Source organism: Helianthus annuus, chromosome 4 (assembly GCF_002127325.2).
Source record: "Helianthus annuus cultivar XRQ/B chromosome 4, HanXRQr2.0-SUNRISE, whole genome shotgun sequence".
NCBI lineage: Eukaryota > Viridiplantae > Streptophyta > Magnoliopsida > Asterales > Asteraceae > Helianthus > Helianthus annuus.
Genome location: NC_035436.2, coordinates 204,948,246 through 205,020,334, shown reverse-complemented (window position 1 = coordinate 205,020,334; position 72,089 = coordinate 204,948,246). Strand labels below are relative to the sequence as shown.

Here is a 72,089-nt window from a genome sequence, read left to right as displayed (position 1 = left end):
TAACTATGTCGAAACATAGCTGATGTGTCGAAAGATAACCATGAATCGTAAGATGATAACTGTGTATCGAAAGACGTGTCGAAATATAATTGTGATAGTTGTGATAGTTGTGATAATTGTTAGACCGAAGGATGAGCAATGTATCGAAGGATGGGTAATGTGAATCGAATGATAGTTGATGATTAAATGTGAAATGATACGTGATGTGCCGATATGCAAACTGACTGTTATGTGAACATTAAATTGCATGCGTATCATTGTGAACATGAACTGATTTGTTATACGTGCATACAATAGGACTTGATTAATTACTTGTGAGTGCATAATCTAGCATACCGAGCAAACCAAGGTGAGTTCACACTCCTACTAAGGCATGGGATTCCCGGGTCGTGGGAATGGGTTAAAGGTTTCAATTGACTAATAACGTACAAAAGCTTTTCCTAGACTATCACCTATCATAGTCCTCGGATGTCAGGACGGTTCCGTAGGTTGGGATAACACCTACGTGGTTCCGTAGGTTGGATAACACCTACGTGGTCATATGCCATTACTATCCTCGATACAAAGGATACGCACGTAAAACCTACGTGTACGCATTACTTACTTCTTCCGTAGGTTGGGATAACACCTACGTGGTCATATTTTCAATTACGCTATACGCGCTTCTGTTCTCGGACGAAGAACAGGGATAATTCGAATAGTCTAGTGGTCACATAACATGGGAAGCCCCCACTTGAATAACTTACTATTGGCCTTGTAGAGCCACCCGTTACTTACTATTACGCATTTACTTACTGTGAACTCGCTCAACTAGTTTGTTGATCATTCTGTTACATGCCTTGCAGATCGTTAGGTACTTGGAGCTTGCACTGGAGAAGCGGGTCGTTGTGGACAGGGATCGTGTTTTCTACGTTGAACTATTATGACTTTTAAAACTATTATCCCTTGTTGGTTTATTTACTATGCTTCCGCTACACTTTGAAACTATGGTTATGTTTTTGAACACCTATCGTATTGAATGGATAGTTTACATTTATTTTACTTAATATTATTTACATGTTCAATATGATTGGTGGCTTGATCCTGGTCAGTCACGCTCCCAAGCGGTGATACTCCGCGTGTGGATTTTGGGGGTGTGACAGATTGGTATCAGAGCCATTGGTTATAGAGAACTTGGTTTTAATATGGAAAAACGTTTTTATTAAAACCAGACTATAACCAGAACAGTGCTCTCAACGATCCACAACGACGCTTCGCTCCACGTGCAAGGCTCAACTTCCTAGGTAATAAGGTTTATGTTTATTGCCTACATGCTAGAATTTGCATAGAACTTTGCTCGTAGTATGCTTACATTACCTTGCTCACAACTTGTCATTGCATGAGAATACTTATGTGCTTACACTCTTCTGTCATCGCACTATTCGTGAACCTTTCTCACTTATGTTGCCTTTGATGTGAAGATCAATGGCCGCACGAATTAACATGACTCAAGCCCAGCTAGAGGCTCTCATTGCTGCGGCAGTTGCAGCCGCCCAAGCAGGTCAACCCGCTCAGCAACAACCTGGGTGCACCTTCAAAAATTTCATGGATTGTCGTCCTAGCTCGTTCAGTGGCACGGAGGGAGCAGTTGGACTCCTCCACTGGTTTGAAAAGCTCGAGTCGGTTTTCGAAATGTGTGAATGCCCTGAGGCTCGCAGGGTGAAGTTCGCCACTGGCACACTTGAAGGGATTGCGCTCACTTGGTGGAACGCACAAGTGCAGATCTTAGGGTTGGCAGCTGCTAACGCCACACCCTGGAATGAATTCAAAGAACTGATCAAGAGGGAATACTGCACTAGAGAAGACATTCACAAGTTGGAGGACGAGTTGTATAACTTGAAAATGGTTGGTTCGGAAATCGAAGCTTACACCAAGAGATCAAATGAGTTGGCTGTGTTATGTCCAACTATGGTGGACCCTCCATACAAGCGTATTGAGTTGTATCTCAAAGGTTTGGCACCAGAAATACAGAGCCACGTTACCTCGGCTAACCTCAACAACATCCAGGAAATCCAGCGTCTCGCTCATCGCATCACCGATCAGGCAGTGGAACAGAATAAACTGCCTAAGCGTGTCAGTGCTACTGCTACCGCTACTGCTTCTACTACACTTGCTACTCCCAGTGAAAGTAAGAGAAAATGGGATGGGGATTCTAGCAAGGGGTCAGCTTCAGTACAGTCACAAGCTCAGCAACGAAAGACAGACAGTTACCAGAGTCCCAGTCAGCACTCCTCAAGCAGCCACAGACAGGGAGGGTATCGAGGAAACCTTCCAAAGTGTAACACCTGCAACAAACATCACAGTGGCCAGTGTAATAAGGTTCGTTGTCAAAGATGCCTCAAGATGGGTCACGAGGCCAAAGATTGTAGAAGCCCTCGTCCTGCGAATCAGGAGCAGCAGCAGCCACCGGCACAGCAGAATCGGCAACAGGGCAACAAGGGGTGCTATAATTGTGGTGCTGAAGGTCACATCAAGAGACACTGCCCTCAGCTAAACAGGAACCAGAACAACAACAATCATAACAACAATCAGGGTAATGGTAACAACAACAACGGGGGAAACAACAACAACAACGGCAATGAAGCTCGTGGTCGTGCTTTTGTGTTGGGTCGAGGAGATGCAGTGAATGATCCCAATGTGGTTATGGGTAAGTTTCTTCTCGACGATATTTATGTTACTGTCTTATTTGATTCGGGTGCTGATACAAGCTATATGTCATTGAAAATGAGTAAATTATTAAAACGTACACCAACACCCCTAGACACCAAACACGTCGTAGAACTAGCCAATGGTAAGAGTGTAGAGGCCGCGCATGTAGTCAAGGGTTGTAGTATTGTTCTAGCGGGTCAGACTTTCTCGATTGATCTCATACCCATAGTTTTGGGTAGTTTCGACGTCGTCATCGGTATGGATTGGTTATCCCAACATCACGCGGAGATCTTATGCAAAGAAAAAGTTATTCGTATTCCTCGCTCCAGTCAAGAACCTCTCGAAGTACAAGGTGACAAGAGTGGTGCTGTGGTTGGCATCATCTCTTTCTTAAAGGCGCAGAAATGTTTACGAAAGGGACATACTGCCATTCTGGCACTTGTCACTGACGCGTCAGCAAAGGAAAAGAAGCTGGAGGATATACCAGTTGTGCGTGATTTTCCTCAAGTGTTTCCTGAAGACTTACCTGGTTTACCTCCTCATCGTCAAGTCGAGTTTCAGATTGAGTTAACTCCTGGAGCAGCACCAATAGCCCGCGCACCGTATCGTTTGGCTCCAACCGAACTGGAAGAACTGTCGAAGCAGCTACAAGAGCTCTTGGAAAAGGGCTTTATTCGTCCAAGCTCTTCGCCTTGGGGAGCTCCAGTGTTATTTGTGAAGAAGAAAGACGGTACGTTCAGGATGTGCATCGACTACCGCGAACTTAATAAGGTGACGGTGAAGAACCGTTATCCTCTTCCGCGCATAGATGACCTATTCGACCAGTTGCAAGGGTCGTGTTACTATTCCAAGATTGATTTAAGGTCAGGGTATCATCAGCTGAGAGTCCGGGATGAGGACGTCTCCAAAACCGCTTTCAGAACTCGCTACGGTCATTACGAGTTTCTTGTTATGCCATTCGGGCTTACGAACGCGCCTGCAGTCTTCATGGATCTTATGAACAGGGTGTGCAAACCCTATCTCGACAAGTTCGTCATTGTTTTCATCGACGACATTCTGATCTACTCCAAGAGTCAGGAGGAGCATGAGCAGCATTTACGTCTTATCTTGGAACTTCTTCGAAAGGAGCAACTGTACGCAAAGTTTTCAAAATGCGACTTCTGGCTTCGTGAAGTCCACTTCTTAGGCCATGTGGTAAACAAGGATGGGATTCATGTCGATCCATCCAAGGTTGATTCGATCAGAAACTGGCCAGCACCACGTACACCGACAGAAATACGCCAATTCTTGGGTTTGGCGGGTTACTACAGGCGATTTATTAAAGACTTCTCAAAGATCGCGCAACCACTTACTATGTTAACACAGAAAGGTGTCGTTTACAGATGGGGTAATACGCAAGAGACCGCTTTTCAGTACTTAAAGGATAGGCTTTGCAGCGCACCTATTCTCTCATTGCCAGAGGGCACAGATGACTTCGTGGTATACTGTGACGCATCTATACAGGGTCTGGGTTGTGTATTGATGCAACGTGATAAAGTTATTGCCTACGCCTCTCGGCAACTCAAGGTTCATGAACGGAACTACACGACGCACGATTTAGAACTGGGAGCTGTTGTTTTCGCGCTTAAGATATGGCGACACTACCTGTATGGTACCAGGTGCACGATTTACACCGATCACAGGAGTCTCGAGCATATCCTTAAGCAGAAGGATTTGAATATGCGTCAACGGAGATGGGTTGAACTTCTAAACGACTATGAATGCGCCATCAAGTATCATCCAGGCAAGGCCAATGTTGTGGCTGATGCCCTCAGTCGGAAAGACACTCTACCTAAGCGCGTGCGAGCGCTACAGCTTACTATCCAGTCCAGTCTTCCTGCACAGATACGAGCTGCACAGTTAGAAGCACTGAAACCCGAAAACGTCAAAGCTGAAGCCTTACGCGGCTCAAGGCAACGCATGGAACAAAAGGAAGACGGCGCCTACTATGTAACGGGGCGTATTTGGGTCCCACTTTATGGCGGTTTACGCGAACTTGTAATGGATGAAGCTCACAAGTCTCGCTATTCGGTACATCCAGGGTCGGATAAAATGTACCACGACATCAGCACTACTTATTGGTGGCCTAGTATGAAGGCTCACATCGCTACGTACGTTGGAAAATGCTTAACCTGTGCGAGAGTCAAGGTTGAATATCAGAAACCAGCTGGTCTACTTCAGCAGCCTAAGATACCACAGTGGAAATGGGAAGAAATTTCCATGGATTTCGTTACGGGCTTACCTAGATCCCAGCGTGGGAATGACACTATTTGGGTGATCGTTGATCGACTCACAAAGTCTGCTCACTTCTTGGCTATCAAAGAAACGGATAAGTTTTCTACCTTAGCAGACATCTACTTGAAAGAAGTTGTTTCGAGGCACGGAGTGCCCACCTCTATTATTTCGGATCGCGATGCACGATTCACGTCAGAGCTATGGCAAGCGATGCACAAATCCTTCGGCTCACGATTAGACATGAGCACAGCATATCATCCTCAGACGGATGGGCAGTCTGAGCGAACTATCCAAACTCTAGAAGACATGCTTCGAGCGTGTGTCATCGATTTCGGCAACGGCTGGGAAAAGCACCTCCCTTTAGTAGAGTTTTCATACAATAACAGCTATCATACCAGCATTCAAGCCGCTCCATTTGAGGCATTGTACGGACGTAAATGCCGGTCACCTCTCTGTTGGGCAGAGGTGGGGGATAGTCAAATTACGGGTCCAGACATTGTAGTGGACGCCACAGAAAAGATTGCACAGATACGACAACGCATGGCGGCAGCACGCGACCGTCAGAAAGCCTACGCGGACAAGCGTAGAAAGCCATTGGAATTTGAGGTCGGGGACCGGGTTTTATTGAAAGTTTCACCCTGGAAGGGTGTGGTTCGATTTGGTAAACGAGGCAAACTGAATCCGCGGTACGTCGGACCATTCGAAATCTTAGAAAAGATTGGCAAAGTAGCCTACAGATTAAACCTACCTCCTGAACTCGGTGCAGTTCACAATGTATTTCACGTGTCGAATCTGAAGAAATGCCTATCAGATGAGACCCTCATAGTTCCTTTTAAGGAACTCACTATCGACGAGCGGTTGCAGTTCGTCGAGGAACCAGTTGAAATCACGGACCGGGATGTTAAGGTCCTCAAACACAAGAGAATCCCTCTTGTTCGAGTTCGTTGGAACTCCCAGCGTGGCCCAGAATATACCTGGGAACGCGAAGACCAGATGAAAGAAAAGTATCCCCAGTTATTCGAAACCAATGCATCCACTTCTGAGGCTGAAGCTACTACTACTGAATTTCGGGACGAAATTCCAAATCAACGGGGGGATGATGTGACACCCCAGGAAAACCAGTGAACGATGTAACTTACCTAGCTTCCTCAGTGAGTGCGTACCAAATTTCGGGACGAAATTTCTTTTAAGTTGGGGATAATGTGACAACTCGAGTTTCTGACTGTCACTTTCGCATTTAATACGCGTTGACTTTGACTGTTTAGTAGTTTGGTTTGTGGACTTGAAATTGTACGCGTTGTGTTTTAATGAAACGTATTGTCATTTTGCCTATATGTGATTACTTGCTGTGGTAGAAAAATAATATTAGAATTATTATTAAAACACTTAGTCTAGATCACGAAACATGACATACAGTTCGAAGGATTCGAAGGACCACGAAAGATAACCTTCGATTCGAAGGATCAACTTTCGGTTCGAAGGACCACGAAACATATCCTTCGACCAAGGATTCTATCCTTCGACATCTTTCGGCCCAGTCTTTCTAATGAGCTTGGCCCATTCCTGTGATACGTTTATATACGTGAATGCATGTAAGTCGACAGTTAGTTTCGAAAACCCTAGTTCCCTTGTGTGTGTGTGACGGCATATAGCAGACCTACTCTCTGTTCGAAGGATTTCATTCCGTAATCCAGATTTCCGGTTAGTGTGTGATGTTGTTTATGATGCTTTGATTTCATGATTAATAAATTGTCTTGCAATATATTGTTAGTATGTTAATCGGATCTGTTTTGATGATGTTCAATGATAATGTTTTGTGGATCGGCTATGATAACCGGATATGTATGTTAGTATTGCAATATGTTGTTTGTATGTTAACCGGATATGTATGTTAATCGGATATATGTTAATCGAATTGTTCATATTGTAATCGGTTGGTATGTATGTTTTGGAAAATATTTATGTTAATCGGATTGTTACGCCATGGGTTCGAGTATTGATCTTGATTAGTTATGAACTTGTCGTGTTTTAAAGTTAACCTGATTGAATGTAAATAGGTTGTGTTCATGTATGGTTCGATTAGGGTTCTTGTGAAACAATTGAAATCTGCCTGTTTGATCAATGACGTACTGAAACTGTTAGGAATTGATAGTTGACCGAAAGATATTGTGTTGACCGAAAGATATTGTGTTGACCGAAAGATAGTAGTGTTGACCGAAGGATAGCATTGACCGAAAGATAGTGTGTTGACCGAAACATAATCTGTGTGTCGAAGGATAACTATGTCGAAACATAGCTGATGTGTCGAAAGATAACCATGAATCGTAAGATGATAACTGTGTATCGAAAGACGTGTCGAAACATAATTGTGATAGTTGTGATAGTTGTGATAATTGTTAGACCGAAGGATGAGCAATGTATCGAAGGATGGGTAATGTGAATCGAATGATAGTTGATGATTAAATGTGAAATGATACGTGATGTGCCGATATGCAAACTGACTGTTATGTGAACATTAAATTGCATGCGTATCATTGTGAACATGAACTGATTTGTTATACGTGCATACAATAGGACTTGATTAATTACTTGTGAGTGCATAATCTAGCATACCGAGCAAACCAAGGTGAGTTCACACTCCTACTAAGGCATGGGATTCCCGGGTCGTGGGAATGGGTTAAAGGTTTCAATTGACTAATAACGTACAAAAGCTTTTCCTAGACTATCACCTATCATAGTCCTCGGATGTCAGGACGGTTCCGTAGGTTGGGATAACACCTACGTGGTTCCGTAGGTTGGATAACACCTACGTGGTCATATGCCATTACTATCCTCGATACAAAGGATACGCACGTAAAACCTACGTGTACGCATTACTTACTTCTTCCGTAGGTTGGGATAACACCTACGTGGTCATATTTTCAATTACGCTATACGCGCTTCTGTTCTCGGACGAAGAACAGGGATAATTCGAATAGTCTAGTGGTCACATAACATGGGAAGCCCCCACTTGAATAACTTACTATTGGCCTTGTAGAGCCACCCGTTACTTACTATTACGCATTTACTTACTGTGAACTCGCTCAACTAGTTTGTTGATCATTCTGTTACATGCCTTGCAGATCGTTAGGTACTTGGAGCTTGCACTAGAGAAGCGGGTCGTTGTGGACAGGGATCGTGTTTTCTACGTTGAACTATTATGACTTTTAAAACTATTATCCCTTGTTGGTTTATTTACTATGCTTCCGCTACACTTTGAAACTATGGTTATGTTTTTGAACACCTATCGTATTGAATGGATAGTTTACATTTATTTTACTTAATATTATTTACATGTTCAATATGATTGGTGGCTTGATCCTGGTCAGTCACGCTCCCAAGCGGTGATACTCCGCGTGTGGATTTTGGGGGTGTGACAATAAAACTTAAAAACTTAAAACATACGAAAATAAAATGCCATAAAACATAAAATTATCATTCAAAATTCATCATCTAATGGAATTACGTATGAGAAGTACCCATCATTCCCCTTGTCGCAACCCCCGATCCCTAATCCCTGGGAACGGGCGGCCGCAAGCCAGTTTCGGTGGTATCGCGTTATTGTCTAATTTGGCAGCGGAAATTTTCATCAGGACCGTAGTTAGGAAATATTTTATCAGAGTAAACCACCACATTTTTATAATATTAAACACATGGGTAAAACCCAAGTTTTCAGTACACACAATTTCATAGGGATACACCCTATTTTATTTAAGAAAAACATCTATGTCTTTTAGGTAACTTTATTGCCACTTTTCCAAGCCTTCAGTGCTGTTCAGCTGGCTTCTATTTGGCTTTCACATTTTGTTACCTGAAACGCGTTTTAAAAACATTTTGTCAGTGGGAAATACTGGTGAGTGAATCCCAGTTTAATCAAGTTGAAATACCAATCATTTTACAGTATTGAGGGCGCATCCGCAATTACATTTGTTTCCAAGATATAACAATTAACATCAATGGTACTGTCATACTCAACTTGTGGAATGTTACCACACCAGTAACAAATTTTGTATACAAAACCCCAACATACCCACTATAATTGTATTCTTACAAATACTCAATAACTGCTTAATATATATTTAATTAAGTGATGTTTTGTAAAAACATTTAACAAAAAGAGGATTACTCACATTGCTGTTTTAGGGTTTTCAGTAAGGATTTCCTGATGACAATCTATAAATTACACAAATGCACGTGTGTTAGTATAATAACCCATTTTAACATTAGCAATACCCACCCCGAGACGGCATTCCAACGACTACGTCGGGTAGAACCACGACAGCCGTTACGGAACCCTAGATCAATCGGGCAGAGTATCTAATACGTCTCCAGGGGTTATGGTTATGATACTTACATCGTAGCAGAACCTCGCTATTTAGGGGGTATAATACCCGAGTATAATCTCTACTATTCAGAATTTAAGATTTGAGAATGATTGTGAGCGATCAGAACTGAAAGCCGATGCCCTTATTATATAGTTGCGGAATCTGGTCTTCACGCGGCCCGCGTAAGAGTAGCTTTAGGGCTACGCGGCCCACGTCAACCCTCGGTCAAAGCGTAGCTCGTCCGGATCAGCGTATAGACTTACCACGATGATGACACGTGTCATCACCGGGCTGCGCCACTATCTTGATCTCACGCGGCCCGCGTAAACTTGACGGGAGTCTTACGCGGCCCGCCTGAACTTAAGAAATCGACGAAATCAGGTTCTAACCTTGATACCGCCCGCGTAAGGTTGGGGTGGGGTCCTACGCGGCCCGCCTCAACTTAATATTTCTTGTTTTTATTTATTTTTAAATGTTACCTTGTTATTTCGGGCTCGGTTTTCACATACAGGTTACATTTAAAGACATATTGGGACATTTTAAAATATATTAGGGTGTCGGGAAACAATCGAGGGTGTCGATTTAATTGAGGATTGTTACACCCCTTATCTTCTTCTTCTGATTCATCCAACGAAGCCACTTTAGGAATTATCACAACGTTCAAACATCTTAAATTGCATAATTGTTCTATAAACCCAAGAGTCTCTTTGGTCAGTATGTTTTCAACTGTGTGGTCATTTTCCTGCCCGTCGTTCTAAACAACTGTCACCAACTCATATTCATGATCATAACGTCATGATTTGATAATTGGCTTGATAAATTAATTTGCATTATTCTGTGGAAATTTTCTTCCTAATCTCCTTATCACAGTCTGTGTTTTCTCAAACAAGTTATCAGAGGAACCCGAAGTCGTAGTATCCCCCTCTGAACATCTTCTTCCATGTTCATTATGACGTTTACAGTTATCACCATCACACTTTTTCTGGTGTCGAATAGGATAACAAACCTATTGATTGACGCGTTGAACCTTCAAGAAACACGTTTGCCATTTTTTTCTATGTGTGTTTTTGAAGTTTGGCGTTTTGTAGAGAATGAGGTTTTTTTTAGTATGATCAATGAAAGGGATGGTTTGTTCCTATATATAATGATGTTTTGGCGCGTGCTTTTGGGCGAGAGTTTTTTTGTATAGTAAATGGAAAGCAATAAAGTCTCTATTGTTTCAGATGCTTTATCATTTATGTGATAGTGATTTGGCATTTTGACGTTCCCTCTTTTGCCAGTCAAAAGGCCTTTTTACCTTAATGAACCCCGCGTCTTTATAAGAGTTATTGATATTTACAAAAACGTCACCACCTCACTGTAGTTCGTAGATTGTGTTGATCCTACGGCTAGGAACCATTCTCAGTGAATTCACACTTTTACCCGTTTTCTCCAAATCCTGCCCCGTATTATTTAACGTATTGTGTTTTTACCATTCTTACCATCCAACCACATTAAATATCACTACTACAAAAAGAGGCATTTGCTATAAAGTTTTGCTATGGAAAAAATTGGTCGCAAATTTTTCTACGAATTAGCTATGGAATAGCTACGAACACATTCCGCTACCATTTTGCTACGGGTATTCCATAGCAAGTGAAATCCATAGCAAAATTCGTAGCAAATCCGTAGCAAAAATGAGAAAATAAATATTAAAAGAAATATCGTAGCAAAATCCGTAGCAAAACCATGAAAATTTAAATAAAAAACCAAATATGTAGCAAAGTAGAGAATATAAGTATTTAAATAATAACCAAATAAAATACCTAGCAAAATTCGTAGCATAATCTAGAAAAAGTATCTTAAGCTAAACATAGCAAAACTTGTAGCAACATCCGTAGCACAATTAAGGAAAATAATATTTTAAAAAATAATGTAGCAAAATCGGTAGCAAAAAACAAGAAAATGAATATTTAGCAATTAATTAAAACAAGTAAATCCGAAGTGAAAATTGTAGCAAAGTTGAGCATATAAGTAATTAAAAATAATAGCAAAATCTAGAAAAAAATATCTAAAATCAAATGTTGAAAAATTGGTAGCAAAATCCGTTACGAAAACAAGAAATATATTTAAAAACAAAATAATAACATCGGTAGCAAAATCCGTAATAAATTTGACAAAATAAATATTCATAAGATAATTCTATAAACTAGTAATGAAACCATAGAAAAAAAATCAAGAAAATAAGTATTGAAAAATAATTAATTAAATACATAACAAACTAGAGAAATGAACCGAACTGATACAGGCCGAATATTAGTCGCAACGCTCCGAAAATTTTACCAGTTAATAGACAAATATCAAATATAACATCCACTATTTCCAGTAAAAGTCATTTCGCATTTTGATACTTCCTTTTGACTCTTGAAGTTCCTTCTATAAAAGCTCATTTCAACACACAAGACACAACTGATCACTTGCCAAAAACACACATAGAATCTATTAATAGACCATTCTTTATAGCTTTGATTCACTATGGCTATAAACATTCAAGAATCAACTTTTCTCCCTCTACAAGAAAAAATAGTCTCTAACAACAAGATTGCCCGGGCCATAGAGCTCATTGTTCTTTCGTTGCTCGTCTCCATGCTTGTTTATCGGGTTGTTTCTTTAAAAGACCAACACCACTATCTCCCATGGTTGCTCGCTTTTCTGTGCGAATCCTGGTTCACTTTCATATGGATTCTTAGCATGTGTACCAAGTGGAACCAATGTTACACGATAACATACCCTGAACGACTCTTGGAAAGGTAAAACTACCATTTAACTTTGTAATCTTGAATTTTCTTAGATTTTAGTAAGCATATGTTTAATTCTTTATTATTTTATTGTTTGAGAAATATTAAACTTGTACCTTAGGGTAAACGAATCTGAGTATCCGGAGGTAGATATCTTTGTCACCACTGCAGACCCCATTCTAGAACCATGTATCATAACAATGAATACCGTATTATCCTTGTTAGCGGTGGATTACCCGACAAATAAGTTAGCTCTTTATCTTTCCGACGACGCCTGCTCACCACTTACGTTTTACTCACTTGTTGAGACAACAAAATTTGCAAAGCTTTGGGTACCCTTTTGCAAAAAGTATAACATCCAAGTTAGAGCCCCGTTTCGGTACTTCACTTCCAACTCCACCTCGTTGGACCATGATTCTTTAGAGTTCCGAAATGAACACAAAAAGATGAAGGTACTAATTTTTCTAGTCCTGTATATGATTATTTCAATAGTAACAGTAATAATATTTAATATGAATTCAAAACTAATTAACTATGTATAAGTTTTTATTATAAAAAAATAATGATTTATTTTTAGTTGCTAATATAATATCTATATACTTTTGCAAAATATTAAAAATCCCTTTTTAGAATTCAAGTTGAACTGGTACTCCTTAGTTCAATAATGGTTGCATGACAGTCTGACACTGTTATATGCTTATGATCACTACAGAACGAATATGACTATCTTTACAAGAAGATAGAGGTTGCAGCTCAGAGACCATTCACATGTGATGATCCTAATTCGGATTTTTCTGTTTTCTGTGATGTCAACCGGTCAGACCATCCAGCTATCATCAAGGTACCATAATCCCATGTGTTGTTAATAAAATGGTCCAATGAGCTAATAAGACTAGTGGGTATGGTTTGGCTCATCCCCACGGGGATGAGCCTCCACGTAGGCGCCACGTATGCGGCTCGTGGGGGATGAGCCAAATGAAGGATGGAGAGGGATGGAGGATGGGGCCCCACCTCATTATTTTATAATTTCTTTTGTTTTAATTTTATAACCCAAGGTAATAAAATCTTTATAAAATTTAAAAAACACAAGTATCACGGTTGGATATCCGTGATCACCTCGCGTATCACAGGGAGACCAAAGAAAGAATGCCATATCCACAAATCTTGTGATGCCACAGCTTCAAGTATCACGGTTGGATATCCGTGATCACCTCGCGTATATTGGCCGCGCCACGCAGTCGGGCAACTATGCCACTGCCAATGCATACAATCAATGCTACCAAGCATTCCCGGAAACCCGTGCCTTGCTTCATGAGCTTGGTACAACTGTTGAACATCATACGCGTTTGGTTTCCGCAAATATTTTTTGCTATACAGTTTCACCACATTATGGCAAAACCGATACAAACATTCCCGCGTAGTTCTTGCCGACATCTGTAAATACTCGTCCAAAGCGTCGGCCACTGTCCCGTACGCCAGTTGTCGAATGGCCGCAGTACACTTTTGTAACGTTGTAAACCCTTGATAATTACGAGCATCAGGACGTTGCGTGAAAAACGGGTCTAGCCCCGCCAAATCATTGGCAATCCTTGTGAATAAGCGGCGACTCATTCGGAACCTGCGTCTAAAAATGTCGGCGTTGTAAAGTGGCTCATCCGAAAAATAATCGTTCACCAATTTGTCGTGCGCTCCTGTCGTATAAAATATATAAGTACGAGTTAAAAAAAAAAAAGAACAATGAAATTTTGTAATAAAAACCTTGGCGGTCTCTGTTAATGCGTATTCGTGTGGTAATAACATTTTCACCAATTTCTTCCATTTCCTCTTCCTCTTCCTCTTCCTCTTCGATTAAAATCTGTCCCGCCCGTAGTACAGCGTTTGCGAAAAACATCTCCTCTTCGTCATCCGAAGACGAGGGCCACCAAGGATTAGAAGCCATTGTGAGTAAAAAGATATTTTTTTTTATAAAAGTGGGAGAAATTGGTATAAAAGTGAGAGGGTTTTGGGTTGAAAGTGGGGAAATAATAGTGAAAGTGGGTGATTTTATAGAATAAAATGAATTTTTTTTTTTTTTTTAAAATTTCTAGCCGTTCAACGGCTATAATATTTGAATGGAGGAGCGGCGCACCCGGCTATGGGTGGCCGTTTGAGTCGCGAGCCGTTCCAGGGGGGCGGTGTGGGGGTCCGGCGCCGGGCCAAGCCGGGCCAAGCCGGCCCCCATACCCACTAGTCTAATGGCATAACTGGGCTATTCGTTGGTTCAATGATATAGGAAATTTTGATGTGATAATCTAGGTTTGTAATTTTTTGAAATTTAGGCGAATATATTCTGTTCTTTAGTCGTCCGGAATTGTGGGATAATCCTTGTTGAGGATTATGCGTCCCTTTTATGGGTGTTTGTAATACCTGAACGTGATTTAGGTATTTTGGTTGTGAACAAGAGAAGCTTGTAACATGATAGGCGAATACCTGAACGTGTTTTAGGTATTTTGGTTGTGAACAAGAGAAGTTTGTAACATGTTAGGCGAATACCTGAACGTGTTTTAGGTATTTTGGTTGTGAACAAGAGAAGAACTCTACCTTGAACATGCTTTAGTGACAACTTAAAATATTATTTAAGGATTATTTTTCTATACCTTAAGAATTTTATTGAAGGACTAATATATCTGTTTTAAATTTTTATAACATTTGTTTATTGTTGTAGGTTGTATCAGAAAACACAGAACTACCTTATATAATATATATCTCAAGAGAGAAAAACCCCAAACATGATCAGCATTACAAAGCTGGAGCTATGAATGTTTTGGTTAGTGTACTTTATTTTTACTTCAACCTGTTCCAAAGAGTTTAAAAAGCGTTTATAAGAAAAAAAAAAGTTATTATTAGTATTAAAGTAAACTGTAATTTTACCCCCTGGGGTTTAGGCCAATTGGCACTCTGACCCCCTCTAACAAAATAATTGCAATTTTACCCCCCAACGTTATTGTTATGTCGCAATATTACCCCCTGCCGTCAAATAAGTTAACAGATCTGTTAACTAGAATGTGAAATGACTATATTGCCCTTTCATATTACCCCCTATGGTTTGTTCTACTCTATAATATTACCCCCTGGTGTAAAATGACTAAATTGTCCTTTCTTATTACCCCCTATGGTTTGTTGTACTCAGCAATATTACCCCCCGGGCACCACCACTGCCACAATAATCACCACCGGGGACCACCACTGCCACCATCTCTCTTTCGAACCTATCGCCCCAGTGTAAGATTGATTCTAATCCCCAACTTACATCTTACAGATTTCAACAACTTAGTCTTAATCCCTTTCAGGATCCCCTCCAGGGAAACATCATCACCAGATTGCCTTCTTCCATTTCTCACCGTGGAATTCATCTCACTCTCAACGGTTCTGTAAATCTGCAGGTTTATGCTCAGTTTGATTTTCATCCTATTTCACTTGATTCCTAAGCTGATGATGTGGTTAATTTGGTGCTCAGTTTGATTTTCATCCTATTTCACTTGATTCTTTCTGTAACTATAATCATTTTCATGCTCTTGTTCTTCAAGGTGAAAATGAACCAAATCCACTAATAGACTCTAATTTAATCATTGTAATGAAGAATGCCTCACTATGTTTATAATTATTCACACCATATTCATTTAAAAAACAGGAAGAAGAGCATTTAAATCCGCTGCGGCTCTGGTTTGTCGTCGTCGGTCTTCATCACCAGCTCACTCTTTCTTTCTTTCTCTCTGTGTCGTTTCTCCGTCTGGTCGCCGCCATCGCCGCCGTGGTGGCGGCGTTGTTGCTGCTGTTGTTCTCTGCTGCCACTGAGAGTCTCACCGGAGACGAAACCGGGTGAGAGTGGTATAAGGGGGAGCAGGAGGTGTTGTGGGTGTGTGTTTGCCGGTGAACAGGAGGGCGGAGCTAGATGAAGATGATTACCAAAATGAAAACCCTAATACAAAGGAGAAGAAGATGCAGCAGGTGTCTTATAAATAATAATAATAATAATAATAATAATAATAATAATAATAATAATAATAATAATAATAATAATAATAATAATAATGGTTTGTTGGAAATTACCTTTTTACCCTTTGACCTTTACATACTTATGTTGACTGTTAACCATAATTGACACCAGGGGGTAATATTGCGACATAACAACAACGTTGGGGGGTAAAATTGCAATTATTTCGTTAGAGGGGGTCAGAGTCCCAATTGGCCTAAACCACAGGGGGTAAAATTGCAGTTTACTCTTAGTATTAATAATGTATGCATGTTGATATGTTACCGTTTTAAAATGATGAGCAGGCTAGAGTGTCAGGAGTAATGACAAATGCACCTTTGATGTTGAATGTAGATTGTGATATGTATGCAAACAATCCACAAGTGTTTCTTCATGCAATGTGTGTTGTATTTGGTTACAAAAATGATCAAGATTGTGGTTTTGTTCAATTCCCTCAAGCTTTCTATAATGGATTGAAGGACGACCCGTTTGGGAATCAACTCGCGAATTTTTATGTATGTATATTTAGTTTCTTTACAACATAATCAACTCGGCTATGAGTGAGATTATATTGGGTACGTTTGTTTGTTTGTTTGATTGTTTGATTATTTGATTGTGATTATTCAATATCAAATAATCTCATTCAAAACGCACATCCAAACACAAACACCCCTTTAATTCATATATAATCACTAGAATTAACTAGTTCTAACCTTTTGTCACGTTTATATCAGTATATTATGAACGGATTATCAGCAATTCAAGGGATATTCTATGGGGGGTCAAATTGTTTTCATAGACGAAAGGTTATATATGGTTTATCTCCTAATGATATAAAAAATACTGGTATGTTAATTTAAACTTGTTAAAATTTCCTCTTTTATTTTGTGAAATTATATATACATGTTTAACCACTTTATATTCTCTTTTAAATAGAAAACATAAGAAATGAAGATCTACATAAAGTCTTCGGAAAATCATTTGAATTGAGAGACTCAGCTGCTCAGATATTATCAGGATCAAACCCAAATATAGATCAAAAGAGTCCCTCTTGTTTTATTGAGGCAGCAATCGATGTCGCAAGCTGTAGCTACGAGTATGGTACACAATGGGGCAAAAAGGTAAAAGGATATTAGTATATAATGATAATTTAGAGTAAAATGTCATGTTCGTCCCTAAGGTTTAACCAGTTTTGTGACTTTCGTTTAATGGTTTATTTTTCCGCATCTGTATCTAAAAAATTTGAAATCTTGCCATTTTCATACGACCCGTTAAATCCATTCATTTTTCTCAGTTATGTCAGGGGTATTTCTGACTTTATAACGGGTTGAATAACGAGTGGGCCGGGTCATCCGATATGGATATTAGGTCAAAGTGGTCACACCGATACACAAAGACTAAGGAGTATATGTGCAAAACAAGTGGGTCGAACTTCAGATGGTTCTGGTCAAACTGGTCAGAGTTGGGTCAAACCGACACACAAACATTTTTTTTCCTTTCTTATTACATGAAGTTAATGTTTTAAATATAGAGAACTATCTTCTTAACATAACAATTAGGAGGTTTTATGCTTCTTGGTTACACTTTTGGTGACCCTTAGCCTTTGGCCCATTCAATTTTATATATTTAATCATTTAGATCAATTATGGTTATAATGAAACTTTTGTCAATAAAAAATTACCACATCTGATAAGTTATAAATAGATAATAGCCAATAAACTACTTTTAGTTTACACAAGTATTTAACTATTTTTGATTAAAGCCCACCTAAGAGTTTGTGTGTATATGTTTACACCAGTTGCTACTTACAACTTTTTTCATATGCAATATATTATGAAATGGATAAAATACATGTAACTTATAGAAAATGGAACAATATAAATAATAATTAGATGTGAAATACCAATCATACCTTCCATATCTCTTTTGGTAGCAGAAGGAAGCAACTATATGAAGTATTTGACTGAATTATATGTATTCAGTATTAAATTGTTATTAATCTTATGTTTTTTTTTTTTAAGTTTAAACTTACCTTTTATCATTCCACAATTTTCTAGTTTAAATTTGACAGGAATTGGTATAAAGAAAAAAAAATACACACTTTGGTGAGCCTCCACATACATTAAGTCTACTACATTAAATGACCTAAATAGATTTTAACAGAGTAAAATATGTAAAATATTCTACGTATGATATCATTTAAGAAATTTGACAATTTTATTTTCAGGTTGGTTGGCTTTATGGTTCCACCACTGAGGATATGCTCACTGGACTCAACATCCATGGTAGAGGATGGAAATCCGTTCTTTGCTCACCATACCCGCCTCCTTTTCTTGGTTGTGCACCATCAACATACCCAAGTTCATTGGCCCAACAAAAAAGATGGGCCACCGGGCTTCTTGAGGTCCTGTTCACCGATAAAAACCCGTTACTTCTTACTATGAAAGGAAACCTTTGGTTTCGACAAGCCCTTGCTTATCATTGGATATGCTTATGGGGAGCTCGATCCATTCCTGAGATATGTTATGCATTTCTTCCTACATATTGTATCATCACCGGCTCACATTTCTTGCCTAAAGTCAACGAACAAGCGTTTATTATCCCCGTAGGTATTTTCGTTATATACAATGTTTATGTTTTATGGGAAATTAAACGTCTAGGTGTATCCCTACGTATGTGGTGGAATCTGCAGAGAATGGGGAGAGTGACTGCTGTGACAGCATGGTTCTTTGGGTTTTTAAGTGTGGTGCTGAAACTCATAGGTTTATCAAAAATTGCCTTTGAAGTAACAAAAAAGGAACACAAGCCGAATAATGGTGATGGTGTTAGTGATCATTGTGATAAAAATGCTAGTAGGTTTACTTTTGACAAGTCACCCATGATCATGGTAGGTGTTGTCATTCTTCTAGTCAATATGACTGCACTTCTTAATGGTGTGTTGAAATTATTAAAGGTTGACCATAATGACATTTGGACGGAGTTATTAGGATTAGGGTTAGGAGAGATGTTCTGTAGTATGTGGTTGTTACTTTGCTTTTGGGAGTTTTTGAAAGGGTTGTTTGGGAATGGGAAGTATAGGATTCCATCCTCGATAATTTGGAAGTCAGGAGTTTTGGCTTTGTTCTTTGTGCGTATATGTAGAAGATCTTCTCAACCGATTTGAATGATTCGGTAAGTGATTTATGGTACCTATTGTAGTTCTTGAATTGAAATGTAACGTTATTACTTTAAATAGAAAGCTAATTCTTAGAGTATCAAATCTTGATGGGATACCGACAGTAATTGGATCACTAACGGGAACTTTTACTCAGAATAGTATGTGTACTCACTTTCGTCGCTCAATTAATATAAGATATTAATGAACCGATAAAATTAGATTTTAGTAAATGAAATCTTATACTGATTCCCAATAGTAGTATCAAAGCCGCTTTTAGATTCGTTTAAATGTCATTTATTTTGAAACGATTGTGATAGAAATAAATCAAGCTCTAGAACCTTGTGGGTTTTATAAATTGTTTTGGGTTGTTAATCAATATGTGGGATTTTTACGGGTTATTTGGAACCCTGATGTAATACTTAGGTTTTATTTTATATAAAAGTGATTTATTATAAAATTGTAACAAGTTATTGAAGACTGGAGACAAAGCGACCGAGGAAAAGATAGATGAAGATCCTGGACTAAGTGGGAGCGAATAAGATAAAGAATTATTTTGTGTTCCTTTAGACTGATTTAGTTATCGTTCAACAAGAATCGTTTAATGTATGCTACTAGAACCAATATAGACTAGGAATATGATAAAATCTCATTAATTTTTTAAATATATACATAGAACCGTTTGATTAATGTTTTTATCGAATAACCTTTTTACAATAATCTTTTTTACTTCTAAATATTGTTTAATTAATGTTTACTTACACTGATTCGAACCCACATCATATTTATTAGAAGCAATCATTAATGTATACATATACTAGACTACTGGGCCATTAGGCTATGGGGTATGGTATGGTCCCATTTCCCCCACATTTACATTGGTTTCCTCATCAATCCGCATCCAATAATATTAAGAGAGAGAGAAACATATCGGGGCAGATGGGGTGGAGACCCCGAGCGGTGTTCCCCGACTCCACACCCAAGGGTCTGAGCATCGAATATTACTTAACAGCAAAAAGACACTTTTAATTAACTGTATATTTTAAAAAATTAATTAGATAAAGAGGTAAACTAATAACTTAAAGCTACAATTGTGTTTTTCAGTATTATAGTCTAAAATTATCACATCATGTAATTTATAATCGGTGTTGTTAAATACATCCAAAGAGTCAAACACACAAGTCAAGCTATTTCAGTCAACTTTTTTCTATAAACCAACTTTAATGGAACAAGTTTCCATAAAGCAACTTTATTTCATTTTCTTTCCATTTAATTTTTCCTTTTTTTTAATCGTTTTTTCATTTTCTTTCTATTTCAATTCTTAGTTTTGTTTTTCATTTTAAAACTGAAATCTTATGTTATTATTTACTTTTTTTTATTCTTTTTATTATTTAAAATAATTACAACTAAACAACTATTTAAATTATTTCTTTCCTTTTATTTTATAATTTAAAAGTAATGAATCAAAGACGCTCTGAAAATATTATAGCTATATTTTTTAGATTTTTTATTTTAGTTTTCATGGCCAATAATTTAAAACAGACAAAGTTTTCATGGCATACTTTTGTGATTTTTTTTTACGGTAAAGGAAAAGTTTAACAAAATACAATTAAAGGAGGGTACCCGATGCCTACAATCACGCCTTATTGGAATTTTCGCAACATTAGCATGCCTACGGCTCGATGGGAGACCATGTATAGGTGGCGTCTAGAATTACATACCCAGCTTTATCGTTGTGAAAGTGGTTTTGTCGATGAACTTTTATTTATTTATGATGAAATTTTTCACTTTCGTGTTTACAATAAAGTGTCTTGACTATTTATTTATTAATATTGCTATTAATACTAATAACAGTATAACAAAATATAAAAAAGTAACAAAAAGTATTATAAAATAAAATAACATAAATAACATAATTATTCCTTTTGACTTTATAATAAAACATAATTATTACTTTTATCTTTATAATAAAATAATATAATAAAGTAGTTAATCATTACTAAATTAGACTTTTAGGTATATTAATCTTTATTTTGAGTATATTTATCACACCCCTTTCAATAAACCAACTTTAATGCAACAAGTTTCCATAAAGCAATTTTATTTCTTTTTCTTTCCATTTAATTTTTCCTTTTTTTTAATCGTTTTTCCATTTTCTTTCTATTTCAATTCTTAGTTTTGTTTTTCATTTTAAAACTGAAATCTTATGTTATTATTTACTTTTTTATTCTTTTTATTATTTAAAATAATTACAACTAAACAGCTATTTAAATTGTTTCTTTCCTTTTATTTCATAATTTAAAACTAATGAATCAAAGACGCTTTGAAAATATTATAGCTATATTTTTTAGATTTTTTATTTTAGTTTTCATGGCGAATAATTTAAAACAGACAAAGTTTTCATGGCATACTCTTGTGATTTGTTTTTTTTTTACGGTAAAGGAAAAGATTAACAAAATACAATTAAAGGAGGGTACCCGATGCCTACAATCACGCCTTATTGGAATTTTCGCAACATTAGCATGTCTGCGGCTGGATGGGAGACCATGTATAGGTGGCGTCTAGAATTATATAGCCAGCTTTATCGTTGTGAAAGTGGTTTTGTCGATGAACTTTTATTTATTTATGATGAACTTTTTCACTTTCGTGTTTATAATAAAGTGTCTTGACTATTTATTTATTAATATTGCTATTAATAATAATAATAGTATAACAAAATATAAAAAAGTAACAAAAAGTATTATAAAATAAAATAACATAAAAAACATAATTATTAATTTTGACTTTATAATAAAACATAAACATAATTATTACTTTTAACTTTATAATAAAATAATATAATAAAGTAGTTAATCATTACTAAATAATTACTAAATTTGACTTTTGGGTATATTAATCTTTATCTTGGGTATATTTATCATACTCCTTTCCATAAACCAACTTTAATGGAACAAGTTTCCATAAAACAACTTTATTTCATTTTCTTTCCATTTAATTTTTCCATTTTTTAAATCGTTTTTTCAATTTCTTTCTATTTCAATTTTTGGTTTTGTTTTTCATTTTAAAACTGAAATCTTATGTTATTATTTATTTTTTTTATTCTTTTTATTATTTAAAATAATTACAACTAAACAACTATTTAAATTATTTCTTTCCTTTTATTTTATAATTTAAAACTAATGAATCAAAGACGCTTTGAAAAAATTATAGCTATATTTTTTAGATTTTTTTATTTTAGTTTTCCTGGTGAATAATTTAAAACAGACAAAGTTTTCATGGCATACTTTTGTGATTTGTTTTTTTTTTTTTTTTACGGTAGAGGAAAAGTTTAACAAAATACAATTAAAGGAGGGTACCCGATGCCTACAATCACGCCTTATTGGAATTTTCACAACATTAGCATGTCTGCGGCTGGATCGGAGACCATGTATAGGTGGCGTCTAGAATTACATACCCAGCTTTATCGTTGTGAAAGTGGTTTTGTCGATGAACTTTTATTTATTTATGATGAACTTTTTCACTTTCGTGTTTATAATAAAGTGTCTTGACTATTTATTTATTAATATTGCTATTAATACTAATAATAGTATAACAAGATATAAAAAGTAACAAAAAGTATTATAAAATAAAATAACATAATTATTCTTTTTGACTTTATAATAAAACATAAACATAATTATTACTTTTAATTTTATAATAAAATAATATAATAAAGTAGTTAATCATTACTAAATTTGACTTTTGGGTATATTAATCTTTATTTTGTGTATATTTATCACACCCTTTCCATAAACCAACTTTAATGGAACAAGTTTCCATAAAGCAATTTTATTTCATTTTCTTTCCATTTAATTTTTCCTTTTTTTAATCGTTTTTCCATTTTCTTTCTATTTCAATTCTTAGTTTTGTTTTTCATTTTAAAACTGAAATCTGATGTTATTATTTACTTTTTTATTCTTTTTATTATTTAAAATAATTACAACTAAACAGCTATTTAAATTGTTTCTTTCCTTTTATTTTATAAGTTAAAACTAATGAATCAAAGACGCTTTGAAAAAATTATAGCTATATTTTTTAGATTTTTTATTTTAGTTTTCATGGCGAATAATTTAAAACAGACAAAGTTTTCATGGCATACTCTTGTGATTTGTTTTTTTTACGGTAAAGGAAAAGTTTAACAAAATACAATTAAAGGAGGGTACCCGATGCCTACAATCACGCCTTATTGGAATTTTCGCAACATTAGCATGTCTTCGGCTGGATGGGAGACCATGTATAGGTGGCGTCTAGAATTATATAGCCAGCTTTATCGTTGTGAAAGTGGTTTTGTCGATGAACTTTTATTTATTTATGATGAACTTTTTCACTTTCGTGTTTATAATAAAGTGTATTGACTATTTATTTATTAATATTGCTATTAATACTAATAATAGTATAACAAAATATAAAAAAGTAACAAAAATTATTATAAAATAAAATAAAATAAAAAACATAATTATTACTTTTGACTTTATAATAAAACATAATTATTACTTTTAACTTTATAATAAAATAATATAATAAAGTAGTTAATCAATTCTAAATTTAATTTTTGAGTATATTAATCTTTATTTTGGGTATATTTATCACACCCCTTTATAATGTGCTTTTTAGTTAATTTAGTAATCCAGTTGATATTTAGATGTTTATAGAGTGATACATACATTAAAATAAAAATAATCAGTGATGGAAAATAAGACGTATATGATGTAACATTCACTATCTCTTAACTTTTTAAATTTCAATTGGTTTAAAATTAAAATAAATTAAATTTAGATAAGTGGTCACATTTTGATTCACCAGACTTTTAAAATCCTCTATAAATACTCACTTCATCATAACTTGGCATACCAACAACAAACATACTCTTCTAAGACACCATTCTTTATAGCTTTGGTGCATTATGGCTATAAACACTCAAGACTCAACTTGTCTCCCTCTACAAGAAAAAATAGTCCATAACAATAAGACAGCCCGAGCCATAGAGCTCATAATTCTTTCTTTTCTGGTCTCCTTGCTTGTTTATCGGCTCTTTACTTTCAAAGACCAAAACCAATATATCCCATGGTTGCTCGCTTTACTGTGTGAGTCGTGGTTCACTTTCACATGGATTCTTAGTATGTGCATTAAATGGAATCAATGTTCTATGAAAACATACCCCGATCGGCTCTTGAAAAGGTAAAACTGACCTCAATATTAGTACGTTGTTTGAAAAACAAAAACATATATAAATATAAGATTTTATCATAAAATTATAAGTATTCAACCATTTATTCGTGTTTAGTTATGTGGCTATATATGTTTCAGGGTAAACGAGTTTGAGTTTCTGCCGGTAGATATCTTCGTCACCACTGCGGATCCCATCCTAGAACCATGTATTCTAACAATGAACACTGTATTATCCTTGTTGGCAGTAGATTATCCGGCAAACAAGTTAGCTCTTTATCTTTCTGATGATTCGTGCTCACCACTTATATACTATTCACTTGTTGAGACTACCAAGTTTGCAAAACTTTGGGTACCCTTTTGCAAAAAGTATAATATCCAAGTTAGAGCCCCGTTTCGATACTTCACTTCCAACTCCACTTTGTTAGAAGACGACTCTTTGGAGTTCCAACATGAATGGAAAAAGATAAAGGTTGGTAATTTGGATCTTTTATAAGTTAAAATAATTTCTTTGGTTTGCCCCTACCTCCCTAATCTTTGATTTTTCTTCTAAGCAACTAAATACTATTATTGTTAGTTGATATTATCATGGTTGTAAAACAAGGTTTCCAAGGCCGAGTACTCCCCGAGTAGTCGCTACAAGGTAAGCTGCCGAGGCGACTTTCTTTGACTCCGCCTAATTACTTGGAATCGGTCAAACGCGGTCAACCTAGACCAAAATCGTATCTAGTAGGTCAACTCGGGCCGAATTTGATTTAGAAAAATAATAAAACATAATTTCTATGTCTATCATATTAGAAAATGAATATCATTTTCACGTATTTTGTTATAGATATTAATAAATTTAAGTTATTTGACATATATTTTATTTCCAAAAACTAATTTCTTTATAATTTTACATGTCCGAGTACTCTCCGAGTACTCTCAACTCCCCAGTCGACCGACTAGGGAGCGCCTAGCGACTTTTGCAACCATGGTTATCATTAAAATTTAGCGGGTTAGAATCAAATACAAAGTCTCCTAAAAATAAAAAGTCGTAAGAACGGTATTAAACGAACTCTGATAGACCTCTCATTCAAGCGGTATTTGAACCGTCTCATCGAACTCTACATGTGAGATTTTAGGTTTTTGTTTTTAGATGTTTAGCTTGTAGATTTTAGACTTTTTGTTTACATTATTGTGTCTTCTTATTTATCATTATGTCTCTTCTATATGTACGTCATTGTGTTTTTTTTTTTTTTTTGTGACTCATTATGTCTTTTTTTCTTTGACATTGTGTTATATTTTTCGGCAAGTTATATTTTGTTTGACATTGCGTCTTTATACCCTTCTTATTTTTATTTTTATGAGTCTTTTTAGAATAACTTACCCAATATTTAGCTAGTAGAATAACTTTGCCTGGTATTTAGGTGGGTTTGTTTGGGATGCAATAAAAACATGATTATAATCTTGGTTAAAAAACATATCTAAGACCACCTGTAGTGGGACATTATTTTTGAAAAAAATTGAAAAATAACGTCTCTCCACCCATTACACTAGGCGTTTTGGGGGGTTATTTTTGAAAAAAATTTTGATTAGCGTTATATTTAAAACGCCATGTTGCACTTGTGGAAGGTTTGACTTGGGTTGACCCACCAATGAGAAATCAGTTTGGTTTTTTTTTTTTTTTTTTTTTTTTGTTTAAGGATTGAAATGGGCATTATTTGGGCATTATTCCCACTATGCCAATTTTGCAATAACGCCCCATGCTGACTGAACTACCACGTGTCGAATAATGCCCCATGATGGGGGTATTATTTTCCCTTTCCACTACACATGGTGTGAGAGCCTTGCTTGATAAAAAAAAACGTATCTCAATGTGTGAGGTGATCACTAAAATTGTTTTAATTAACTATCATGAATTTTAATTATTTTATTAAGATTAATTATTTAAATAATTAGTTGTAAGAATTCAAGTTGAACTCGTGCTCCTAGGGTCCCAGTGGACAAATTCAAAATTTCACATGCTCTTTTATTTATTTTTTTATTTTTTTTAATTTTGTGTATGATTATAGAACGAATATGATGATCTTTACAAGAAGATAGAGGTTGCCGCTCAGAGTCCATTCACATGTGATGATCGTAATTCGGATTTTGCTGTTTTCTGTGATGTTCACCGGTCAGACCATCAAGCCATCATCAAGGTACCCCAATCCTCTTGATAGCAAAAGTTTGATATTTTGTTGTCTTATGTTTTGATGAAATCCCCAATGAGACAAAAATGTCAGAAGTGTCTCATAGGCTACCTTTTCGGTGGTTGGCAACTTTGATGTGATTTTTTTTTTTTTTGAAAATTCTTTGATGTGATATATACTAAGAATGTAGGCTTGTTTCATTGCATAACGGCATTTATCTGATTAGAAGATAAGGAACAATATTGATGTAACACTTTAGGTAAGGGGGTAAAATCATGGCAATGTATCATAATCGGGGTAGGAGTGGTCATCACTCATCACTTATCAATTACTCACAGTTTTCAATTAAGTTTCGCCATGTTATCAAACATTATTTCATCACTAGTGATAGATTTTAGTGGAAATGTCCATTACTAGTGATGGATTTTAGTGGAAATGTCCATCACTCACCACCACACGTCCACACCCATCTCCATTTAAAAATAACTCACCACTCAAACATGAAAACGCGTGATAAATACAACACGTTTTAACTTTGACGTGTTATAAACACTAGTGGCGGCGGTGTTGTTTTTTGTATAACTCGTTATATTACCCCATCACGTGTTAAAAGTTAACCGTCCCGCCTGCCCTAAGTTCCAAGTATTCTAAGGTTGAATGGTGTAGACTAACGTCTACGTCCAACTCAACCCTTTAAAGCCCTCAAAACTGCATCGGTGCGCAAAGGGGGGCTCCGCCAAGGCTTTAACTAGTGCTAGAGGGAGAAAGAGGTAGGGCCGGCCACCCTTGATACATCAATAAGGCCACCCGGGGCGCCCCCGTGATAGCCGTCCACCACGCATGGAACAAGATATAACCCCGCCGCTAGGGGTGTAAACAAGCCCAGAGGCTCGAGAGATACTCGTGATCGGCTCGGTTAAAAGCTCGAACGAGCCGAGCCTTAACGAGCCCGAGCTCGAACCTGAAATAGAGCTCGTTTTGTTATCGAGCCCGAGCTCGAGCCTGAATTACAAAGCTTGTTTAGGCTCGCGAGCCTAAACGAGCCCATACAAAAGTTTAATTTTTATACATATAATATATTAATAATGATGATAACATTGATGAGCCGAGCTTTGGCAAACGATGTTGAAGTGAGCTCGAGCCGAGCTCGAGCTTTGGGTTTTACTCGCGAGCCGAGCTCGAGCTCAAAGAAGTAGGCTCAAACCGAGCCGTGCTCGAGCTTCATGAAAACCTAACGAGCTGAGCTCGAGCCGGGTCGAGCTCGGAATCGGCCCGGCTCGTTTACACCCCTAACCGTCGCCACCACTTTGTATAACGCGTGGACTATATAACGCGTTGAATCTATCACGCGTTATTTGTGTTTGTGTGGTGAGTTGTTTTTCAATGGAGATAAGTGTGTGATGAGTGATGGGTATTTCCACTAAAATCCATCACTAGTGATGGAATAATGCTTATGACATGACGGAACTTGATTATAAGTTGTGAGTGAGTGATGAGTGATGACCACCCCCCCCCCCCCCCCAAACAGATTTTCTTTCTTTTTTTATTTAATTATTAGTTAAACTATACCGTGATAATTAGAAGCTTGGTGAGTTAGTTAAAACGCATTGCCTACGTAGCAAGACATTAAATAAAAACTACACCATCCAACCTAAGGGGGGAGATTTCGTTGGCAATGACGATCTCCCCCTTGTGAATTGTGGCTAAGATTTTTCCTTGTGAGGAAACTAAAAGTGGGGTAGCCCAAACTATAAAAAATGACATTCTAACCTTAAATACCAACATGTTTTAGACATTTTGGCCGTGTAAAACACCGAAACTTCATAATTAAACATGCTTGGGTTGAGTAGTATCAGGATTTGTGACATCTTACAAAGTTTCCATTTGGGAAACTAAAAACAAAGTTACGAGCAAATTGAATACTATTAGTAATACTACAGCAAAAAGGCTTTTTACTATGACATGTGTCGTCACTAAAGGACCCGTTTGTCGCCGGGATAGCCTTTGGTGACGACATGTTGTCAGCAAAGGGTTGTCGCCATTGCTTCGTCACTATGGAGTAACATACCATACACAGACCCCGTTGGCACAGGAGTCGTTTGAAAACGAATATATCTGTTAATAAAAAGATTTATTACAATAATTTCCACCCTATCATTGCCATAGGGTGACCTAACACCAAAAATGTAGAAATCTTGTAGTGACGTCGCATGTAAAGTGACCTATGCCTACGACAACGTGTCGTCCCTCTAGGTCTTGGCGTGAAAAAACGGTTTTCTATTGTGTTAGTAATATGAGAATCTTTTGTGTTTTATGTTTGTAGCTAGACGAAAGAAAGAATACAAATAACAAAATAGTTAATTACTAAAAGATATTGAAGATATCTTGCTTTGCTATCATAAAAAGTCATGGTATTTTGATCATCTTTTAGAATGTAGTTCTCACTTAGTTTCTTCATGTTAACTTAATGTGGACAACTGGAAAGTGTATGATATTTATTAAAGGATATAAGGAATAATTTATATTATTTTTTATAAGATTTGTTAACTGTTGCAGGTTATATCGGAGAATACAGACCTACCACATGTAATATACATATCAAGAGAGAAAAATCTCAAACATCATCATCACTACAAAGCTGGAGCTATGAATGCCTTGGTTAGTACACTTTACTTTTAATTACTTAAACTTGTTCATTCTAATATATATATAGTGAAAGTATAGAATACAAGACCTACATAACGTGCACGATCTTATGCGACCAACAAATCACATGTGTAATTAGGGTTTTGACTATGCGTGATTTTGTGTTTGCTCATGAATCATTTTGTGTTTTGCCCATGCATGATTTGTTTTTTTGGCCATGCGTGATGACCTGTCATTTGGGTCATGCAAAAACCTAAATAACCTAGATGGCTAGAGTAAGTAAGGTATCGTATCCACGAGGAGCATGTGGTCAGTGTCGCACGTTTCGTTCGATTATTTAAACTAAACTACTGATCTAAGTATAACAACAAATTCTGCTTTTTTAGTTGATTTGTAGAAAACAACAAACTTTGGTTAGAAGAAAAGATATCAGGTTTAGAAGCGTAACCTCCTCCAAACTTGAGGTTCTAGGTTTCACAAAACTCAGTTTACTTAGTTGATTGGCCACCACATAGACATGGTGTTGGAAAGTCGGTTAATTTAAGATGGTATAAAAAATAGGTCTTTATCATTAGATCTTTTACAGTTCGATTAACCCTACTTACTAGCGTGAGTCAACCTACTCTATGTTACTCAACAAGCTACTTGGTTTTGTCATCAACCGAACAAGTTGTAAAGCAAGAACTCAAGACACATGCAAATAGTTTAAAGAAACCAACACATCAATTTATTCATACAACTTTGTCAAGGTCAAAAATCCATCCAAACATGAGTATAAACCGAGAAAAGTGAAAACCTAAGTGAACCGTCCGGCCAGTGGCGGATCCAGAAACTTCTTTGAGTGAGTTCGTTTTGGTAGATTCTCCCTATTTTTTTCAAATCATACAAAGTTCTTACTATTTTTTTCCGAACCGAGTGGGTTCATGTAAACCCACAAAAAAGGGCTGGACCCGCCACTGCGTCCGGCTGGAGAAAGTCACAGAAAAATTAGCCTTGCATCTCCATCGCGTTCAAAACCCAAGAATCCTTTCCCTTGATTGCATGCACAAAAGCGATTCCAAGGCCGAGTACTCGGCGACTACTTGATACTCGAAACCTTACCTTGGAGAGTTACTACAAGTCGGCCTTTATAAGTTGGAAACGGTCAAAGTCAGCCTACTCGGCGACTACTCGGAATACTCGGCCAACTACTTGGAATACTCGGTCAAATACTTGGTGGGAACCTTGGAATTATGTTAATTTTGACATAAGTTATGCTAATTTTGACATGAATATGATAGCTTTGACATGAATACAATTTTGACACGTATAAAATATCCAATAATTAATTTCTTTATATTTAATATGTCCGAGTACTCCCCGAATATCCCAACTCCCCACTCAAGTAAAGTCTTTTATTTTTCTTTAACTCTCGATTTTACCTGCAAAGTGTCAAAATAATATTTTATTTTTTCAAACCATATTATAATATATTGCAATTTAGATTTATTAACGTATTCATGTTTATAATGATTTTTTTATCTAACATTATGTAGCTATGAATCATGGTTAATTATTCATATTTTTTTCATTAGCTCATTTTGATCTTTACCCGCTTGATAATAAAAACTCACTAAAGTAGCGTATTATATCTCCTTAGGGGACTAGGGGTGGAATCACTAGTGATGGATTCCATCACTCCCACTATCCAATCAACTAATGCCATGTCATCAATCCAATTTCTATCACTAGTGATAGAAATGGACTAGGGGTGGAATCACTAGTGATGGGGATTCCAATATACAAGTATTAATGCACAATGTACAAGTCATACCCTTTAAAACTCAAAAGTTTAACGCGTGCTGGGTTTAACGCGTTTAAAATTCCACGCGTTATGAAAAGAGAGGCGGCGGTGTTGCGTTGTAGTTTAACGCGTTAAACTTGCTGATCACGGGGGTGCCCCGAGTCCTCTTATCAATGCATTTTTATTATAATTAATATAAAATATAGTGTACCTAAAATGCACAGATCAATGCGTAATTTGGATTTGTAATTTATAACATGTGTAAATTTACAAATGAACATGCGTAATTAAGTTGCGTACCTTTGCACGTTAAAGAGCTATTGTACCTTCACTTTCCCCTATATACATATATATATATATATATATATATATATATATATATATAAAACCCGTATTAACGAGGAAAATATATATTAATGCTGTTATTATTTTTTATTATTGTTAATATATGCATCTTGATATGTCTACCACTGTTTTTTAAATGAGGAACAGGCTAGAGTGTCAGCAATAATGACAAGTGCACCCCTGATGCTGAATGTAGATTGTGATATGTATGCAAACAATCCACAAGTTTTTCTTCATGCAATGTGTATTGTATTTGGCTACAAGAATGATCAAGATTGTGGTTTTATTCAATTCCCTCAAGCTTTCTATGATGGATTGAAGGACGACCCGTTTGGGAATCAGCTCGCTAATTATTATGTACGTATTTTTAATATTTTAAGATCTTTTTCTTGATATTCTAGTATAAACATCTCACGTAAAAATAAATTTCTTATAGCTTTACATGATTTTTGCATTTTGGTACCGAATATCTGACTTAAAGTCGAAATAAGAACGTATTTTGCTATTGATTATTTAAATATTCAGTTTTGGACCATCATTTTTGTCGAAGCTCCAACAAAACTAATTTTTTTTTCAGAGAAATAACCCCCCCCCCCCCCCATTTCGTAAAGTAGGGACTAGGGAGAGTCTGAAGAAGATAGAAGAAACTACGCACAAATTAAGAGACCCGCCTCAAAGAACCCTTTATAATTTTTCAGATAATATAAAGTACATACACCGATATTAAAAGAGACAAGAAAAGAGGACATCAGAAAAAAGTTCTTATAATCCTTAATTCTTAAATAATCACTATAAATAATAATTTTAACCATTTTTTGTAACATTTATATCAGTATCTTACAAATGGAATAGCAGCAATTCAAGGGCCTTTCTATAGTGGAACAAATTGCATTCATAGAAGAAAGGTTATCTATGGTTTATCTCCAAATGATAAGATAAATTCTGGTATGCTAATTAAAACTTGTTTAATTTTCCTGTATTATTTTATGTATTGTACATTCATGTTATCTCTTCCATATTTTCATTTGTTGAACAGGAAATATAAGAAATGAAGATTCACAGAAAGTCTTTGGAAAATCATTTGAGTTAAGAGAATCAGCTGCCTTGATATTATCAGGATCAATTGCAAAAATAGAAAATCGAACGACACGTCCCTCTAGTTTAATTGAGCCAGCAATCCATGTTGCAAGCTGTAGCTACGAGTATGGTACAGATTGGGGTAAAAAGGTAAAGGATGGGTTTGGTAAAATTAAGTTGGTTGAAAAACTTTCTTTTATATTAAAATGATCATAATCATATGAGGTTTTATGCACTTGCTGTATACTTTGGACCAAAGGGCTTATAGTCTATAGGTATCGACGTGTGTTGGTATCATGTAGTTTTAGAAGTAGATTTTGAAGGTGTGACACTTTGGGTTTGGGTGACTCTTAACCCTCTTGCTCATTCAATTTTGTTCATTCAATAAATAGATTGTAACCAATAAACTACTTATAGGTTAGCCAAGTATTTAACATTTTTTAATGAAACTACCAAAGTGTATATTTCTTTGTTTATACCAGTTCCAACCAAAAATATGTCAGAAAAATTATAAAATAAAAAAAAAGTGTAACTTACAATAATTAAAACAATACAAATTACACTTAGATGTGAAATACCAAGTTATACCTATCTAAATCTCTTTCAATAAAAAAAAGAAGCATCTATGTGGATAGAGAATTTTTAGTATTCACATTCAAATTAATATATCTTTATAATTTTCAAAAAGTAATAGTATTTTTTTGTCATTTCACAGTTTTTAGCATAAATAAGACAGGAATTGGTATACTTGAAAAAATATACTAGGACTTAATAAGAAAAGTTGAATACTTGACACCCTTTGGTTGCCTTAAAACATAAAGTCAAGTACTTGAGTGGCCTCCACATACATTATTTCTATATATATTGAACCACTTAAATGGGATATAAACATTGTAACACATTCTACTTATGATAATATTTGCTAAATTTTATAAATCTATTTTCAGGTTGGTTGGCTTTATGGATCTACAACAGAAGATACGCTTACAGGAGTCAGCATCCATGCTAGAGGATGGAAGTCCATCATGTGCTCACCAGACCCGCTTGCTTTTCTTGGTTGTGTACCATCAACATACCCAAGTTCACTGACCCAACAAAAAAGATGGGCCATCGGGCTTCTTGAGATCTTATTCACGGATAAAAACCCGTTACTTCTTACTCTAAAAGGAAACCTTTGGTTTCGTCATGCCCTTGCTTACTATTGGATATGTTTATGGGGAGCCCGGTCTATTCCTGAGATATGTTATGCATCTCTTCCTGCATATTGTATCATCACGGGCTCACACTTCTTGCCTAATGCCAATGAATGGGCTTTTATTATCCCCGTGAGCATTTTCGCCATATACAATGTCTATGTTTTGTGGGAGGCTACACGTCGAGGCGTGTCACTACGTACATGGTGGAATTTACAGAGAATGGGGAGAGTGACTACTATGACAGCATGGTTATTTGGGTTTTTAAGTGTGATGCTAAAGCTCATGGGTTTATCAAAAACCGTCTTTGAAGTAACACAAAAGGAACACAAGTCGAATTATGGTGATGGTGTCGGTGACAAAGATGATAAAAACGCTGGTAAGTTTACTTATGATAAGTCACCTGTGATCATGCCAGGTGTTGTCATTCTATTGGTTAACATGACTGCGTTGGTCAATGGGGTGCTAAGATTATCAAAGGTGCACTATAGTGAAATTTGGATAAAGATGTTAGAGTTAGGGTTAGGAGAGATGTTTTGTAGTGTTTGGGTGTTCCTATGCTTTTGGGAATTCTTGAAAGGGTTCTTCAGGAAGGGGAAATATGGGATTCCATCCACAACGATTTCGAAATCCGGATGTTTGGCTTTGTTCTTTGTGCACTTATGTAGAAGATTTGTCCAACCATCTTAAATGATTTGATTTTGTGCACTTATGTAGAAGATTTGTCCAACCATCTTAAATGATTTGATTCATGATGCATGTATGTAGAGATATTTTATTTCTTGGACAGAAATATAACGTTGTTACTATAAATAGTAGGCTAGATTCTTGTAGTCTCACACGTATAACAGAAAAAAAAAAATGTCAAACACGTACATCTATCTATACATATAATTATAAAGAAACCTATTGGTTGACATGTGTTATTAAATGGGAGGTTCTCCATTACGTTTTCCCGCCTAAATGGGGTAACGCACGGGTCTTGATACCCACCTACGCTAATCCTTACAACCCGCACTGTGTCCCTGCTGCAACACCGTTTAGATTAAAGCATGCATGGTCTGTATTAACCTTTGAATACACCATGTAATAGATTAAATTCTCTTTTTTATTCAACCTACTATAATTAAAGCTAATTTATAATTCTAGACATGTTTACTTAACCGTATGGATTGCTTTTTACTGTTGTTTAGAATAAAATCTAAATGCTATACCAGTTAACAAATACATCCTCGCTAGCATCCTTCTACGTCCCATGTTATCTATAATACAAAAATAATAAGTGTTGGAAAATATATATTCCAATTACGTAATCTACCCACCTTATCCCCACCCTACCCCTCTTTATATATTGGTCACATTTTCATACTTCCTTTTAAAAGTCCATTCTTAGTAGCTTTGGTGCATTATGGCTATAAACACTCAAGACTCAACTTGTCTCCCTCTGCAAGAAAAAATAGTCCATAACAACAAGACGGCTCGGGCCGTTGAGCTCGTAATTCTTGCTTTTCTCGTCTCCATGCTTATTTATCGGGTTGTTTCTTTCAAAGACCAAGAGCACTCTCTTCCATGGTTCCTTGCTCTTCTGTGCGAGTTGTGGTTCACTTTTATATGGATTCTTACTGTGTGTATCAAATGGAATCAATGCTCCACAAAAACATACCCTGATCGACTCTTGAAAAGGTAAAACTATCTTAATCTTTGTAATCTCAAGTGTTCTTGATTGTTAAAACGTACATGGTTAATTCTTGATTGTATTATTGTTTAAAAAAGCAAAGTTACATGTATAATTACAGTTTTACCATAAAATCAAAAGTATATAACTTCATTTTGTCATGTGTTTATGTGGCTAAATGTTTTTCAGGCTAAACGAATTTGAGTTTCCGACAATAGATATCTTTGTCACCACTGCAGATCCTATCCTAGAACCATGCATCATAACAATGAACACCATATTATCATTGTTGGCGGTAGATTATCCGGCAGACAAGCTAGCTCTTTATCTTTCTGATGACGCGTGCTCACCACTTATATATTATTCACTTGTTGAGACCACGATGTTTGCAAAACTTTGGGTACCCTTTTGCAAAAAGTATAATATCCAAGTTAGAGCCCCGTTTCGATACTTCACTTCCAAGTCCAGCCGATTTAAAGATGTTTCTTTAGAGTTCCAACATGAATGGAAAACCATGAAGGTAGCAATCTAAAACGTTATATAAGTTATAAGAGTTTTTTGGTTTATATGTACCTCTTTATTCTTTTAGTAATTTTTTTTTTTTTTTTTTTTTTGCTTTTAACTCCCTCAACAAATATTTTTATTTAATTGAGATTATTGCATAAATATAAATTTGATATCAGAATACAATTTGAACTTGTGCTCCATGGGACCCAATGTGATTTTCAGTAGACATGGTGGCAAACTTTTGTTACATCAATAATTGTTGCCTGACACTCTACATATTCAAATGCTTCTTTTTCTGCTTATTATGACTACAGAACGAATATGACGATCTTTACAACAAGATAGAGGTTGCATCTCAGAGGCCATTCACATTCACATGTGATCATAATTCGGATTTTGCGGATTTCTGTGATGTTAACCGGTCAGACCATCTAGCTATCATCAAGGTACGATGTACCATAATCGCATTTGGTGTTAAGATGTACATATACACCCAATCCTCTTGATAGCGAAAGTCCGAAAATTTGATGTCCCACCATTAGAAAAATGTTAAAAGTCTTATTGGCTAGCTTTTTTGGTGGTTCAAAATGGCTACTTTATGTGATAATGTACTTTTGTTTGATTGCTGAGGACACTCAGTATAGTGATACATATGTCTGAGTCAAAGATAAGGAACAATATTGATGTGATGCTTTATGCTAATCTTAACCGCTCGATATTGTGGGAAAACCGCATCTAGGACATCGAGTACCTAAAGGAGTGTTTGTAACGCATTAGGTGAATGAGACACATCTATGTGCTATTCAAGATGGTAGGCAAACCTCATCCATAATCCCTTGGTGAATACCATATTTTAACCTTAATCATTATACAAAATTTTGTTATGTTGGCGGAAGCCGATGATTTCCATCATCATCTTGATGAGACTCGGAAATCATGACAGAAGAATTAGGATTGCATTTCGAATTAACAGGCATGGTTAGAAACAGTGAGAGTGAATGAATGGACAGACAAGAGCGAAAATCTTTGAATGTCTTGGTGCCGGAATATGTTGCCGGACCAATCTTATTTATATGAATGAACATGACGGTTGAGTTTTTTTGGCTGGAGAAACTGTCATCGGACAGTTTTCGAATTACCCGCTTATCACCCACCTTCACTTATCAAATATACCGAGTACTAAGTTATATAAGTATAAATACAATTACATATCATAAATATAATTAAGTTTAATAAATCCTTCTATTACTTCCCCCTAAACTTAATTATGTTTTGCAGCGAACTTGAGCACACTTTCATTGGCTTCATCGACAGCTTTCCTGGCTTCCTTGAAATCGAATTTCCTTCGTCTCTTGTGCATATTCCAAGCCCCTTCCCAATCGTTGCCCGCATATCGCGCGTAATGATCCATAGTAGTCACATCCTTTACCGCTTCTGCACTTGCACTCCGTCCATGGCAACTTTCCGGCGATGCTTCCTTTTCTGTCATCCTTTCTATGTCATGAGCTTTCTCTTGAACTTCTTTGAATCTGTAGTAATAAACCAAAACATCCAGGTACATGGCATACACTATCCTCATGTACTCTCCATCCTTGTACTCGTATCCCATATCTTTGGCGATTATAGGCCAAAGATCATCATCGGTTACACTCCGGTAACCCCCATCTCTCTCCACAATCATGTAGAGACTCAGTAAATCTATTTTCCGGTTATCAGTCATCAGCGGTGGAATTGGCCTTGTAGTTATACCCAACTTAACAGTGATAAACCACTGTATCATCTCCTCGAACTTTCTTTCTAATTCGTGTTTATATTGAAACACAAACTTCCCGTCTTCCATCATATCTAATAAAGCCTTGCAGTCACTCAAATCCTTGAATTCCATAGCCCTTATGATCATAACACTCCAATCCGTCTCACAAGAGGAAACATTTAAATCCTTAAAATATGAATTCAGATACCCTTCTTTATACTTTTCGTTCACATCATTCAGACTCATCACCTTTTGTTTTTCCTTTAATCCCAATTCATCTTCCTTAGACAACCCAGTAACTCCGTTCATTGTATTTACTACCGGGGCGAGAACATGGGGAAGATCTTGCAAGTATCTCCGGCTTTATTAACCGTGAATCCTTGCAAGGTCAATTGGTTCATGCTTAGAACATTTCTATCCAATTCCGGCGTATAAAAAATGCTTTGTATCCTTAAACTTTCGTTATTTGATTTAATTTCGACAACCCCTATGCCCCGAATAAAGAGAAAATCATTCTCCAACACCCACTAAATGTTTTATTCGTTTGAAAACATTTAAGTTACCGGCATAATGATGTGAAAATGAATTACTAACATACCATATGTCTCCCCACAGACCGCCTTCGGTGCCAGTCACTATCATCTCGTTTCGATCCTCTACAGGCCTCCTTTGAGTCTGGATTCCGGCATTCACTGCTTGATTTATGAGTTGTGTTGCTTCATCATTTTCTTTCGATTTGCACTCATAAATTTTATGTCCAGGCCGGTGACAATAATAACATAATCTTGCCCGTTGATTTCTTCTCTCCCTATCGTTTTGTTCTTCATAACAATGTTGACAAGGTAAGGTTGATGAATTGGCTCTGCTAGCACATGTTGGTGGAAGCCGATGATTTCCATCATCATCTTGATGAGACTCGGAAATCATGACAGAAGAATTAGGATTGCATTTCGAATTAACAGGCATGGTTAGAAACAGTGAGAGTGAATGAATGGACAGACAAGAGCGAAAATCTTTGAATGTCTTAGTGCCGGAATATGTTGCCGGGCCAATCTTATTTATATGAATGAACATGACGGTTGAGTTATTTTGGCGGGAGAAACTGTCATTGGACAGTTTTCGAATTACCCGCTTATCACCCACCTTCACTTATCAAATATACCGAGTACTAAGTTATATAAGTATAAATACAATTACATATCATAAATATAATTAAGTTTAATAAATCCTTCTATTATGTTAACTGTTATAGGTTATATCAGAGAGCACAGGACTACCCCATGTAATATATATATCAAGAGAGAAAAACTCCCAACATCATCATCATTATAAAGCAGGAGCTATGAACGTTTTGGTTGGTACATAAACTTTGTCTTTATTTACTTAAACCTTTCTAAAAAAAATATAATTGTATTATTTAACAACAAGCATAAAAACAGTATTAATATGCATATTGATATGTTATATTTTTTTTAAATGGCAAGCAGACTAGAGTATCGGGAGTAATGACAAATGCACCCCTGATGCTGAATGTAGATTGTGATATGTATGCAAACAATCCTCAAGTTTTTCTTCATGCAATGTGCATTGTATTTGGTCACAAGAATGATCAAGATTGGGGTTTTTTTGAATTCCCTCAAGCTTTTTATGATGGATTAAAGGACGACCCGTTCGGGAATCAGCTCGATAATCTTTATGTGTGTATATATTTCCTTAAGCTTTTTTTCTTGGTCTTTTATAGAAAAACACACATCCAAACACTCCCCTTAAATCCTAGATAATAACCAAACACTTTTCTTAAATCCTAGATAATCACCAGAATTAATTAGTTATAACATTTTTGTCACATTTATATCAGTATGTCGAAAATGGAATAGCAGCACTTCAAGGACCTTTCTATGGAGGGTCTAATTGTTTTCATAGACGAAAGGTTATCTATGGTTTATCTCCGAATGATAAGATAAAAAACGGTATGCTAATTAAAACATGTTTAATTTTCCTCTTTTATTTTGTTGGGTTGTATATGCATGTTTAACTTCTCGTATCTTCTTTTGTTAAATAGGAAGTATAGGAAATGAAGATCTACATAAAGTCTTTGGAAACTCACATGAAATGAGAGAATCAGCAGCTCAGATATTATCAGGATCAAACGCAAAAATAGAAAATCAAAAGAGTCTGTCTAGTTTAATCGAGGCAGCAATCCATGTTGCAGGTTGTACCTACGACTATGGTACAGATTGGGGCAAAAAGGTAAACGTATATTAGTGACTAATGATAATTAATTATATATAGTCTAGTTAGAGAAATGGGTGATTCATGGATTGGGTTATTCGGGTTCTTTAGGGTCAAGTCGACCACAAACACCTTTGTCATTCCTTTTCTTAAATTTTACTAACAATTAATGATCTGACTGTGATGATACTATTGAAGCATATATGTTAGGCTTAGCAGTCAAAAGCCCATTAGGGTTTTTAGAACTATCTCTGAATCGCATTATCACTTCATCCTAGCCCCCAATTGTCCCCTTATCCCCTTCTGTAATAGAGCCGGGACTACCAACAAACGACTATATTGTGTGGAGTGTCAAAGAATGATTATATACGATATATGTTTTGGAAGAAACATGATCAAGTTGCAGCGCATCCTCACATACAGGGCCGGCCCAAGGGTAAGTAAACCCAAGCAAGGGCTTTGGGCCACCACTTAAGAAAGGCCTCAAATTTAAAAAAGACTGCTAGTTTTTGTATATATATTTAAACTAGGGCATTAAAACATAAAATGCAAGGTTGACCTAGTGTTAAACTTCCTCTCCTTTTACCAAAAAGGCGGCGGTTCGAGACCTTCTTAGGCAGCTTTTTCCTTATTTATTTTTAAATACAAAACCCAAAATCCAATTGGTACAAGCCCAGCAAAAAGAACCTTATTTAATAGGCCCCAGATCTCTAGTTCGCTTTGGGCCTCTAAAATGGTTGAGCCGGCCCTGCTCACATACTCTATAAAAGATCTACCCAAGTTTTTGAAACAAGTGCTAGTTTCACTACTCTTTAAGACCGTATGAAAAGAAACTAGAATGTGACGCTTATGATGATCGGAAAATAGGATCAGACACAAGTACAATACTAGTTAGGAGAACCTCATCCCCCTCCCTGTTGTTGTCGCTATCACTTCACCATCATATATTCATCACTTATATGGCCATCAATCTCTTGCAAAGTTGAAGAGATTAGCCCCAAGGTTATCATATTTATCTTCCTTTGATATTTATCTTCCTTTGATGGTGAGTCATGTTAACTTAGAAAAAAAAAAAAACTTAGTTGTGTTTTCTTATATGTTCCTCACAAACCTTTTAACGTGTTATTTGCCACCTTTGTAACCAAAATTTATCATGATCTCAACTCAGGGATGATGATGATGATTGGAGAATGGCATCAGACACAAGTACATTACTACTAAGGAAACCCCCCCCCCCCATAACTATGGTTTCCACTTCACCATCTTATATTCATCACTTATGTGGCCATCCATCTATTACTGCGGATATCATATTTGTCCTCCTTCAGGGGCATAATTTTTTTTTGGGGGGGGGGGGCTAAACTTTTCGTTCAGTAGTGCCCGGTATGTAGTTTTCGTATAGAACTTTTTAGGTGTATACGTTTTCGACCCCGTCGAAAATCTCAAGCTTCGCCACTGTCCTCCTTTGATGGTGAGTCGTTTTAACTTGGAAAAAAAACTCGCGGTGTTTTCCTGCCACAAGTTAATAAACAAATTGATACTTCTTTTTTCCCTTGTGTGAGGTCCAAGTCAAGTCACCTCTGCTTTACATTTCATTATTTTGGTCTTTATTATGATTATTCTCATTGAACTTGGAGTTTCTGAACAAAACAAAGTTTTGAGCTACTTAATATTTCCACTAGGTTTTTTTTGGTTGAAAATGTTTTCATTGCATGCTATGTCACGAATCGCATGAAACGTTCCAGACTTGTCATGAGCAATGTCAGTGCTAACATTTTGATAGACCATAATGAAAAGCTATGGAAAAGTACCATGTTGTGGAAATTGCGGATGAATGAGGTGAGGAAGTGAGCACCTTCAACCAAAATAGCATTGCCAAAAGTATGAAAAAGACAAAGTTGTAAACAAAGGATGTTTCCTTTGTGACAACCCACACAATGCTTAAGACTGCTCTAGTCAAGCGAAGTTTAACAGCCCCAATAAGGACCGGCGATGATAAAACCAAAGAAAACAAAGAAGCTAACTTAGGTACGATGCAACTTCAAGTACTAAACACTTTAACCGCACAAGACGGAAAGCTTTTGGTGATGGAAAAATAAACCAACCCAACAAAACACGAAGTCAAAAAGGCTTCGCTTCGTACACGTAGAAATCAAAGGACAAAATGTAAAAATATTGATGGATAACAATTCAAGCCATCATGACATCAAATGAAGCCGAAGATTCAGCTTAACAATCACAATGCAAGAGGTTGGATCAAAGTTCTTAATGGAGCCCTCAAGCTAGTTGAAGGAGTAGCGTAGGGTGTAAAAGCCAAGATCGGAACTTGGGTAGGCTAGTTGCACTTCTCTATTGTGCCAATAGACAATTACGTTATCATGCTAGGGATGGATTTCTTTCGAAGAGCAAAAGCCATCTGAGAAACATTTATAAACATTCTTTACGTCATCAAAGGTGACCAACTGGACATAATAACATAGGATTCGGATAAAAGGTGCCAAGGCAAGACAAATTCCTTGATACAACTCATTGAAAATCAAAATGAGAACAATCGCAAGTTTAGGTTATTGAGGATGTCACGTCCACCTAAATACAAGACGCAATTTATAGGTTCTAAAATATTCTAGGAAAGTTAAGGCGCTTCAAAGGCTGCCCAGAAGACTAGGGACAGACTATAAAATTCCACATAGCTTGGGGACCATAGAATGATCAAGACCGACCAAAGAAGACAAGCCTAGAATGGCTAGTCAACTCAACCACAAAGCATGATACCAGGATCTTTCTAGACCGGCAAACAAAAACCTTAAAGGCCCGAATAATATCTTAGAGTTTTCTAGAAACTTTGTGGCCAGTTTTAGTATGAAAAGGCCTAGTTCAGCCTTTCATTAGTGTAAATAGGAGTTTGAGGCATCATTTATAAAGAACTTTAAGGCTTGTAAGACCTTTTATCCTTTGCAAAAGCTTTCTAAGTAATACAGAGCATTTTACTTGTATACTTGTATCCAAGTACCACAAGAACTTGTGTTCTTATAATCTAAAATTCCATTTCAAAGATTATTGTTGCTTAACACCCCACACGTTATCAAGAACGCTTACTTAATCGTGATCTAAGACCGCAATGAAGTAGAAGAATCCACTTTGTGACGATATGCTTTCCTAGGATTTTCTATCCTGTTTATATGTAGCCCTCCTATTGTAATTTTCAAATATTTCTCATTCACTTTTACGTGGTGTTAGACCTTTGCCTCTCGGTACAACACAAATGCTGCAGAGCAAGCACCTTATTCTATGTTGTTCATTGTTTCATCGGCATTGTTCAGGTTTGTTTACTCACGATAAAACTATGGCATTACTATTTCATGATTGTTACTATACATGAGGTTACCATCCACAATTGTTTGATCAAACATTGTTCTTCATGATTAACATTCTGTTAGGATCGGAGGCTCTCATGGTTGTGTTTGTTTGTATAATTTGATCATTCAGAGAATATATGAATCAATGAAAAGTGCAGCGGAAATAAATACAAACTTTGTAAACACAATCCAAAGAAGAGAATAGTTTGATAAACAAATGCTTTTCATCAGTCGAAAGGTTACAAAGCAAATCAAAAGATTACAAGCATGCTTACAATACTAAGTTCCCCTCAGCCTGATACCCCAAGGTTGGTTGTACAAGATGAAAGGATTGAATTGAGGAGAAGAACTCACTCAAAACGATCAAGTGTAACAGTACAGAGTACTGTTACATTTATAGACAATCCAAACCACTGAAGCATCTCAGCTGACGTCACCATGAAAGTGACATCTAACAACCTAACAAATACTATCTACTGATCTACACAACTACTGCTTTGCTAACTACTGATATGCATTACATTACATAGAACAAACATAAACTGTTGCTGCATCCTTCCACTGCTGTGATCCCAGCAGTACTTGTCATGATCAGCAGTGCTTGACTCAAGGCAGCAGATTGAACAGCATGGCTTGGTCTTCATCAGTCCTTGAATGGAACAGCTGTTGTAGGTCAACAGATGTTGATAGAAGCAGTACTTTGAAGTATAGCAGATGTTGGAGCCACAGTCAAGGGGAAAGCTTATAGTAAACAGTTGCTTATTGTGAGTCCGCTGTTGTGATCCGGTTTTGGCTTTCATTATCTGTTCCTCTGGTAGGGTTCAATCCCAACAATCTCCCCCTGGAACAGATAATGCCAAAACCCTTCATTATTCTGGACCTTTTTTTCTCATCAGCAGTTCTTGAGCTTGTTCTTTAAATTCTTCTTCAAAATTCTTGGAACTCAGGTCATCTTCATCCCTACACAATGTAAGTTCAAGGAGATCCTGCAAATCGTCAACACTAAGGCCTAGTGCTTCTTTCCTTTATATATACTTCATTTCGCCATTGGATCTGACCAAGGTCAATACGTGGGTCTTTTGATCAGACATCCACTTTAGTACTTTTAATCCTAATGGGTTTCTTGGGAGAGATTTATTTCCTGATGAGTTAGGAGATGTTGGCGTTGTGAACACTTGCAGACTTTCAGACATTCTTTTAAAGGCCAATTCAATGACATTGTTTGCTGCAGCTATGTCTTCTGCAGACTCTCTTTCATTGCTCTTGCCTCTCAATGTTTTTCATGCCTGTTGAAGTGTTTGGTGATGCAGGTTTAGTTAACACCTTCTTAAAAAGTTTCTGAAGCTTTGTTGAGCTCTCTTCTTTTAGACCCATTTTCATGATGGTTTCTTTGAAGTACTCAGCTTCCTTTTTCTTTACCTCTTCTTCAGACAGCTGTTTTCCTTCTTCTTGGTTTGACACAAGAATAGGATTATCTGCTGATTTGAGCAGTGTTCTGAGGTTTTGCTGTTTCTTGTAGTTCTGCTCTAAGTGTCTGAAGAACCATCTTCATGATATATTCTTCTAAAGCTTGGTCTTCTTTTGGTATTTCTGCATCCATCTGCTTTGTTTCCTTCTTTGATAAAGGATGGCAGTAAGTTGTGGGGATGGCAGTGGTTGTGATGTGTGTTGATGTGGTATTGGAGGCAGTTGTTTGGGTGACAGATTGTTGTTAATGGTGGAGGTGTAATTAATTTTGTGGGAACAGAAGTTGTGGTTGAAGTAGTGACTGACTTAGTTTTAGAAGTTGTGGTGGTTGATTGCCTTGTTTTTAACAGGACTCTTCTTTAATGAAGTACCAACCTCTTCTTTTTCTTTTTGCAGAACTATCTTTTTCTAAACCAAAGCTCTGCTCTCATCCCTTACCCTTTTAATATCAGCAGTGGTTTTGAGACCAGCTGAATTGACTTGACTTTGAATGATCCTCATTTGTGTAACTTCATCATCTGCTTGAATTTTCAGGGTTTCATCACCTCCCTTTTCCTTTTCTTTGACAGATGTTTCAGCAGAAGTTACTGAAAGATTTTCCTCAGAGTCATTTTTCTCCCCCTTTTTGGCATTATCAACTCTTTCGAAGATAGGTGCAGGGGTTGAAAAAAATTCCATAACTCATTTGCAGCAAGTGCTTGTGGTGGAGCAGGTGCTTGAGTTGGAACAGCAGTGGGTTGCACCTTTTGAACTTTCAACAACTGATGCAGCATTTCTTTGTTTTCTGCAATAGAGGTATCCAGTTTTTCAACATGTTCCGTCAATTCCAGGTACTCTAAACCATCACCCAATTTAATGGGATCATCTGATTTCCCACTAGCAGTGGTTTTATCAGTGGTTGAGGTAGGGAGTGTACTCCAAACATTAACCACTGTTGCCCCTTTTTCTAGGTACTGGGGTCTTCTTCCTTCAACACTTGACAACCTTTTGAAGTTGCTAGTGGTCAAAACAGATCCACTGGTGGATGTCAGAGGTGCTATAGAAGGAATTGCCTCTAAGGAAGTCTTATTGATGTAACCACTGTCCAAATGCAAACCAGTGGGTTCAGCACTTGTAGTGGCTGCTTCACTTGGATTACCGACAAAGAGTTACTTGTAACTCAAGGGGAGTAACCTCCTCAGTTGTTGCTGGGATAGCCAAGGTATAAGCATCAGACTCAGTCACTTGTTGGAGTATACTCTCAGTGATAGGTGGTTGAGAGGAACTGATTTATGTCTGAGTTATATCCAAAGCATGCAACAAGGTCATTATTGATGGTGGTATTTGTGAAATGATGATGGGAGTTGAAAGTGAATTTGCCCCGGGCAGTGGACTATGGATGATGAAATCAAGTGATTCCAAAGCATCATAATTTGGTGTCCCTGTTCTTACAACCTGTTCTTTTTTAGAAGAAGCAGGAGGAGTTTGAGGCATGGGTTGAGACCTTTCTACCATCTGCTGTGAGGAAGTAGCATCAATGGTTTATAGTGACTTTTGTGTTGTCACTGGCAGTTGCTCTAGGATCTCCTCTTCCAGAGTTGCCTTTATTGTAGGTTTGAGGGGCTTTTGAATTTTCTTTTGTTTTGGTGGATTTAGGTGTGGGTTTCACAACAGTTGTTTTGCTGCTGTGATCACCTTAAGCAGTGGGCTCAGCAGCAGGTGTCTGAGGAGCAGTGGTAGCTGCTAAAGTCTGCTCAGGAACCTCTGCTTGTGTTTTGGAAATAATAGTTTCATCAGACTTTAGAGATTTATTGTAAAAAAAATCAGTTTTAACTATTTTTAAGGCTTTATTTTGATTTTCTGAAAACATTTTGATGCTATATACACATGGAACACAAGAAAGCTTGATTTAATCCAAGTTTAGCACTCCAATCATAGGGTGTTACGCCCTAATTCGTATTTATCAAAAGTCGCAGCGGAAATTCGTGCCATAAAATTTCTTTCATTACAAACGTCTTGACTTACTTGAAAGTTCGTTTTAAAATGTATCTTTTACAAAGATAAAATATAAGTCATGTTACTAATAGTACATACTTAATTATTCCCGTACAATCTATCTCGCGACTCGGTCTTCGATCTCTAATTCTTGGGATAATTTGCCCGTTATCCGTATAACCTGCACTCACCACATACATTCATAACATTAGTACACATTATATAAACAAGATTCATTCGCGTACACTTCACATTTCGTCATCTTTCAAACTTTAAGCATTTCACATGCGTATCCATTTCCTGGTGAGGCTTCAATAATGTACCTGCATTACTTTTCAATCTCAAGGTGCACCATTAATAACGTTAACCCTCAACGTGATAAAATTATGCATACATGCGTAATTACATACATACATACATACATACACATCTACATTCGTACATATCTTCTCTACAATTTTACATACGTGTATACTCTCATACATGGCTTATTACATACATACATATACTTCTACATACGTACGTACCTTTCCTACATCTTTACATACATGCATACGCTCGTACATATCTTTATACATACATACATGCACATCTATATACGTACAAACCTTTCCTACATCATTACATACATGCATACCTTTATGTACACGTGCTAGATCACGCGTACCTCTTACATAATCTTACATTATTTACATGGGTCTTAGACTTAGCTTTATAGCTCATAAACATCTAAGGAACCATCAAAATCATGTTTGGAAGGTCCGCCGTAGACCACGGATGACAAACCGGAGCCTACGATACATAAATTAACTTAAATAACAAGATTTCAGCTTTTGGAACTTGGGGAGGCCGTCGCCGACGGCCCTAGGGCCGTCGGCGACGGGCCTTGCATTTACCCGTAGCCCAAAAAACCCGTAGACAGGAAATTAACCCGTCAGCACAAAAATTCACTTTCTGGAGCCCGTCGGCGACGCCCCCATACCCGTCGGCGACGCCCTCTAGAAACTGCAGTTTTCTGCAGTTCCGTTTCATCGTCCGTACGCACTAAAACGCGCATAACTTTTGAACCGTTTACCCGTTTCACCTCCCGTTTCTTCCTACATGCTTGTAAATTCACCATTTATCATATGGACCTAAAACCCAACATCCGAGTTAAGGAAATTCTTGACTTACACGCTCTTGGCTTATTATTCACTTATGAATTATTCGACCCGTTATGGGTATTTATACATTAAAAGGTCTATAACATACAAAACCCTATACTTCGCTTTCATACTAAACCAAGACATTACTCTTAATCGAATAACTCACTTCTAAATGACTTTTAAGGTCGTTTACCCGAAATCCCCACCAAGGGCGTTTTTGTCAACTTTGCCCCATTATTAACAACAAAGCACTACCTTGCATAAGTAACCAATCCTACTACCTAGTTACGATTCTTAATCACGCATACCTTGCTCAGATCAAAGCTGAGATCCGTTTAATACTTCATCGATATCATACCATTTGTTCCTATTCGACTTCAATTATCATACCTAGTTAAGTTGCATATAACTTTACATAAATAACTAAGAAGTGATTACGGAATCACTTACCTTGAGCGTCCATTTTCGCATTGGGTTCCTTGTCCCCTCTTGACCCGTTAGTCTTTCGTGCTTGAGTCCATGTCCACATGATCCCTAATGCTTTCATGTTACCGTAATCACATCCTTGTTAGTGTACACGATTTCACATATAATGATCATGTCAAAAGCGTAACTCACATTTGACTTTCATGGTCAAGTCTAATAAACATAAAGCATACATCCAAAACCACATCTTTTAGACTCATGCAATCCATCATGTTAACGCATAAAACACATATTAATTTAGCACCTACCATACGACACTATGTACATTTCGTACTTATGATGCTAGAGTACTTACAACCACATGATCACATAATCATACTCGCATACACATTTGCTTACATATACTTTCACATATCATACACCTTCGCTCTTAATTACCTTGATTCAAGCACATCTAATACAAAGTGAGCATTACACCATTCAAGCACAAGGTACAAGCTCGTAATGCATAAATTTGACCAACATATACTTTCAACCCGAATTCGTATACGAGTTCCATCTAAAGCATATATTTCCAGTTAGTAAACTACTACTTTTATCACAATCGCTTTCTATACATGTAAACTCACGACTTGCATACAATTTCACTTTCTAGCTTCACCTAGTCATTTTATCAAACACTTGGCGTGCGTACCACTTTCTAAGCATAATGTACAAGTGTCCTAAGCATATTCTTCCTACATTCACCTCATGAATCATCTTATTCAAGCAAAGTCTCACAATCATCAATTCCACGTCAAGCTTACCTATCACAATCTATTGTACAACACTTCATACAACACAAAATCACAATTTATCATCTACAAGATCATCATGATCATCATGTTCACTCTCATGCAATGGGTTTCATTCTAAATCATTCAACTAACTAAAATTTAAACCTTAACATGATAGGATTAACAAATAATCATGCTAATTTCAACCGAAATTCATGAGTTCATCATAACCCATTTTGTCAAACATCCTCAAAACATAAAATTCGACTTACTTGGTGTGAAGAACACTTGGGTGGTCAAGAATCTTGGTTCATGCATTAGTTTTGAGCCAAATTCCTCCCTCAATTTGAAGAATTTAGGCTGATTAGGGTTTTTTTGTTCTTCCCCTGCCCTTTCTCTCGATCGCACACCATCACCAAACACTGACTAACTTTTGGTCAAGTGTTTTATTTATAACATTTTTCATTTTAGCCCCCTTATCTTTTAAAACATGGCATTTATTTCATTTTACATACTAACTTGGTTAACTTCATGTGCACATGTGTTTTATACTTTCCATAGTTTATAAAACTTTACTAATGGTAGAATTCTATATTTATCATTTCTTTTCGCCAAATATTGCTATTAAAGCATTGTAGTATATCTTACGAAATTTGGGGTGTTACAAGTCTACCCCCCTTAAAGAAGGTTTCGTCCCCGAAACCTTTCTCGTTCTTACTCTTACCCTTCTATTGTACTTATTCAATGGGCACGTTACAACCTAAGTCATTCGGGTCTTTGCAAAAGTCTTAATCATGAATAATTATGATAGTACACATTGTCCTTATCTTCTTAAATTAGAAATTTGCCTTCATAATAACACGAGGTCAGGGTCTGGTCCAGAGCTCTTATTAGTGTCTTTTACTTTATATTGCTAGTTTCTAGTACATACTATCACTAGCATTTCATTCATCGAATTTATTCCAATTGTATACAATTATTAATCGTGCAAACCCAAGTCTATGGCTTGTTTCTAACTTCCTATTTACGCATAATACATTCATTTATTTACTAATCGAAATAAATCGATTATTTCATACTACTCATACCTCATATACTATCCTTCATTTTGTTCGCTATGAGCTATCCTACACATTCCATTACTCTCATTACCTCTGATTAGCTTTAAGCTCATAGGAAGGGTCGATATATTATCATACGCCTACTGCAATCATTTGAAGACTTATTATTACAATCAAGTCACCCTTTTTACACCTACTTATCCGTACTTAACGTGAAGACTAAGCATTATTTCCATGGTTACTATTGTTATCTATGTCATGCATATCTTTTCTACAATGCCTTGTTCAAATGAACATGGCCAACAAGCCGAGCATCAAGGTTAGCATTTCTTATCGATACTTGTCGTTTCGTATATTCTATCATAATTTCCACAGTTATGATCGTTCAAGTTCAGTACCACCAGTTCACATAGAAGCATCATTCAATATGTAACTTTCTATTTAACATCCACAAGTTAAACCATTTACTAACCTTGCTAGTTTGGCACCGACCAACGTGTAACAACCCGAGTTGACTCGCTCCTTCACGAATCCGTATCTTAACAGGGTTGATCTTGTCCATCTGGTATCATGAGCTTTCATTTATGAGCATTCTTTCACCGTTCTCGGTAGATTCATTGCATCATGATTTCTGCCAATCTCATTATAAAATTAGGGGTTTACACACTTCATTCGATTTTATTTAAACATGATGTTTATCACCTGACCTCGTTTTTACATCAATACTTTATCAATTCCTTCTTAAGACATTAGTGTGTTAGACCTATTCATAACAGGTCAATACATGGCCATTTCTTAATATATCATTCTTGTTATTTATATATATATACGTATCGAGGTACATGTTTTAAATCCGTCCCACGGTTTTAAATGTAACATCCATACCCCTCATTCCTTCTATGTTTGAATCCATCTAGCGGCTTCAAACATATCATTCGTACCTTTTCTTCCTTACATGTGTTTTAACAAAAACTTAAAGTTTTACCTACCTTCAGCAACAAGATTTTAAAGTTAGTCATCTCAGTTGTCGAATCATAATCACTTCATTTTAGTTCCATCCACATATGAGCTTTCTTCTTTCTTACACATTCAACTACCCAAGTAATTGGGTTCGGCATAAACACTCTCAAAGAGAGTTAAGCATACACATTCGACTACCCAAGTAATTGGGTTTGGCATAAACACTCTCAACGAGAGTTAAGCATACACATTCCACTACCCAAATAATTGGGTTTGGCATAAACACTCTCAACGAGAGTTAAGCATACACATTCCACTACCCAAATAATTGGGTTTGGCATAAACACTCTCAACGAGAGTTAAGCATACACATTCCACTACCCAAATAATTGGGTTTTGCATAAACACTCTCAACGAGAGTTAAGCATACACATTCCACTACCCAAATAATTGGGTTTTTCGCTTTTAACATAACTTCTTCTTTCAATCCGTATAACGGATTAAGCTTCTAGCATTCATTAGAGCATTCAAAATCACTCGTTCAAAACAGATGGTAGCTTATTCTTATTTGACTTGTTCGCTAGAACCGGTTGACTCGCATAACTTCTCATAACCTTCGTTAGCATAACCAAATCCGCAATGGTTTGCTATTTCGCATTCGCTACAACATAGCGCCCACCTGCTACCCAGTTCTACCGGACATACCTGCAATAATTGCCACTGTCTCACGAACGTCATATGCTTCTTGCGTACTGGCCAGGTGCGCAATTTACACACTAGTTTCGTGCCTTCGTGTAATCATCGCCTTATGCCCGAGAAATGGGTTTCAGTTTCGTGCATATTTCTAAAACTCCCCCAAGACCACATCATTGTCTTTCGTTTAATAAGTACTCTCCCAAGGAGACCCTTTCCCTTTCTTTTGACATCGGTACTCATACATATTAGTAGTGTGTACCTGGGGTTAATTTGCCTATTTGCACCTTTGCCCGCCTTAGCGTTCATCCTATTCTGCATTCACGGATCATCCTCTCCCAATTCTTAAGCTTACCTTGCACATAACATACTATTAGTTCCCTTCAAATACATAACCTAATACATACTTACATTTGCTTTTGCCTTTAGGCCTCGATCGAGTCTTGGATTGTGCGGGTTCTTGGTCACGAGAGCACACCGGTTTGAGTTCAAGCCTTTGCCTCCTTTTACTTGATTCTCTCAAACCAGGGCTCTGATACCAACTTGGTTAACTTCATGTGCACATGTGTTTTATACTTTCCATAGTTTATAAAACTTTACTAATGGTAGAATTCTATATTTATCATTTCTTTTCGCCAAATATTGCTATTAAAGCATTGTAGTATATCTTACGAAATTTGGGGTGTTACATAGGGATCAAGTTTTTCAACAGTAGATGAATCCAATTCTTAAGTTTGTGCATCTACCACCTGATCTTTAGGATGGACATGTTAACATGAAATCAAACCTCTTTATAGTAATCCCCCACAAAGTGGTGTCTGATGTCAAGTGATGATGGATGAATGAGATACTAGATTTTGGTCAAACACTGTTTGTGCATTAGTGGATGAACTTTAACAGATGTTTTGTACATCTGCTGCTCTGATGATGGAAATGATTTTAGTATCATGTACAACATCTGTTGAAGGTGATTGTGAGTTACCTGCAGAATCAAATTCTTGACAAACACATTTTAGATGCTAATTTATCAGAATTAATCATATCAACAGGGTTTACAGGGATTTTTAATGTAGAAACTTTTCTGGCCCTTGCATTCAGATTTTACCACTTATCTATTTCAAGTTTTGAACACTTCTATAGACTTTGACAGTGGTTGAGTATCTCAGATGATCATCACATTTAGCTTTGATCACCCATTTTGTGTTTTAATATTCCTTTTGAGAACTTAGTGTAAAACATGAGCAACCAGATGTTTAAAATTTGTTAACAATCAACTTTGATATGTGAAGAAAACTTGAGTTTGAAATGATCCTAACTATTTCACCATCTCCTTTTGATTCATTATCAAGGAATATATCACCCTATGCAAAAATAAAAGGATTCTATATCCCAACAGGTGATTGAACTTTTACTATCAAAAACAAGTAAAAGTTTTCTAATAACAAAATCAATTAGATCTGCTGTGTCTCAAAAGTTAAAGTAACTTCGAATAAGGTCAAGATCATTTCATTCTCAAGCTTAGGACAATGGTCAGTGGTTTGAACCAAAGTCCTGTAACCACTGTTTGGTACCATTTCCTTGTCAGTTGATTGTTACCATGAGGAGCCTGTTCACAAAGGTTTTGAAAGTTCTTTGTGAACCTTATTACCGTGTGAATAATTCTTGAGAAATTTGGCCTATTCCTCTTTATTGAAAATTATCTGGAGATACTTTTGTTACCTGAACTTCCCTGAAACAGTGATTGAGCATGGTTGATTGATGACATATGTTTGACCAAAAATGAAGATCTATTTTTGGTTTTCCTTTTGTAGGATAAACCTGTGGACTCTTAAGTGCTTTAGATTTATGCTCTTTTCTTTTTAATTTCAAAAAGTTTTCGAGATAAACACACTTTTGAGTTTTTGTAATTTTTTTTTCTTCTTTGCATTTTTGCCCTTTCCATAGAAAAGTAATGAAACTTTTTACTGGAAGGTTTTCAAGGAAAGAATATTCAATCCGAAATCATTTTCAGCAATGTTTTGGGAGATTTGGACATTTTTGCAGTTGCTTATGCCAAAATCCACATTACTTATGATCTGGATATTTTGACTGCTGATTTTCTTAATCTATTCTTAACACAGTTGATTTTTGGTCCTTTTAGAGGATTTTAAACCTGTTTTTTTCAATACATAAGATCTAATTAGCTAAAGTTTTAATTTCCCTCTTTTTATGCTAACGAAAACACTAATGTTATCATCCGAACATAGATTCTCGTTTACATGAGGTAAACACCTTAGCAGCAGTCATGATAGAAACATCACAAGCTTCATAACAACAATTGAAATCAATTTTATAAAATAAAGAGATTATACCATAGTTATCAGACATATTTTCAGATCTGAGCACTATAGGTGTTTTATGCATGATATCACTTGTTATGTGAAGTTTGTGTGTCATATGACATCTTGGTTGTTTTGCAGAGTATCTGAATAATCATTTTGAACATGATTTCTCGTTGCTCTGTTTTTCAACAACATACAATCAACCTTAGTATCAATGAATTTTGAGCTGAACTGTTATGTCAAATTGATTGTTAGATCGAATTTGACTGTCCAGGCTCTGATACCAATTGTTAGGATCGGAGGCTCTCATAGTTGTGTTTGTTTATATAATTTGATCATTCAGAGAATGAATTAATGAAAAGTGCAGCGGAAATGAATACAAACTTTGTAAACACAATCCAAAGAAGAGAATAGTTTGATAAACAAATGCTTTTCATCAGTCGAAAGGTTACAAAGCAAATCAAAAGATTACAAGCATGCTTACAATACTAAGCTCCCCCTTAGCCTGATACCCCAAGGTTGGTTGTACAAGATGAAAGGATTGAATTGAGGAGAAGAACTCACTCAAAACGATCAAGTGTAACAGTACAGAGTACTGTTACATTTATAGACAATCCAAACCACTGAAGCATCTCAGTTGACGTCACCATGAAAGTGACATCTAACAACCTAACAAACACTATCTACTGATCTACACAACTACTGCTTTGCTAACTACTGATATGTCACACCCCGATTTCCACGTGTCTCACCGGTGGGCCCGGTGGGGGATTACCGTGACGATGTTGGCAACAATATAGTCAAACCACACAATTATATAATGCACAGCGGAAGCATAATTTAAATATATAATTTCAACCTCTGATTGTAATATCAAAATGTATTACAGAAGTTGAATATCCACAGTGGATCGTAAATACAGATAAAGTATTGTTCCATTAGATACTGCAATCAAGCTTGCGAGGCTTATCCCGACGCTAGGGAGCTAATACCAGCCAATTACGTTTAGGTACCTGCACTTAATCTTTTTGGGGAAAATACGTCAGTTTACACTGGTAAATACATTCAACTGACACATTTGAAAATGTTTATTAAATTGATTTGAATGCACAAGGCACAAACTCTTTTATAACTTGGGAAAATTCATAATGATCTTGTGAACGTTTTACATGTTCTTTTATGCGTTCAGTAGCCCGGGTCGTGCCGGGTTAAAGATTTATAGACACACCACGTTCGCGTAAAACCGTAGTACAGAAACCAACGGCTACGTCTTTTAGTTTTAATGTCGACACTTTATACCGGGTGTACGCCTACACCGGGATGTCGATGGTCGTGGCCATTTCGTAAAATGATGCCGAGGATATCCGGGACAACGGTCATTAAACCCCCCAAAGGCTTATAAGCAACAAAACTGTTTAAATGAGCCGATCATATTATTTAGTTATCCACCTAAGCGATGGACGAATATAATGCTCAATCAAGCGGTATTAATATACCGTAACCCAAGCCCATATAGGGGAAATAAGTCAAAAGTATTTACCTTTGCAAGTATTAATCCTTAATTTAGATCAAGTCACCGATAGCTTTTACTGGGGCTCCTAATCTGGAACGAAGGTTTTAATTAACCTCTTAGAATCCTAACGGTCCTTGTATTAGCCGTAGCTTAAACCGGTTGATTCCGATATATAGATATGGTTAATTCGCACGAAAAGGCGAAAACCGAGAATGGAGTATGATTTGGACCCAACAAGTTCAGTGACTTGTTTTATATGGGTTTATAGTTCATACTCTGGATTTTGGGGTTCAAATAATATAATTTGACCCATATCGGCTATTGCACGAAAACTAGTTTCATGAGCCGTACCGTGTGCGCAAATAGGCGAAACGGTTAACCATAAGAGTCGTACGCTTATTTCCTAAGTCAATATGCCTTAAAAGTATTTTGGTATCAGTAGGATACCTTCCGTAATGCCCGTAACGAGTTTAAGTTAGTATTATGCCCCGTAGGGGCTTTTCGGTCATTTTAAAGACTTTAAAAGGGCTTTTCGAGTTCTACAGGAAATCTGAGTTTCCCGAACAGCTTATAAAGCTTAAAATATTTTATTTATTATTTAAAACCAGTGGTAACTGGAATCGGGTCAAAAGACCTTGTAGAACTCCCGTTTTGGCCAAAAAGGGCATATTCGGTATTTACCGAACCGTAGCCATAACCGCAGGTTATGAGCAAGGTAAAAATTATTAAAAATTTTTTAAAATTCCCAAAATATTATTTTACCACAGTGGGTAAAAGTTTTGGTGCCGAAAACTTGGGTTAGATGAGCGTTATGCTAAATGCGCCGGTAATTACAAAACTTTCTTAAAAGTGCGCCTTTTAGCATAACTCTCATTCTAGACCTCGGATTGACGTGAAACTTTAAGGACATGCTTATAATTTAATAAGCAAGGTTTTGGTCCGTTCACGTGTCCGAAATACTCGTTTTAATTTTAAAAGGCCGTTACGGTCAACTTTTAGGCGAATGACGAAAATGCGCTAAAGACTCGGATAACTCATGAACCGACCACAGAGGCTTATACCAACATGTGACCTGGTCCTAAGAGAGTCCTAAGGTATATTTATACCTCACTAAAACGGGTCAGAACTGAAGTCAAAGCAAAAGTCAAACTTTTGCGACTTTCGGCTCCGAACCGGTTCTATATAGTAAATGATCGATTCAAACGAGCGCAAACAGGTTTATATACTTATTATCATGTTTTATGATTGTCAAAACAGGTTCCATAACATATATATTACAGATTATGCATGAATCGCTAAAATAGCTTTCTGTTGACTTTTTAACCGCACGTTTGACTCGATGATTGACATAGTTAGAGTGGTGATCAGGGGGAACCATTTTAGAGGTTTAATACCCATATAAATACCAACTCATAACCATTTTTGATTCGTCATAAGACTGAACCATTTGCAAGATATTGCAATGTCAACCGTTAGTTACGACGGTTGCGTTTATGAGCTATAACTATGGAAATGCAAGACCAAATTGATTGTGAACGACTTACAGAAGTGTGTTCTTGATTATAGAACAGAAGAGAATGCTAGGGAGCTCTTGAAATGATCAGTTGTAAGTGTTTTGTGTTGTGTGATTTGTTATGCACAAGGTGTGGCTATTTATAGCCAAAGGAAGCAACTTATGATCATTACAAGCACTACAATCAGTCCAGAGCTGATGGGTAGATGTCCCCTAAGTGTATGGGTTGAGCATAGGGTGTCCATGCCCCATAATTATGTGCATGATCGTTCACAAGCTCCAAAAGTCAAGAAACTACAACTTTCTGCATCTGGGCGTCGTACGCGACCCGCATGGACATTCCATGCAACTCTTACGCGGGTCGCCTGGGATCAGAAAATCAGACGCGTAATAGAGAAGGCTCGCGGCCCGCCTCAACTTATGTTTAAACTCTACGCGGGTCGCCTAAGGTTAAGAATTCAGGATTTTTAAATCTTTTTGTAATGATTACAGAATCTGGCCATTAATAACGAAATCTTTCGTAATGATTCGCCTGACCTTTCGGTTTTGAAGGGGTAACTTTGCGGTTTGGCCCTCGGTTATTTACCGATAGGGGCCTCGTGTTAATTACCCGCGCTATTAAGTCCCCGGTTTATTTATTAATTATTTGGAAAGCCTTAACTTTCACTGTTGACGCTTTTAACCCTTCTTCTACGAATTCGATCGTAACTTTCTCGTTTCATATCGAAACTTCGCGGAATTTATATATATTATTTTAGTGAGTGTATAATACTGTTACAAAGTCTTGGGAACGTTAAAGGGTCACTCAGAGGTATTATTAAACATGTTGACACAGTTAACCCCTGTAGTTTGTAATCTCTCACTTTCTTCCGCGTTTTGTTTTTGTACGATCTATAATTTATTCGTTTGAAAGTTTAAGCATTATTTAGGGATACTATACAGTATATCTACCCTCGTTGACATTTATAACCCTCGAATTTATATACTTTCAAGGTTTGTCAAAATTAGTCCTTTATTTATTATAGATGCCACGTGTACACAAATGACACGTGTTAACACATCATTGGACACAAAATTTCGAGGTGTTACATCCTCACCCCCTTAAAATAAATCTCGACCCGAGATTTACTCAAATAAATAGGGGTATTTTTCTTTCATTGTAGCTTCGACTTCCCACGTATATTCAGGACCTCTACGAGCATCCCATTTGACTTTTACAATCGGTACGTGCTTTCTGCGAAGCTTCTTCACCTGTCGATCTTCAATCGACAAAGGTTTTTCTATGAATTTTAAGCTCTCATCTATAAGCACATCTGTGTGTGGAATCACCAACGATTCGTCGGCGAAGCACTTTTTGAGATTGCAGATGTGGAACACATTGTGAATTCCATTGAGCTCTTCAGGCAAGTTCAGTTTATAGGCAACTGATCCGACTCGTTCAATGACCTCAAAAGGCCCTATGTATCTCGGACTCAGCTTGCCCTTCTTGCCGAAGCGCATCACCCCCTTCCAGGGTGACACCTTAAGTAATACCTTTTCACCTACTTCGAAGTGAAAATCCTTACGCTTTGGATCAGCGTAGCTCTTCTGCCTATCGCGGGCAGCCTTGAGACGTTCCCGGATCTGGACAATCTTGTCCGTCGTCTGGAAAACAATCTCTGGTCCCGATAATTGGACCTCTCCTACTTCCGCCCAACAAACAGGCGATCTGCATTTCCTACCATATAATGCCTCAAAAGGCGCAGCCTTTATGCTGGTGTGGTAGCTATTATTGTAGGAGAATTCGATCAGGGGTAGGTTTTTATCCCAGTTACCACCTAAATCGATCGCACATGCACGAAGCATGTCTTCCAGCGTTTGGATAGTACGCTCACTTTGACCGTCCGTCTGTGGATGGTAAGCCGTACTAAAGTTCAAACGCGTGCCCAAAGATTGCTGGAAACTCTTCCAGAAGTGAGATGTGTATCTAGTATCCCTGTCGGAGATAATAGACACAGGTATGCCGTGTAAGGCTACAATCTTATCAACATAAAGTTGGGCTAACATATCGGAGCTATACGTCTCCTTGATGGGTAGAAAATGAGCTGATTTAGTCAGCCTATCGACTATGACCCATATTGTATCATTTCCTTTCCTGGTCTTGGGTAACTTGGTTATGAAGTCCATAGTTACGCATTCCCACTTCCACTCGGGAAGTTCAGGCTGTTGTAGCAAGCCAGACGGCTTTTGGTGCTCGGCTTTGACTTGAGCACAAGTCAAGCACTTTGCTACATGGGCGGCTACAGACTTTTTCAAGCCTATCCACCAATAATTTGCCTTCAAGTCTTGGTACATTTTATCAGCACCAGGATGGACTGAGTATTTGGAACTATGGGCTTCCTGGAGAACAACATCTCGTAGCCCCCCATAAATCGGAACCCATATACGTCCATTCAGCCTAAGAATTCCATCCTTGCTAAGAGTCAACTGCTCCGCAGTTACCCCCAGCTTTTCATTAGGATAATTAGCTTCCAACACAGCCTCTCGCTGTGCAGCCAAAATCCTTTCAATCAAATTATTTTTAACTTCAATGCTCTTGGCATTGATTCGAATGGGTTTTACCCTTTCTTTTCTGCTCAATGCATCGGCGACTACATTCGCCTTGCCGGGATGGTACCTGATTTCACAGTCATAATCATTCAGGGTTTCCATCCAACGGCGTTGTCTCATGTTCAACTCCTTCTGGTTGAACAGGTGCTGGAGGCTTTTGTGATCAGAATAAATCACAAATTTAATACCATAAAGGTAATGCCTCCACAACTTCAGTGCAAACACAACGGCACCCAACTCCAAATCATGAGTGGTGTAATTCTTTTCATGCACCTTTAATTGCCTTGAAGCATAGGCAATCACCTTGCCCTTCTGCATAAGCACACACCCCATGCCCGTGTGTGATGCATCGCAGTAAACTACGAATTCATCTGTACCTTCCGGTAATGTTAACACAGGTGCGTTGCTTAGCTTTTGCTTCAGTATTTCGAAGGACTCTTGCTGCTTTGGGCCCCAGGTGTACTTTTCTTTCTTCTTGGTCAAGGAAGTCAAGGGCGCAGCAATCCTTGAAAAATTTTCAATAAACCTCCGGTAGTATCCTGCTAACCCCAGGAAACTACGAATTTCGGTAGGCGTCTTTGGCTCTTGCCAGTTCATGACCGCCTCTACCTTAGCGGGATCCACTTGGATACCACGCTCACTTACAACGTGTCCTAAAAACTGAACTTCTCGTAGCCAGAATTCACATTTCGAGAATTTGGCGTAGAGTTTCTCACGCTGTAGTAATTCGAGAATGCAACGGAGATGCTTCTCGTGGTCATCTTGGCTTTTAGAATAGATCAGGATGTCGTCAATGAAGACTATGACGAATTTGTCCAAGTATGGCTTGCAAACGCGATTCATGAGATCAATGAACGCAGCCGGTGCATTTGTGAGCCCAAAAGGCATCACTAGGAACTCGTAATGACCATAGCGAGTCCTAAATGCAGTCTTGTGTACATCTTCATCTCTGACCCTTAGTTGATGATAACCCGACCTTAAGTCGATCTTGGAGAAGTAGCTTGCTCCTTGCAGCTGATCGAATAGATCATCGATCCTTGGTAAAGGATATCTGTTCTTTATGGTAACTTTATTCAGCTCTCTATAGTCGATGCACAACCGCATCGATCCGTCCTTCTTCTTTACAAATAGGACAGGAGCTCCCCAGGGAGATGAACTAGGTCTGGTAAAACCTTTCGTCAGCAGTTCATCCAACTGGGTCCTCAGTTCTTTCATTTCCGTCGGAGCTAATCTGTATGGTGCTCTTGCTATCGGAGCTGCTCCAGGAATGATGTCAATTCTGAACTCCACTTGTCTATCTGGTGGCAAACCAGGTAGTTCTTCAGGAAAAACTTCGGGGTATTCAGAAATGACAGGAAGATCCTCGATCTTCGGCTTTGGTTCTTCTATTATCACCTGAGCCATGTAAATTACACAGCCTCTGTTCAAACACCTTGAAGCTTTCAGCATAGATACGTCTTCGGGCAATCCGTAATGCGTATCCCCTTGAATGGTAAGAGATTCACCACTCGGAGTCTTTAAAACTATTTGCCGCTTGCCGCAAATGATTTGGGCCTGGTTATGGGATAACCAGTCCATGCCTAGCACGATATCAAAACCCGCCAATTTGAAGGGAAGTAGAGATAAAGGAAAAGAATGGTTCCTAATGGATATTTCACATCCTTCTAGAACAGTAGAGACGGTTTCTATCGTGCCGTCTGCTAATTCTACTTCGTATTTTACGTCAAGGGTTTTGATTGGCATATTTAGTAGTTGGCAAAATTTCTGGTCTACAAAGGACTTGTCAGCGCCAGAATCGAACAGTACTCTTGCAAATATATCATTTACGAGAAAAGTACCTGTAAGCACAGTGTCGTCCTTGACCGCTTCCTTTGCATCCAAGCGAAAAATTCTCGCATTTGATTTCTTCGTTTCTTCCGCCTTCTTGGCATACTTCGGGCAATTACTCTTTATGTGCCCCTTTTCGTTACAATTATAGCAGGTTGCGTCCTTTATCTTTTTACACTCCACCGTCTTATGATCCTTGGACTTGCATAGCCCACAGGGTGGAGTCCTTTGTTGCGACTGTGAACCAGACGCAAACCTACACTTCCCGGAGTGAGGTTTCTTGCAGACCTTGCAGTGGGGTCTTCCATCAGCTTGCCCCTCCTTCTTCGCCTCCGACCCTCTCTTGCCCTCACCGTTTCCACGGTGCTTTTTCCCAGACTTTCGTGAGGTATCATCCTCACGTTTTCGCTTTTCAGCCTCCTTGCTCCTTTGTGCCCTCAGACGGACAGCATCAAGTGTAAGAGACAAGGAGAGGTCAGTAACTGACCTGAAGGTCGTTGGCCTAGAGGCCTTTACACTGGCCTTGATTGCCGGTTCTAAGCCCCCAATGAATCGGGCAATTCTTCGTGGTTCTGGTGTCACAAGATATGGCACCAGGCGTGACATGGTGTTAAAGCTTGTCAGATAAGCTTGACAATCAAGGTTTGTCATCACTAGTGAGACAAAATCTGCCTCAATCTTCTCAACCTCGTGCTGAGGGCAGTAGTTTTCTTTTATGAGGGTAATAAACTCCCCCCATGACATTTTGTACAAGGCAGACTTACCTGAAGCCTGCACCAGAGCTCTCCACCACGCCAGGGCCTCGCCCTTGAATGACTGGGACACAAACTTAACCACGTCCCTCTCAGCGCACCCGCTGATGTCCACAATCGTGTCCATCTCGTCCAGCCAGGTTATACAGTCAACCGCACCTTTCTCCCCTGTAATTTCACGGGGCTTACATGATACAAAGTATTTGTAGGTGCAACCCTTAGCACTGGACGCATCGGTATATTCTCTATCGCGGTGAACGCTGTGCTCAGTAGACGAGTGCTTGTCGTCATCTTTCTTGGGTTCAGAGGGTGGTTTGGAGTGTGTCTTTGGTTTAGAGGGTGGTTTTGACACAGATCTACCTTGAGACTCAGTATTTTGACGATCAATAGCTGCCTGGACAGCATTGTTGATCAGAGCCTTTAGCTGTGCGCCTGTCAAATGTACTGACGCATTGTCATAGTCATCTTCATTCGTGTGGCTGTTCTCTCCATTGGGATCCGCCATTGTAACTTGAATCTGTTACAGAAGATAACAAAATTTTAATTTAGGAGATTATTATATGATTGTCTTTTATGACAATTTGTCAACCATGGTACAGAGACCATATTTGGTTAACTTTTTATTTCATTAAATATTAGGATCTGAATATATCCTATTTTAACTATATAAATAGTATTGGCGGCATAAAGCCTAATTATGATGATGTCTTATAATATAGCCGAGATTTCAGAGAATCAAAGGCATAGAGAATTGAACCGCAGTTCTTTTATCTATTTCTGACAGAGAGTCATAGACTACCACTGCCTCTTGTCTTTATAAGACAATTATTATGGCCCATAGGCACTACACCTCTAATGGATGTCTTAATATGGTCGGCCCGTAGGCACTACATCTCAAATGGATGTTTTTAATATGGTTGGCCCGTAGGCACTACATCTCTAATGGATGTTTTTAATAATATTGGCCCGTAGGCAACGCATCACTAATGGATGTCTTTAATAATTCTGGCCCGTAGGCACTGCATCACTAATGGATGTTTTAATATGTTGGCCCGTAGGCAATGCATCACTAATGGATGTCTTTATAATACTGGCCCGTAGGCACTACATCACTAATGGATGTTTTAATAGTTCTGGCCCGTAGGCACTGCATCACTAATGGATGTTTTAATAGTTCTGGCCCGTAGGCACTGCATCACTAATGGATGTTTTAGTATTGATCACCTTCATTGGTGATTTAACCCACGATTTATAAATCATTTAGTTGGGTTTGAAATCCCTTTAAAGGATTATTGTATAAGAATGACGTGCGTGATTTTAACGAATCACATCTGCCATGAATGTTAACATGCGTACAGAGGTTAACAGGGAATCAGAATCTTTTCAGCTAGGTCGTACCATCTTGACTGATCTTAAAAGACCCCAAGCTAGGTTTCACCCCCTTAAGATTCTTTATTAAGCAGATCAATATAAAAGGAATGGTTTTGATTTATTTTTATATATGTTAAAACAAAACTCATAACATACATTCCTAAATTTCAAATACAATTACATATTGCCCTAAACGGGTCTTTCAAATAATACATACCTCCATAGAGGTTTTAAAATAAGTGACAAGTCCACGTAGGGACTAATACAAGATAGGTGTCCATGCAAGGATTAAAGATAAGTCCACGTAGGGACTGAAATACGATAAGTTGTCCACGCAGGGACTTATTTCAAAGTAGAAATTACATTAGTACGACTATTAAGGGCTAGTGGTCACGTTTCTTCTTTTTGCCCTTTAGTAGATTCGCCAAGCCTTTGAGAAATCCTCGGTGGCTTTTCTTTTCTTCCTCGAACTCTCTCTCCACACGATCTAGTCGATGGAGTATTTCTTCCTGTTCAGGAGGAGAAAATCGTGGTTGTGGCGCTTGATGCGGAACTGGAGGTCTGGGAGGTATTGGATACCCATGAGCTGAGTAGTCCGGTGGTCCCATGTTTCCATGTGCTCCGTCAGGGTAGCGCGCATTGTATCTTGCCGACACCACATATGGGTCGCGCTCATAGCCGTAGTTGTATTGTGCTTGTGACGGTTCAAACGGGTTGTAAGCCGTTGGACCTGTGTAAGCTGGTATGGGTTGGTCATACCCAAATGGTGGCGAATTTCGTGCAGTAGGTGCGGAGTTCGCCTCCTGTATAGGACTTGAAGGTCCTTCTTCATGTAGTGGCGGATAGTGGCTACTACTAGAATGTCGAGGAGTGCTGAAGTGGTTACCCCCTCCTCCTCGTGTAGACATACGAGCATTGGTCCTCCTACGCCTCGGCGGATCAGGTATAACTGGTTGTGCCGGTGGCGGAGGTGGTGGCGTAACTGCCTCAAAGCGTGAATCCTCAGATGGATCCTGTGGATGTCTCGGTTGCGATGTCTGATGAGATGGTGTGTTGTACCACTCATGTCGGTCAAACAAGGCCATAAAGCTGTCTGGGCCTTGATACTGCGGACCATGATATGAAGATCCATCAGATACTTCTATCGGATGCGTGGGCGTACCACGAGCTGGTTCAGTTGGATCCTCATCTTCCTCCATGGGATCTTCAGAAAAATGGTCTTGTGGCCCTAGTGGAACAAAACCTGAAGGTTCCTGTATGTAGTCAGCCGGATTAAACTGAGCTACGTAGTATGGAGTAGGGTCGTCATAATTCCGGTGCGAAACCGAACGTTGTAGAGGTATGAAGGAAGGTTGTGGGTTGTTGGGATTATTTTCTGAATCTGGCCCAAAGGAGTGCCGGTAGGATGGCGTTGAGCTGTGCGAAGTGGAATGCCTCGCTGGTTCGTAGAGATCTCTTCGTCGGTGTGGCTCTTCGCTCCGTGTCATCGAAGGATGTCTTGTACCAGATGGTCCAGCTTCTTGGTCGTGATGTGTCACGATTTCTCCTCGGCCTCTTCGTCCCCTTCCTCTTCCTCGGAATATAACAGGTGGCATTTTCCTGCTTAAAACTTATTAAAAAATCAAATCGAAAATAAAGACAAAAAGGAGTAAAAATCCGAATTTGTCCTAAGTTATTGTCTAGACTCAAGTATGTGCAATTGTGTCACTGAGATTAAACACAATAGGATAGTGTTTAATTCACTCAATGTTGGCTCTGATACCAACCTGTCACACCCCGATTTCCACGTGTCTCACCGGTGGGCCCGGTGGGGGATTACCGTGACGATGTTGGCAACAATATAGTCAAACCACACAATTATATAATGCACAGCGGAAGCATAATTTAAATATATAATTTCAACCTCTGATTGTAATATCAAAATGTATTACAGAAGTTGAATATCCACAGTGGATCGTAAATACAGATAAAGTATTGTTCCATTAGATACTGCAATCAAGCTTGCGAGGCTTATCCCGACGCTAGGGAGCTAATACCAGCCAATTACGTTTAGGTACCTGCACTTAATCTTTTTGGGGAAAATACGTCAGTTTACACTGGTAAATACATTCAACTGACACATTTGAAAATGTTTATTAAATTGATTTGAATGCACAAGGCACAAACTCTTTTATAACTTGGGAAAATTCATAATGATCTTGTGAACGTTTTACATGTTCTTTTATGCGTTCAGTAGCCCGGGTCGTGCCGGGTTAAAGATTTATAGACACACCACGTTCGCGTAAAACCGTAGTACAGAAACCAACGGCTACGTCTTTTAGTTTTAATGTCGACACTTTATACCGGGTGTACGCCTACACCGGGATGTCGATGGTCGTGGCCATTTCGTAAAATGATGCCGAGGATATCCGGGACAACGGTCATTAAACCCCCCAAAGGCTTATAAGCAACAAAACTGTTTAAATGAGCCGATCATATTATTTAGTTATCCACCTAAGCGATGGACGAATATAATGCTCAATCAAGCGGTATTAATATACCGTAACCCAAGCCCATATAGGGGAAATAAGTCAAAAGTATTTACCTTTGCAAGTATTAATCCTTAATTTAGATCAAGTCACCGATAGCTTTTACTGGGGCTCCTAATCTGGAACGAAGGTTTTAATTAACCTCTTAGAATCCTAACGGTCCTTGTATTAGCCGTAGCTTAAACCGGTTGATTCCGATATATAGATATGGTTAATTCGCACGAAAAGGCGAAAACCGAGAATGGAGTATGATTTGGACCCAACAAGTTCAGTGACTTGTTTTATATGGGTTTATAGTTCATACTCTGGATTTTGGGGTTCAAATAATATAATTTGACCCATATCGGCTATTGCACGAAAACTAGTTTCATGAGCCGTACCGTGTGCGCAAATAGGCGAAACGGTTAACCATAAGAGTCGTACGCTTATTTCCTAAGTCAATATGCCTTAAAAGTATTTTGGTATCAGTAGGATACCTTCCGTAATGCCCGTAACGAGTTTAAGTTAGTATTATGCCCCGTAGGGGCTTTTCGGTCATTTTAAAGACTTTAAAAGGGCTTTTCGAGTTCTACAGGAAATCTGAGTTTCCCGAACAGCTTATAAAGCTTAAAATATTTTATTTATTATTTAAAACCAGTGGTAACTGGAATCGGGTCAAAAGACCTTGTAGAACTCCCGTTTTGGCCAAAAAGGGCATATTCGGTATTTACCGAACCGTAGCCATAACCGCAGGTTATGAGCAAGGTAAAAATTATTAAAAAAATTTTAAAATTCCCAAAATATTATTTTACCACAGTGGGTAAAAGTTTTGGTGCCGAAAACTTGGGTTAGATGAGCGTTATGCTAAATGCGCCGGTAATTACAAAACTTTCTTAAAAGTGCGCCTTTTAGCATAACTCTCATTCTAGACCTCGGATTGACGTGAAACTTTAAGGACATGCTTATAATTTAATAAGCAAGGTTTTGGTCCGTTCACGTGTCCGAAATACTCGTTTTAATTTTAAAAGGCCGTTACGGTCAACTTTTAGGCGAATGACGAAAATGCGCTAAAGACTCGGATAACTCATGAACCGACCACAGAGGCTTATACCAACATGTGACCTGGTCCTAAGAGAGTCCTAAGGTATATTTATACCTCACTAAAACGGGTCAGAACTGAAGTCAAAGCAAAAGTCAAACTTTTGCGACTTTCGGCTCCGAACCGGTTCTATATAGTAAATGATCGATTCAAACGAGCGCAAACAGGTTTATATACTTATTATCATGTTTTATGATTGTCAAAACAGGTTCCATAACATATATATTACAGATTATGCATGAATCGCTAAAATAGCTTTCTGTTGACTTTTTAACCGCACGTTTGACTCGATGATTGACATAGTTAGAGTGGTGATCAGGGGGAACCATTTTAGAGGTTTAATACCCATATAAATACCAACTCATAACCATTTTTGATTCGTCATAAGACTGAACCATTTGCAAGATATTGCAATGTCAACCGTTAGTTACGACGGTTGCGTTTATGAGCTATAACTATGGAAATGCAAGACCAAATTAATTGTGAACGACTTACAGAAGTGTGTTCTTGATTATAGAACAGAAGAGAATGCTAGGGAGCTCTTGAAATGATCAGTTGTAAGTGTTTTGTGTTGTGTGATTTGTTATGCACAAGGTGTGGCTATTTATAGCCAAAGGAAGCAACTTATGATCATTACAAGCACTACAATCAGTCCAGAGCTGATGGGTAGATGTCCCCTAAGTGTATGGGTTGAGCATAGGGTGCCCATGCCCCATAATTATGTGCATGATCGTTCACAAGCTCCAAAAGTCAAGAAACTACAACTTTCTGCATCTGGGCGTCGTACGCGACCCGCATGGACATTCCATGCAACTCTTACGCGGGTCGCCTGGGATCAGAAAATCAGACGCGTAATAGAGAAGGCTCGCGGCCCGCCTCAACTTATGTTTAAACTCTACGCGGGTCGCCTAAGGTTAAGAATTCAGGATTTTTAAATCTTTTTGTAATGATTACAGAATCTGGCCATTAATAACGAAATCTTTCGTAATGATTCGCCTGACCTTTCGGTTTTGAAGGGGTAACTTTGCGGTTTGGCCCTCGGTTATTTACCGATAGGGGCCTCGTGTTAATTACCCGGCTATTAAGTCCCCGGTTTATTTATTAATTATTTGAAAAGCCTTAACTTTCACTGTTGACGCTTTTAACCCTTCTTCTACGAATTCGATCGTAACTTTCTCGTTTCATATCGAAACTTCGCGGAATTTATATATATTATTTTAGTGAGTGTATAATACTGTTACAAAGTCTTGGGAACGTTAAAGGGTCACTCAGAGGTATTATTAAACATGTTGACACAGTTAACCCCTGTAGTTTGTAATCTCTCACTTTCTTCCGCGTTTTGTTTTTGTACGATCTATAATTTATTCGTTTGAAGGTTTAAGCATTATTTAGGGATACTATACAGTATATCTACCCTCGTTGACATTTATAACCCTCGAATTTATATACTTTCAAGGTTTGTCAAAATTAGTCCTTTATTTATTATAGATGCCACGTGTACACAAATGACACGTGTTAACACATCATTGGACACAAAATTTCGAGGTGTTACAACTGATATGCATTACATTACATAGAACAAACATAAACTGCTGCTGCATCCTTCCACTGTTGTGATCCCAGCAGTACTTGTCATGATCAGCAGTACTTGTCATGATCAGCAGTGCTTGACTCAAGGCAGCAGATTGAACAGCAGGGCTTGGTCTTCATCAGTCCTTGAATGGAACAGCTGTTGTAGGTCAGCAGATGTTGATAGAAGCAGTACTTTGAAGTATAGCAGATGTTGGAGCCACAGTCAAGGGGAAAGCTTATAGTAAACAGTTGCTTATTGTGAGTCCGCTGTTGTGATTCGGTTTTGGCTTTCATTATCTGTTCCTCTGGTAGGGTTCAATCCCAACACATTCTCTAAAGAATTTCTTTTCAGTATTGTACATCCCTTCGATTGTTTCACTCTGATTACTACATATCCTGATTGCAAGGAGATTTCTGAATTTTGTCCCAATTTGTTCTTGCTCACTATTAATTTCATGTTCCAAATCTTTTATAGAGATTATACAAAGAATATGACTAATTTATTGGTATTCATATTCAAATTAGTATAAATGAAATAATTACTTACTTCGGTGGATTTAATATAGATAAAACATTGTGTGATCTTAAATAGGCTCTACAATAGTAAAATATACTAAATATGATATTGTTTTATAAATTCCATAATCCATTTTCAGGTTGGTTGGCTTTATGGATCTGTGGCAGAAGATATTCTTACAGGACTCAACATCCATGGTAGAGGATGGAAATCTGTTGTTTGCTCACCGGACCCACTTGCTTTTCTTGGTTGTGCACCGCCAACACTTGTGAGTTCATTGACCCAACAAAAGAGATGGGCCGATGGGGTTCTTGAGATCTTATTCTCCGATAAAAACCCATTACTTCTTACTATAAAGGGAAACCTTTGGTTTCGACAAGCCCTTGCTTACTATTGGATATGTTTATGGGGACCTCGATCCATTCCAGAATTATGTTACGCATCTCTTCCTGCATATTGTATCATCACGGGCTCTAATTTTTTGCCCAAAATTAACGAGCGACCTATTATTATACAAGTGGGTATTTTCATCATATACAATGCTTATTTCTTCTGGGAGTGTAAGCGTCAAGGTATGTCACTACGTATGTGGTGGAATTTACAGAAAATGGGGAGAGTGACTAGTATGACAGCATGGTTATTCGGGTTTCTAAATGTGATGCTAAAGCTTGTGGGTTTATCAAAATCAGTCTTTGAAATAACACAAAAGGAATACAAGTCAATAGATGGTGATGATGATAAAAATGTTGGTAGGTTTACTTATAACACATCACCAATGATTATACCAGGTGTTTTCATTCTATTTGTCAACATGATTGCGTTGGTCAACGGTGTGTTAAGATTATTAAAGGTGGACTACAATGATATATGGATGGAGGTATTAGGTTTAGGGTTAGGAGAGATGTTTTGTAGTGTTTGGGTGATGGTATGCTTTTGGGAGTTTTTGAAAGGGTTGTTTGGGAACGGGAAATATGGGATTCCATACCCATCTATTTGGAAATCAGGAGTTTTGGCTTTCTTCTTTGTGCACTTATGTAGAAGTTTTTCTTAACCGTTTTGGATAAGATGATATATGATTTACATATGAAGATTGTAGTTCTTGAAGCTAAATAGAACATTTTTATTATATATAGAAAGCTAAGTATCGACGAATCATGGACTAGAATCGGTAATAGACATGTTGTGAAGTGTAAGTGAAATTGTTTTATCAAGGAAGGGAAGAAGAATAGTGCATGCAATTTTAGTGGAGGAAATAAAGGAACAAGTTTTTAAATGGATGAAAAATCGATCCAAAAGCTTTAATACAATGTGGGAGAAGGGGAGGAAATTCGATGGAATTGATTGACGACTCGATTTATCGTGGGGTGATTGTAGTTTTATTGTTTTTGTTTCCCTTTTCTCTTTTTATGTGTGTGCATTTCACAGCTTCTTGCTGCGTTTGGGTTTGATAATAAAGCGTTTATGCTGTCATTCAAAAAAACTATATTTTACTTTAATTGATTTGTTGACGTATCAAGTTAGAAATATAATTACTAAATCTTACATTTAATTATGATTTGTTGATGGCATGTTGATGCTTGGTGTAGTCCACATAAATTTTATTTAGTGACTTTTAAGTCAGATTTATTACATTCTTCAGATTCTATACATTCTGATAAGATAATTCTCACGGTTCGCAAAATAGAAGTGGGTTAATGGATTTTTACTTACGAATTGCATGACTATAAAGGTAAAAGTTTGTCTACTATGAAAATATACAAAATAAATAAGCATTTTATTGTCGGCTTCGTCGGAATCCAACAATACAAACACCATTAGGCTTGTCACAAAGAACCCTGTCCGTAACCAACCTCCGAAGTGAGCATGAGGACTTGGTTTGATTGGGAAGTGGATTATAAATGTAAATGTAATAAAGGAGACAATGTTTTTTTAGAGTAAATAAAGTATTAGTGGAATTTGAATGTCCTCATTCCATTCCCCAAAGTATTTATCTTTCTTTGGCATGTAATCTCTAGATCAATGGTGGAAGGCTTGCATTTCTCTTGGGAGATGCAGGTTTAACTCTCACTTAGTGTAGAGTGAGGCACTGCTGGGCAATGATCGGAGACCTAGGGAAACCTAGGTTCGATTCTTGAGCCAAACGGGTTTTATGAGTAATTTCGCCGTCGTGCCTACGGTGGATGGGTTACAGGGTTTTCCCCGTAATTGGTGGTGGACTCGGGTTACTCTTGGAGTACTCCGTTTGGTCCGGTAGATGCCCCACGAGTGTTCAGGATTAATTCCACGTTACCGAGCCCAAGACATTTCTTCCAGACACAAAGGGATCATCTCCTAGGTAAATTGTTTAATTACCCGAACAATATAGAGAGATTGTCCCATAGGACCTGAACAGGGACACCCACTGAAAGTGGCCACATTAAATGTGATATCTAGGGGTGTTCTTCGTGTATGTTTTTATCGGGCCGGGTTTTTCGAGTTTAAAAGTTAAAAAAACAACTTGATATAACTGAACCATTCTAGGTTCGGGTTCTTCGGTATTCAGGTTTAATCAGGGTTCACTCATGGTTGTACAAAAACGTTATAAAACAATGAAATATGTTGTAACTATTGTGTTAAACACGTATGTGGATTTCAAGATTCACCATTGTATTTGCTTGTGATTTAGATTTGAGCTGCAAAGTTCCCACTTGTTGGGTTGTAAAAGACTTTGCTAACCATATAATTATATAATGTTTAGCAAAGAGTTTTATAAACTCAGTAAATGAGAATTTTAGAAACTGAAACATGTGTA

General features: G+C 37.5%; 3 protein-coding genes across 6 annotated transcripts; all 3 read left to right on the top strand.

The window, feature by feature from the left end:
- The first annotated feature begins 11,694 nt into the window (after nt 1–11,694).
- LOC110938153 (cellulose synthase-like protein H1) lies at nt 11,695–19,321 on the top strand. Of its 2 annotated transcripts, XM_035988826.1 has the most exons (9): nt 11,695–12,115; nt 12,225–12,555; nt 12,816–12,944; nt 14,808–14,909; nt 16,421–16,630; nt 16,850–16,961; nt 17,052–17,236; nt 18,343–18,720; nt 18,808–19,321. In XM_035988826.1, the coding sequence occupies exons 1-9, from the start codon at nt 11,841–11,843 to the stop codon at nt 19,276–19,278; spliced, it is 2,193 nt and encodes a 730-aa protein (XP_035844719.1). In that variant the 5' UTR covers nt 11,695–11,840; the 3' UTR covers nt 19,279–19,321. The 2 variants fall into 2 exon arrangements, with proteins under 2 accessions (XP_035844719.1, XP_022036315.1); XM_022180623.2 differs by having other exon boundaries at nt 18,343–19,321.
- A 4,824-nt stretch (nt 19,322–24,145) lies between these two features.
- Nucleotides 24,146–34,505, top strand: LOC110938151 (cellulose synthase-like protein H1). Its single transcript, XM_022180621.2, has 8 exons — nt 24,146–24,486; nt 24,616–24,946; nt 26,529–26,657; nt 29,205–29,306; nt 31,570–31,779; nt 32,256–32,367; nt 32,459–32,649; nt 33,447–34,505. Exons 1-8 carry the CDS (start codon nt 24,212–24,214, stop codon nt 34,380–34,382), a joined length of 2,286 nt encoding a protein of 761 aa, XP_022036313.1. The 5' UTR covers nt 24,146–24,211; the 3' UTR covers nt 34,383–34,505.
- A 564-nt stretch (nt 34,506–35,069) lies between these two features.
- Nucleotides 35,070–70,794, top strand: LOC110938148 (cellulose synthase-like protein H1). Of its 3 annotated transcripts, none has more exons than XM_022180619.2 (8): nt 35,070–35,375; nt 35,557–35,887; nt 36,189–36,320; nt 38,880–38,981; nt 39,115–39,324; nt 39,486–39,597; nt 39,690–39,877; nt 69,438–70,794. In XM_022180619.2, exons 1-8 carry the CDS (start codon nt 35,101–35,103, stop codon nt 70,347–70,349), a joined length of 2,262 nt encoding a protein of 753 aa, XP_022036311.1. In that variant the 5' UTR covers nt 35,070–35,100; the 3' UTR covers nt 70,350–70,794. The 3 variants fall into 3 exon arrangements, with proteins under 3 accessions (XP_022036311.1, XP_035844717.1, XP_035844718.1); XM_035988824.1 differs by having other exon boundaries at nt 35,076–35,375; nt 39,112–39,324; XM_035988825.1 differs by lacking the exons at nt 38,880–38,981; nt 39,115–39,324 and having other exon boundaries at nt 35,076–35,375.
- Nucleotides 70,795–72,089: the final 1,295 nt, after the last annotated feature.

Coding starts and splice junctions, on each gene's coding strand:
- LOC110938153 (XM_022180623.2), top strand. CDS start 11,841: ATGGCTATAAACATTCAAGAATCAACTTTTCTCCCTCTACAAGAAAAA. Junction 12,945..14,807: donor ACCATCCAGCTATCATCAAG/GTACCATAATCC, acceptor TTATTGTTGTAG/GTTGTATCAGAAAACACAGA. Junction 16,631..16,849: donor ATCAACTCGCGAATTTTTAT/GTATGTATATTT, acceptor CGTTTATATCAG/TATATTATGAACGGATTATC.
- LOC110938151 (XM_022180621.2), top strand. CDS start 24,212: ATGGCTATAAACACTCAAGACTCAACTTGTCTCCCTCTACAAGAAAAA. Junction 29,307..31,569: donor CTGGAGCTATGAATGCCTTG/GTTAGTACACTT, acceptor AATGAGGAACAG/GCTAGAGTGTCAGCAATAAT. Junction 32,650..33,446: donor GTACAGATTGGGGTAAAAAG/GTAAAGGATGGG, acceptor ATCTATTTTCAG/GTTGGTTGGCTTTATGGATC.
- LOC110938148 (XM_035988824.1), top strand. CDS start 35,101: ATGGCTATAAACACTCAAGACTCAACTTGTCTCCCTCTGCAAGAAAAA. Junction 36,321..38,879: donor ACCATCTAGCTATCATCAAG/GTACGATGTACC, acceptor TAACTGTTATAG/GTTATATCAGAGAGCACAGG. Junction 39,325..39,485: donor ATCAGCTCGATAATCTTTAT/GTGTGTATATAT, acceptor CATTTATATCAG/TATGTCGAAAATGGAATAGC.